The sequence below is a fragment of the Triticum dicoccoides genome, chromosome 4B, assembly GCF_002162155.2.
Source record: "Triticum dicoccoides isolate Atlit2015 ecotype Zavitan chromosome 4B, WEW_v2.0, whole genome shotgun sequence".
Lineage (NCBI taxonomy): Eukaryota > Viridiplantae > Streptophyta > Magnoliopsida > Poales > Poaceae > Triticum > Triticum dicoccoides.
Window position 1 is genome coordinate 612,694,710 of NC_041387.1, and position 72,089 is coordinate 612,766,798.

The following is a 72,089-nucleotide window of genomic DNA, read 5'->3' on the forward strand; positions in this document are numbered from 1 at the left end:
TCATATGCTTCTCGCCATTTTGTCAGTAATGACCAAAAAGGTTTGAAGACATAGAGAATCTACTCGTTCCCAGGTGGAGACGAAGTTGGAGCAGCAGGGTCGATGTTGGAGTTAGGTGGTGTAGACGGGCCTGGTGAAGCATCATGATGCAGTGCAGTTAACCCGCGAAGTGGCATCATCTTCTTCATCGACGACTCTCACAACAACAGTTGCAGACAAATATGAGCACTCAGAATCTTCAGTGGAGGGTGTGTGACGCCAACTTGCATTTTGAGGAGGCCTGGAGTCAAACTTGAAATGCTGTGTGAAGCCATCCGCACGAAGATCATATTCAGCGCAGAGCAAGGTGAGACTCTTCCAGGACCGCTGTCGTGGAATTAACATGTCAGAAGTCCTAGTGAGAGGACTTAGTCGTGAAGCCATCGCAACGAGATTAGCTTAAAGGGGTTAAACCGGACCAAGGACACAGGGAGTTTATACTGGTTCGGCCCCTTGCGGTGAAGGTAAAAGCCTACGATCCAGTTGTGGTGGAATTGGTGGGGTCTCGATGATCAGGGAGCGAATCCGCTTTACCTAGCTCTCGAGCTTGTTGTTTCTTGTCCCTGAACCGCCACCGGGTCGTCCCTTTATATACACAGGTTGATGCCAGGCAGTTTACAGAATCTCGAGGCCGGCTCATACATGTGTCCGGCTCGGTTTCTACCTTTCCTATCTTACAACTCAAGTTACATATCTCATGGCGGTTTATGTCTACGGGCCCTAATCCGCCTTTGAGCTTTGGGCCTTCAAGTCTCTACAGTAAAGCGCCATATTCCTTGTCTTCATGGGCTTCAATACGGATGACTCCTTGTGAGTGTAACCCGGCCCCTCCTGGGCAGTTTATACTCAGTAGTTCTATCCCCAACCTTAGGCCCTAGATTGATTTGAACCTGTTCATGTCAAGCTTCAACACTTAAGAAAATTTCTTCTTGAACATCTTCGTGTCAACCTTGTAAACCACCATGACATCATCTTCATGTGAACTTTTTAAACCACCGTGACGTCATCTTCCGAGATAGTAATAAATCGCCATGACGTCACCTGCTTATTAAAACCTATAAATACTTCCCTTTTATTAATGAACCTCCGAAGACCAAGGCGACAACTATGTCACATATCCATTTTTAGGTTCCTCGATTCTCACGCCTGTCATTTATCCCTTTGCCTTATAAATAGGACCAGAGGTCATTTTCTTTTTCCCCCTTTCATGCCTCTTCGCCTCGTATTCTTCCTCGCATCGCCTCAGAACTTGAGCACAGCTGCCGCCGTTGACCTTTGCCTCTGCTCCAGCGATGGCTGCTGCATCAACCTGATTTGACCAGAGAAATGCGGTGCCTTTCCGCTATCCCTTCAACTTATGTAAGTTCTGTTTCCTTCTACCCCAGATATACTACTAGGGTTTCGGTGTTCAATGGTGTTATACGATGTTCTTCACTTGTACCTTGCTGCCACATTAGAACTTTAATAAAACTTGTTATTCTCCCTGCGCAGCCGTAGCTATAGTCTATTTTTTCCTCATCATAGCATCCATTCTTTAGTAAACAGATCCCATCTGGACCTTTGCTATTCCGCTGTCACCACTTAGGGCTTTGAAAATTTCCCCTTTTTTGAACTGCGGTAGATCCAGAATTATAATGTCAACTTGCAGAACCTGTTTTGCACAACACTTAGCAATTTTTCAGATATGTAACTTTCACACCATTTTAGGTGGTTTGACCTTTAGAAAATGATAATCCACCAGGTACCATTAGCCCTCTCTTAAACCGCCAACTCGACCTTTAATGTTAGAATCCGGTTTATCAATGTACATATGTTTCGTCATCTCCTTCCCCCGGCCTGATGCCGGTTTATGCATATCAGTCATAAATTGTAAACCGGTTTTAATCCTCTTTTCCAGCTTGTCATTGAATTGGCCAAACAGTTCTATGCTTGCAATTGGGTCCCTTCCTGGGTTACTGAAGAGCAACTGACTGGGTACATTTTGACTGGCGCTTTAGTGAGCCAAGAATCCATCCACTGGAGGGTCCCCGGTCCAGAAAATCCTCCCGAGCCCCGAAATGGAGAAGTGATTGTTTTTACTGACCATCTGAATCGAGGGTTCAGCCCGCCCGGATCAAAATTATTTTGTGATGTGCTTGCTAGCTTCCAGATCCGCCCTCAAGATATTGGACCGAATTATGTGTCCAATATATGCAACTTTCAAGTATTTTGCGAAGTCTATTTGCAAGAGGAACCCACTATGGAACTATTTCGGGACTTCTTTTACTTAAACCGCCGTAGAATTTACGGACGGGACCAACACTAAACTCGGGGGCATTTCAATCCAGAAGAGAAAGGATGTTGACTTCCCTCACGCCAGACATCATAGCCACCCAAGGACTGGAATCAGACTTGGTTTTACTACCGCAATACAGCTCCGGACGATGAAAATCCTCTGCCGGGTTATCGTGCGTACTGGCTTACCAAAACTCATCCGGTCCCTCAATGCTTAACCGCTAAGGAACGATCAAAATATGCCCCTCAGCTATCAAAACTCAAAGCTTTTGTTACAAACGGTCTAACAGGCGTTGATTTCATTTGATGCTGGGTTTCTTGGAGTATTCTGCCTTTAAGACGACGCCCCGGTTTAATGTGTGAGTACACAAGGGATCTGAAAGATCCTCAGCGTCATATTGACATCCAGCTCACTGATGATGAAGTCATCGAAGCTATCAAGAAGATGCTTGATGAACCAGTGGCTGTATGTAGCAGAGTAGGGCTTAGTCCCTTCTGTGCGTCCAACAAACCGCCAGCTGTAAGAATCGCCTCATTTTTGTCTTAATCCGTCCCCTCTTAAAAACTCCTTTACAATTTGTTGTCCATCTGTACAGGGTGATGATCTGTTCTGGAAGAGGAAATCACAAGATAAACCGGCGAGAGTGCCTCGCGTCAAGACCAGGGTTACAAAGAGGCCAGCGAAGAAGAAAACCACCGAGGCCTCTGACATTCCCAATGATGAAGAGCTTGATGACCCGGAGTCAGAGGTAGAACTTAACTCTCTTGGTTCTTTTTTCATACATCTCATTGACAATGATTATTATCAGGATGATGCGGAAGCTAGCAGCACTGGTGATGCAGAGGTAATTGTTCTATCTTCCGACTCAAATCATGTGCTATTACAAAAACTCCGTCGACAAGTCCAGAAAGTAAAATGTTCTGACCCTCTTGCTTATCCGAATCCACACTTTTCTTTGAAGACACAGCAGCATGAAGCTCGCCGCACCACTCGGCATAGTGGCCAACAAGTTACCTCCTCCAGTTTACCGAACTCTCGGGTTCGCAAACGTCGTCAAGAGGTCTCTTGTACTTCTAATACACTTTATTCCAAGGAGGGTTACTTACGATATCCTCTTAATTCGTCTGATTCAAATTATCAGGGAACATCCCATTCATCCTCCGGCGAGTCATCAGCCACACAAATGCCTCCCCTCAACACTGTTCCTGGGTAAACATATTGTATTTAACTCTTTATACTTTGCACTGTTTTATTGTTCTAACCTCTGCATCTGCTCTTTTTAGTGCCAAAGCCAGACTCAGCAAGAAAACCAAGCTGACTATACCAACTGATGATAATCCGACCCCTGAACCGGAGAAGACTTCAGAAGCTCATGATTAGAATGCTGATATTATCCTGGATGATCCGGTACCTCAGGCTCAAGACACCTTTGCTGAACCGGGAGAGATAAATCCGACAAGCCAGCCTGTTGATCCGCCAAGCCCCTCTGCCAATCCGCCAAGCCCGGCAAAAACATATGATAAACCGCCAAGCCCATCCCAAACTGTTGATGGCACCACAGATGATGTTGTGATTACTGGTTTTGGTCATACTGCTCCTGGCAACCCTGTCGCTTTATCAAAGCATAGTGCCAAGGAAGAATTCTTTGTTGTGGACAAGGGCAGGAAAACAGATTTATCCAGCTATGCTCACCTCAATGCCGAGGACATCCACTCTGGATACTTAAACCATTTGTATACAGGCCGTGACTATGAAGCCGGTTTAGTAGGTCTGATGAAAGAGCGATGTGAGGTAAATATCCAAACCTTTGCACAATTTTTCTTTCCTTTTAACTGGCTTTAGAATATCAACTCTAGTAGCCCCAAGGTCCGGTTCATAAAATTATTGTGAACCGGGACTTGTAGTAGAATAATATTGAATTTCTGCTGGCGTAGCCCCCAAGGGCCGGTTTATACCTTTAGGATGAATTGGTACTTTTCCTGACATGAAGGTTCGATATGCATTAGCCCCCAAGTGCCAAGTATAGAAGTTGTTGTGTGCTTGGGACTTAAAATGTCAATTGATAAAAAGCAATCCGCATTAGCCCCCAAGTGCCAAGTGTATAACTTGTTATGTGCTTGGGACTTCAAAGATGCACTACCAACTTATTAACTATCTCTTGCAGGTTGATCTGAACAAGAGGGAAACTCAAATCACCGATCTTCAAGAAAATATTAAGTCCCAGCAAGCAGAAACCTCCAAGGTGAGGGAAGAGCTGACCGATGCTTTATCAGCCATGGAACAATTGACGGATGGTTTTAACAGCGAACATGCCAAATGGGATGCTGAAAGGACAACTCTGATAAAGCGGGCAGAAGATGCTGAAGCGGCCCTTAAACCGGTAACCGAAGAGCTGACTGGCCTGAAGCGGCAAATCAACGCTATGACCTTTGCTGTCTTTGGTAAATACCCTCTTCATGAGCTGTACTTTAAACATCTTTGAAACTGTTAGTTTAGTAACAATATTTTAACCATTGCAGGTAGCCGCATTACTCATCTAGGCTCGGATATGCGCAAGAAACTGAAGGCTGCCTATACATTGATAGAGCAGTTATATACTGGCATTCAACGGGTCATCTGCAAAGCCTCATACAATAAACTGCCCCCAACCTTGATCAAGGAAACATTGGCAAAGTTATCCATGACACCTGCCTAGCTCGAGGAAGTAAAGAGATCAGCTGCAAGAGCCGGTGCTCTGTCTGCATTGACTCGGGCCAAAGCATGGATATCTGATCTTGATCCGGAAGACATTGAAAACGGCTATCCCAGCCAAAAATAATATGGTACAGACTTTGATACTAATGCCCTTAGAGCTTTGACGAAAGAAATGCGTCCAATTGCAAGCAAACTGGCTAAGGAGACTGGTTTGTCTTTCCACCGGTCAATTTATGACGTAGATAACAAACGGATTGATGCTTCTGTTTATGAAGTGCAAAATCTTATCCCGCCAATCCGTAAGCACACTTATTCCCCTGATGTTGAACCGTCCACCCTTATAAGCGATGAAGTTGTCTTCCGAGCCTTAACTGGGATTGACTTGGCAACCATTGACTTCCAGCCACTGGGTGGAGAGGAGGAGGTTGAACCAGTGCAGGACGATCCACAATCTTCAAATCAGCGTGCGGAAGAATCATGATCTGGCGGCTGGTTTATCGTCTAAACACTGTCATACTTGTGAAAAAAAATTATTCGTTTGGGCAGTCAAAACGCCTTGTAATAGGCTAGCTTAAACACTTGGTCTGCTATGCCATCGTGCATATTTATTTTGCACAATACTGTTAATCCGTCATGAAGATGCTATGTCTGTTTATGATCCTTAACAGCTTTATGCAATCCTGTTTTTGCATAGAATAAACTGAAAAGTGTCCTGGCGGTTTACCGCCGGACGAGTCATAATGCCCAATATAAAGCCAAGGTTTATAACCAAGGCTGTCATTTCAATAACGTAAAAATATGAAATACATCATACATGTGATATTGAATCACATTGTTGATTTATCAACTTCATTGTTGTAAGGGTGATAACCCAAATCTTCAATGCTGATAACTCCCACTATGTTGTGCTGATTTATAAGAAGCCATGCCGGGTTATGATAAACGCCGAATGATCATCCTGGCGACTTATAGTCAAAGCCAGGTCAGGTTAACAAAGACCGGTTTATAATTGGTTGTGTACTAACAACTTATAGTTGAAAGCTACGCCGGGTTAACAAACACCGGGTTATATTGATGACTTATAGTCAGGCCAGGTCAATCGTGACGCGTGGATATTTAAGCTACAGTAACCCTCCACTAATGTTGCCGCGTCACCACAATTACTATTGGTAAACTCACGTTGTTTCAAACCTCATTCATATTCAAATTTAATTTCGAGTCAATCTTTAAAAGTTTCCAAATGTCAAAACTAAAATGTTCTAGGTGTTGTAGATAATGTCTGGATATTTGTCATGGTGAACCAACATTTTTATAAATTGGTTTACTGCCCTAAAATAAATAAAACAACGGCTAAAGTAATATTTATAAATGTTTTTTTAAGTTACAAAAAAATCCAAGCTATGTTAGATGCTCACCAAATCATTTATGCCTGTGTCCAAATTTTGCATTGTGGTTATACGGCCAAGTCTCATTTTATTTAAAAGTAAATTGCTAGTGGTTTTAAAATAAAACAGAAAACTTTAAAAGGAGAAGGGACCCCCCCTCTCTGCCCTGGCCTTAGCAACTGGGCAGACCTAGCCGGCCCAGTAGATCAAGCCAGCCCAGCCGCCCCCTTGCTCCCCTTACCCACCCCGAGCCGAACCCTAGCCGGTTGTTGGGTAACGTAGTAATTTCAAAAAATGTCCTACGCACATGCAAGATCATGGTGATGTATAGCAACGAGAGGGAGAGTGTTGTCCACGTACCCTCGTAGACCGAAAGCGGAAGCATTATAACAACGCGGTTGATGTAGTCGTACGTCTTCATGATCTGACCGATCCAAGTACCGAACGTACAGCACCTCCGAGTTCAGCACACGTTCAGCTCGATGACGATCCCCGGACTCCGATCCAGCAGGGTTTCGGGAAGAGTTCCGTCAGCACGACGGCGTGGTGACGATGGTGATGTTCTACCGATGCAGGGCTTCGCCTAAGCACCGCTATGATATGACCGAGGTGGAATATGGTGGAGGGTGGCACCGCACATGGCTAAGGAACGATCACGAAGATCAACTTGTGTGTCATGAGGTGCCCCCCTGCCCCCGTATATAAAGAAGGGAGGGGGAGGTGCGGACGGCCCCCTAGGGGTGCGCCTGGAGGAGTCCTACTCCCACCGGGAGTAGGACTCCCCCCTCTTGCCTTGTTGGAGAAGGAAGGGGGAAGGGGGAAAGAGGAAAGGGGGGCGCCCCCTTCATTATCCTATTCGGACTAGGGGGGAGGGGGCGCACGGCCTGCCCTGGCCGGCCCTCCTCTTCTCCCTTAGGGCCCATGTAGGCCCAGGGTCCGGTAACCCACGGTACTCCAGTAAAATCCCGGTTTCACCCGGAATGATTCCGATATCCAAATATAGGTTTCCAATATATCAATCTTTATGTCTCGACCATTTCGAGACTCCTCGTCATGTCCGTGATCACATCGGGACTCCGAACAACCTTCGGTACATCAAAACTATAAACTCATAATATAACTGTCATCGTAACGTTAAGTATGCGGACCCTACGTGTTCGAGAACTATGTAGACATGACCTAGAACAGTTTCTAGTCAATAGCCAATAGCGGAACCTGGATGCTCATATTGGCTCCTACATATTCTACGAAGATCTTTATCGGTCAAAACGCATAACAACATACGTTGTTCCCTTTGTCATCGGTATGTTACTTGCGCGAGATTCAATCGTCGGTATCCAATACCTAGTTCAATCTCGTTACCGGCAAGTTTATTTACTCGTTCCGTAATGCATCATTCCGTAACTAACTCATTAGCTACATTGCTTGCAAGGCTTATAGTGATGTGCATTACCGAGAGGGCCCAGAGATACCTCTCCGACAATCAGAGTGACAAAACCTAATCTCGAAATACACCAACTCAACATGTACCTTTGGAGACACCTGTAGAGATCCTTTATAATCACCCAGTTACATTGTGACGTTTGGTAGCACACAAAGTGTTCCTCCGGCAAACGGGAGTTGCATAATCTCATAGTTATAGGAACTTTGTATAAGTCATGAAGAAAGCAATAGCAACATACTAAACGATCAAGTGCTAAGCTAACGGAATGGGTTAAGTCAATCACATCATTCTCCTAATGATGTGATCCCATTAATCAAATGACAACACATGTCTATGGTTAGGAAACATAACCATCTTCGATTAATGAGCTAGTCAAGTAGAGGCATACTAGTGACATTAAGTTTGTCTATGTATTCACACATGTATCATGTTTCCGGTTAATACAATTATATCATGAACAATAAACATTTATCATGGTATGAGGAAATAAATAATAAATTTATTATTGCCTCTAGGGCATATTTCCTTCAGTCCCCCACTTGCACTAGAGTCAATAATCTAGATTACACAGTAATGATTCTAACACCCATGGAGTCTTGGTGTTGATCATGTTTTGCTCGTGGAAGAGGCTTAGTCAACGGGTCTGCAACATTCAGATCCGTATGTATCTTGCAAATCTCTATGTCTCCCACCTGGACTTGGTCCCAGATGGAATTGAAGCGTCTTTTGATATGCTTGGTCCTCTTGTGAAATTTGGATTCCTTTGCCAAGGCAATTGCACCAGTATTGTCATAGAAGATCTTCATTGGTCCCGATGCACTAGGTATGACACCTAGATTGGAAATGAACTCCTTCATCCAGACTCCTTCATTTGCTGCTTCCGAAGAAGCTATGTACTCCGCTTCGCATGTAGATCCCGCTACGATGCTTTGTTTAGAACTGCACCAACTGACAGCTCCACCGTTCAATATAAACACGTATCCGGTTTGCGATTTAGAATCGTCCGGATTAGTGTCAAAGCTTACATTGACATAATTATTTACGACTAGCTCTTTGTCAGCTCCATAAACGAGAAACATATCCTTAGTCCTTTTCAGGTATTTCAGGATATTCTTGACCGCTGTCCAGTGACCCACTCCTGGATTACTTTGATACCTCCCTGCTAAAATTATTGCTAAGCATACATCAGGTCTGTTACACAACATTGCATACATGATAGAGCCTATGGCTGAAGCATAGGGAACATCTTTCATTTTCTCTCTATCTTTTGCTGTGGTCGGGCATTGAGTCTAACTCAACTTCACACCTTGTAATACAGGCAAGAACCCTTTCTTTGCCTGATCCATTTTGAACCTGTTCAAAACTTTATCAAGGTATGTGCTTTGTGAAAGTCCAATTAAGCATCTTGATCTATCTCTATAGATCTTGATGCCCAATATGTAAGCAGCTTCTCCTAGGTCTTTCATTGAAAAACTTTTATTCAAGTATCCCTTTATGCTATCTAGAAATTCTACATCATTTCCAATTAACAATATGTCATCGACATATAATATCCGAAATGCTACAGAGCTCCCACTCACTTTCTTGTAAATACAGGCTTCTCCAACAGTCTGTATAAAACCATATGCTTTGATCACACAATCAAAGCGTTTATTCCAACTCCGAGATGCTTGTAGCAGTCCATAAATGGATCGCTGGAGCTTGCACACTTTGTCAACACTTTTTGGATCAACAAAACCTTCTGGTTGCATCATATACAACTCTTCTTCCAGAAATCCATTCAGGAATGCAGTTTTGACATCCATTTGCCAAATTTCATAATCATAAAATGCGGCAATTGCTAACATGATTCGGACGGACTTAAGCATCGCTATGGGTGAGAAAGTCTCATCGTAGTCAACTCCTTGAACTTGTCGAAAACCTTTCGCAACAAGTCGAGCTTTGTAGATAGTTACATTACCATCAGCATCAGTCTTCTTCTTGAAGATCCATTTATTTCCGATGGCTTGCCGATCATCGGGCAAGTCAACCAAAGTCCATACTTTGTTTTCATACATGGATCCTATCTCAGATTTCATGGCCTCAAGCCATTTTGCGGAATCTGGGCTCATCATCGCTTCCTCATAGTTCGTAGGTTTGCCATGGTCAAGTAACACGATTTCTAGAATAGGATTGCCGTACCACCTGGTGTGGATCTTATTCTGGTAGACCTACAGGTTCAGTAGTAACTTGATCTGAAGTTTCATGATCAACATCATTAGCTTCCTCACTGATTGGTGTAGTTGTCACATGAACCGGTTCTTGTGAAGAACTACTTTCCAATAAGGGAGCAGGTACAATTACCTCATCAAGTTCTACTTTCCTCCCACTCACTTCTTTCGTGAGAAACTCTTTCTCTAGAAAGGATCCGAATTTAGCAACGAAAATCTTGCCTTCAGATCTGTGATAGAAGGTGTACCCAATAGTCTCTTTTGGGTATCCTATGAAGACACATTTCTCCGATTTGGGTTCGAGCTTATCTGGTTGAAGTTTCTTCACATAAGCATCGCAACCCCAAACTTTAAGAAACAACAACTTTGGTTTCTTGCCAAACCACAGTTCATAAGGCGTTGTCTCAATGGATTTTGATGGTGCCCTATTTAATGTGAATGTGGCCGTCTCTAAAGCATAACCCCAAAACGATAGCGGTAAATCAGTAAGAGACATCATAGATCGCACCATATCGAGTAAAGTACGATTACGACGTCCGGACACACCATTTTGTTGTGGTGTTCCCGGTGACGTGAGTTGCGAAACTATTCCGCATTGTTTCAAATGTAAACCAAACTCGTAACTCAAATATTCTCCTCCACGATCAGGTCGTAGAAATTTTATTTTCTTGTTATGATGATTTTCCACTTCACTCTGAAATTCTTTGAACTTTTCAAATGTTTCAGACTTGTGTTTCATCAAGTAGATATACCCATATCTGCTCAAATCATCTGTGAAGGTGAGAAAATAACGATACCCGCCGCGAGCTTCAATATTCATTGGACCACATACATCAGTATGTATGATTTCCAATAAATCAGTTGCTCGCTCCATAGTTCCGGAGAACGCCGTTTTAGTCATCTTGCCCATGAGGCACGGTTCGCAAGTACCAAGTGATTCATAATCAAGTGATTCCAGAAGTCCATCAGTATGGAGTTTCTTCATGCGCTTTACACTGATATGACCTAAACGGCAGTGCCACAAATAAGTTGCACTATCATTATCAACTCTGCATCTTTTTGCTTCAACATTATGAATATGTGTATTACTACTATCGAGATTCAATAAAAATAGACCACTCTTCAAGGGTGCATGACCATAAAAGATATTGCTCATATAAATAGAACAACCATTATTCTCTGATTTAAATGAATAACCGTCTCACATCAAACAAGATCCAGATATAATGTTCATGCTTAACGCTGGCACCAAATAACAATTATTTAGGTCTAAAACTAATCCCGATGGTAGATGTAGAGGTAGCGTGCCGACCGCGATCACATCGACTTTGGAACCATTTCCCACGCGCATCGTCACCTCGTCCTTAGCCAATCTTCACTTAATCCGTAGTCCCTGTTTCGAGTTGCAAATATTAGCAACATAACCAGTATCAAATACCCAGGTGCTACTGCGAGCATTAGTAAGGTACACATCAATAACATGTATATCACATATACCTTTGTTCACTTTGCCATCCTTCTTATCCGCCAAATACTTGGGGCAGTTCCGCTTCCAGTGTCCAGTCTGCTTGCAGTAGAAGCACTCAATCTCAGGCTTAGGTCCAGACTTGGGTTTCTTCTCTTGAGCAGCAACTTGTTTGCTGTTCTTTTTGAAGTTCCCCTTCTTCTTCCCTTTGCCCTTTTTCTTGAAACTAGTGGTCTTATTGACCATCAACACTTGATGCTCCTTCTTGATTTCTACCTCCGCAGCTTTTAGCATTGCGAAGAGCTCGGGAATTGTCTTATCCATCCCTTGCATATTATAGTTCATCACGAAGCTCTTGTAACTTGGTGGCAGTGATTGGATAATTCTGTCAATGACACTATCATCAGGAAGATTAACTCCCAATTGAATCAAGTGATTATTATACCCAGACATTTTGAGTATATGTTCACTGACAGAACTATTCTCCTCCATCTTACACCTATAGAACTTATTGGAGACTTCATATCTCTCAATCCGGGCATTTGCTTGAAATATTAACTTCAACTCCTGGAACATCTCATATGCTCCATGACGTTCAAAACGTCGTTGAAGACCCGGTTCCAAGCCGTAAAGCATGGCACACTGAACTATTGAGTAGTCATCAGCTTTGCTCTGCCAGACGTTCTTAACGTCGTCAGTTGCATCTGCAGCAGGCCTGGCACCCAGCGGTGCTTCCAGGACGTAATTCTTCTGTGCAGCAATGAGGATAATCCTCAGGTTATGGACCCACTCCGTGTAATTGCTACCGTCATCTTTCAACTTAGCTTTCTCAAGGAACGCATTAAAATTCAACGGAACAACAACACGAGCCATCTATCTACAACAAACATAGACAAGCAAAATACTATCAGGTACTAAGTTCATGATAAATTTAAGTTCAATTAATCATATTACTTAAGAACTCCCACTTAGACAGACATCTCTCTAAGTGATCACGTGATCCAAATCTACTAAACCATGTCCGATCATCACGTGAGATGGAGTAGTTTCAATGGTGAATATCACTATGTTGATCATATCTACTATATGATTCACGTTCGACCTTTTAGTCTCCGTGTTCCGAGGCCATATCTGTATATGCTAGGCTCGTCAAGTTTAACCTGAGTATTCCGTGTGTGCAACTGTTTTGCACCCGTTGTATTTGAACGTAGAGCCTATCACACCCAATCATCACGTGGTGTCTCAGCACGAAGAACTTTCGCAATGGTGCATACTCAGGGAGAACACTTCTTGATAATTAGTGAGAGATCATCTTAAAATGCTACCGTCAATCAAAGCAAGATAAGATGCATAAAGGATAAACATCACATGCAATCAATATAAGTGATATGATATGGCCATCATCATCTTGTGCTTGTGATCTCCATCTCCGAAGCACCATCGTGATCACCGTTGTCACCGGCGCGCCACCTTGATCTCCATCATAGCATCATTGTCGTTTTGCCATCTATTGCTTCTACGACTATCGCTGCTGCTTAGTGAAAAAGTAAAGCAATTACAAGGCGTTTGCATTTCATACAATAAAGCGACAACCATATGGCTCCTGCCAGTTTGTAACGCCCTCGATGCGGCTATAGCTCCCACGTGTCGAGGCACGACTTAGAGGCATAACCGCATTGAAAGCAATGTCGCAAGTCAGGCAATCATTACAACATCCCATGTAATATATAATAAAAGGGGGAGATAACATAGTTGGCTTACACTCGCCACGTCACATCAGAGTACATAAATAACATCCATCAAACAAACACTCATGGCCCGACTACGGCGCCAAAATAGAAAAGAACCCAACGTGCGACAAGGTCCTGAATCGATAACCCCAACTAGGCACCACTACTGATCATCCGGAAAAGACACGTAGTATCGCTGAGAGTCCTCGTCGTACTCCCACTTGAGCTCGTACTCGTCACCTGGAGCGAAATCACCTGGACCTGCATCTGGAGTTGTAGTACCTGTGAGCCACAGGGACTCAGCAATCTCACACCCACGCGATCAAGACTATTTAAGCTTATAGGACAGGTACGGCAATATAAGTGGAGCTGCAGCAAGCGACTAGCATATGTGGTGGCTAACTTATACGCAAAAGAGAGCGAGAAGAGAAGGCGAAGCACGAGCGAGAAGCTAAAGGAACAACCTGCGCAAGCATAACTCCAACACCGTGTCCACTTCCCGGACTCCGCCGAGAAGGGGCCATCACGGTAACACACACGGTTGATTCATTTTAATTAAGTTTAGTTCAAGTAATCTACAACCGGACATTAACAAATTCCCATCCGCCCATAACCGCGGGCACGGCTTTCGAAAGTTCAATCCCTGCAGGGGGGTCCCAACTTAGCCCATAACAAGCTCTCACGGTCAACAAAGGAATAGACCTCCACCCAAGACACACCGATCAGACTCGGTATCCCGGTACAACAAGATGATTCATCAGGTCAAAACAAGTCCAGCAACACCGCCCGAATGTGCCGACAAATCCCGATAGGAGCTGCACATATCTCTTTCTCAGGGCACGCTCGGATAGGTCAAGCTACGAGTAAAACCAACCCTCGAGTTTCCCCGAGGTGGCCCCGCAGGCTGCCTGGTTCGGACCAACACTCAGAGGAGCACTGGCCCGGGGGGGTTAAAATAAGATGACCCTCGGGCTTCGGAAACCCAAGGGAAAAAGAGGCTAGGTGGCAAATGGTAAAACCAATGTTGGGCATTGCTGGAAAAGCTTTAATCAAGGCGAACTATCAAGGGGTTCCCATTATAGCCCAACCGCGTAAGGGACGCACAATCCGGGAACATAACACCGATATGACGGAAACTAGGGCGGCAAGAGTGGAACAAAACACTAGGCGAGAGGCCGAGCCTTCCACCCTTTACCAAGTATATAGATGCATTAAGATAACATAGCAATGTAATGATATCCCAACAAGTAAAATAAATGTTCCAACAAGGAACGGCTCCAACCTTCACCTGCAACTAACAACGCTATAAGAAGGGCTGAGCAAAGCGGTAACATAGCCAATCAACGGTTTGCTAGGACAATGGTGGGTTAGAGGTTCAACATGGCAATTGGGAGGCTGACAAGCAAATGGTAGGCATCGTAGCAGTGGCAAAGCAAAAGAGCGAGCAATCTAGCATAGCAAAGATAGTAGTGATTTCGAGGGTATGATCATCTTGCCTGCACAGTTGTCAGAGTTGACTGGATCCTCACAAGCAAACTCAACGGGCTCCTCGGTAGAGAACTCGTCTCCCGGCTCTACCCAACAAGACAAACAAGCAACAAGGATATAATTAACCACGGGCAAGACCAAGCAATATGATGAAATGACGATATGCTATGCGGGATGCAAAACGCAAGATATGACAGGAAATGCATGAACCTGGCATCAACTTGGAAAACCAAGTGTGCCACTGGATAGAGGGGAAGAAATCACCTGAAAACGATATAAAGATCATAGGAATCGGAGCTACGGTTTGGAAATGGCGAGCGTTTTACGAAACGAACCGATCTGCGATATACAGCAAGTAGGCTCCTAAATGCAACGAAATGAATATGCTACAGCCACCCAACATGAAAACAAAATACATGGCAGTGATGTACACAAGATGGTTAACAAAACACTAGCACTGAGCCATAGGCAAATTCATCCATTAAGAGGTTCAAACAAGCATGGCTAAAACGCAAATGCAAAACAGATTCCAGACTTAGTGAAATTAACACTAGTCTGAAATTTCAGATCACGATGCTCTCTTCGGAGCAGCAAAACAACATGATAGAAAACCTGAACATGACAAGTAAGAACATGGCATGGAGCTACTCAACAAGCTTAACAAAACACCCAAAGTGACCTGGGGCCAAAAGGGTTCACAAAATATATTAACGGGCACACGAACATAGCTAAAACACAATCAGTTTTCAGACTTAGTGAAAACTGAGACATGCTGAAATATAACTCACGAAGGCATGTAAACGAGCTCGATGCACTCACCATGGTGCAAGTCACAGCAAGGTAAGCATACATCCATTAAGAAGGCACAAAATACAAGCTATACATGGCAAGAACACTGGCATAGCATGCACAGATCACTAACAATAGCATCGGCAAAATCGCAAACAAGTTGACGATCTGCCCAGATTAACAACGAAGCAAAAGTTGAGCTCGATTGAGTCAACCTAGAGCACTCCACATATGCAAACAAAAGACATGGATGGATAGAGCATAACATAAATATCAAAACTCCCTTACTGATCATCTTCAAAAGAGGCACGGTTCACTAGGAAACAAGCTGGACATATAGCATCATGAACTAAAATATCCCAGACTTAGTGAAAATCACTAAGTCCCTGAAATCTGCAATCTCAGGTACCTCTCTTCGCAAGCTTGCACAATACAATACACACATCCCAAAAATGCATGGGTGGCACCTCTGGAAAGAAGACAAAATGCTTAACAATTCATCCTAAAGGGGCACAGGCATATCATGCACGAATTAAACATGGCAAAAATGACAAAAGTGCATGATGAACTAACGGATCTGCAATTTAACTCACGGAGCCTCCTTCTAACAGCATTTTGGGCATCAAAATGACATCAAATGCAAATGATGCAATGGTATGAAATGATGTACATGTCGAGGCGAAGATTCTGATATATCATACGCCCAAAACGGGGCTACGGTTGCGGAGATACGAGCAGTCAAAGAATGCATAAAAACTTAGGGTTTGAAGGGAAAAGTCAACCGTCGGGTCAAAATATCTCAGATCCAGATCGGGATCTCGCGGGCACGGACTTCGAGGTTGACCGCGGGGCACTGTTCACCGGAGTTGGAGCTCGCCGGCGGAGGACCGCAGGGGCGTGGGGAGGCTCGCCGGAGCCCGACCCGGCCGCCGGAGGAGCCGGACGAGGGCGGCGGGGCCCGGTGGTGGCCACGGCGAGGTTGGGCGGCGGCGGGCGCGCCGGCGGACGGCGGGGCCGCGGCTCGAGGTGCGGGCCAGCGACGATGGCGAGCGGCGGCGCCGGTGCCCCGGGTGGCCGGCCGCGAGGAGGGTGGCGGTGGCTGCGGGCGTGAGGCGGCGGGGCGATGACGCGGGCTGGGAGGGCCCCGCGTGGGCCTGCGGGCCGGCGGCCGCGGCGATGTGGTCCTGCCACGTGGCGGCACCGGAGTGGTCGTGGGCGCCGGCGGACGTGTCCGTCGGTGGCTGGGAGTTGTTTTTTTTAGCTAGGGTTTGAGACGAGGGGATCGGGGATTTGGAGGAAGGGGTCTATATATAGGCATAGAGGGAGCTAGGAGAGTCCAAATGAGGTGCGGTTTTCGCCCACACGATCGTGATCGAACGCTCTAGGACATGGAGCAGAGTTTGGTGGGTTTTGGGCCAAATTTGGGGGGTGTTGGGCTGCAACACACACGAGGCCTTTTCGGTCCCTCGGTTAACCGTTGGACTATCAAACGAAGTCCAAAAGGTATGAAACTTGACAGGTGGTCTACCGGTAGTAAACTAAGGCCGCTTGGCAAGTCTCGGTCCAATCCGGAAATGTTTAATTCCCAAACACGAAAGAAAGCTAGAAATGACCACCGGAGGAGAACGAAGCGCCGTAATGCAAAACGGACAACGGGGAAAATGCTCGAATGCATGAGATGACCATGTATGCAAATGCAATGCACGTGATGACATGATAAGAGATGCACGAAAAAGAAAAACAACACTCGGAGACAAAGACCCGAACCCGAGAAATAAATATAACTTAGCGCCGGAGACGGCAATAGTTGGATACAAATATGGAAAGTATATCTGGGGCGTTACACAGTTGCCGATAACTTCGGTTACAAACACATGATCATCTCATACAATAAAATATAGCATCATGTCTTGACCATATCACATCACAACATGCCCTGCAAAAACAAGTTAGACGTCCTCTACTTTGTTGTTGCAAGTTTTACGTGGCTACTACGGGCTGAGCAAGAACCATTCTTACCTACGCATCAAAACCACAATGATAGTTCGTCAAGTTAGTGCTGTTTTAACCTTCTCAAGGACCGGGCGTAGCCACACTCGGTTCAACTAAAGTTGGAGAAACTGACACCCGCCAGCCACCTGTGTGCAAAGCACGTCGGTAGAACCAGTCTTGCATAAGCGTACGCGTAATGTCGGTCCGGGCCGCTTCATCCAACAATACCGCCGAACCAAAGTATGACATGCTGGTAAGCAGTATGACTTGTATCGCCCACAACTCACTTGTGTTCTACTCATGCATATAACATGTACGCATAAAACTGTTGGGGAACGTTGCAGAAAATTAAAATTTTTCCTACGGTTTCACCAAAATCCATCTATGAGTTCATCTAAGCAACGAGTCAAGGGAGTGAGTTTGCATCTACATACCACTTGTAGATCGCGCGGAAGCATTCAAAAGAACGGGGTTGAAGTAGTCGTTCTCGTCGTGATCCTATCACCGGAGATCCTAGCGCCGAACGGACGGCACCTCCGCGTTCAACACACGTACGGTCAGCGTAACGTCTCCTCCGTCTTGATCCAGCAAGGGGGAAGGAGAGGTTGATGATGATGGCTCCAGCAGCAGCTCAACGGCGTGGTGGTGATGGAACAGCAGCACTCCGGCAGGGCTTCGCCAAGCACGTGATGGAGGAGGAAGAGGTGTAGCAGGGGGAGGGGGCGCCAGGACTTTAGGGTGCGGCTGCCCCCCTCCCCCTCGCTTTATATAGGCCCCCAGGGGGGAGCCGGCCCTGGGAGATCCAATCTCCCAAGGGGGCGGCGGCCAAGGGGGGTGGAGTACCCCCCAAGCCAAGTGCGGCGCCCCCCCACCCTAGGGTTTCAACCCTAGGCACAGGGGGTGGGCCAAGGGAGGCGCACCAGCCCACTAAGGGCTGGTTCCCCTTCCCACTTTGGCCCTTGGGGCCCTTCGGGATGGGTGGCCCCACCCGGTGGACCCCCGGGACCCTTCCGGTGGTCCCGGTACAATACCGGGTGACCCTGAAACTTTCCCGATGGCCGAAATACCACTTCCTATATAGTTTTCTTTAGCTCCGGACCATTCCGGAACTCCCCGTGACGTCCGGGATCTCATCCGGGACTCCGAACAATATTAGGTATGCTGCATACTCATATTCATACAACACTAGCGTCACCGAACCTTAAGTGTGTAGACCCTACGGATTCGGGAGACACGTAGACATGACCGAGACGGCTCTTGGGCAATAACCAACAGCAGGATCTGGATACCCATGTTGGTTCCCACATGCTCCTCGATGATCTCATCGGATGAACCACGATGTCGAGGATTCAAACAACCCCGTATACAATTCCCTTTGTCAATCGGTACGTTACATGCCCGAGACTCGATCATCGGTATCCCAATACCTCGTTCAGTCTCGTTACCGGCAAGTCACTTTACTCGTACCGTAATGCATGATCCTGTGACCAAACACTTGGTCACTTTGAGCTCATTATGATGATGCATTATCGAGTGGTCCCAGAGATACCTCTCCGTCATACGGAGTGACAAATCCCAGTCTCGATCCGTGTCAACCCAACAGACACTTTTGGAGATACCTGTAGTGCACCTTTATAGTCACCCAGTTACGTTGTGACGTTTGGTACACCCAAAGCACTCCTACGGTATCCGGGAGTTACACGATCTCATGGTCTAAGGAAGAGATACTTGACATTGAAAAAGCTCTAGCAAAACAAACTACACGATCTTGTGCTATGCTTAGGATTGGGTCTTGTCCATCACATCATTCTCCTAATGATGTGATCCCGTTGTCAATGACATCTAATGTCCATAGTCAGGAAACCATGACTATCTATTGACCAACGAGCTAGTCAACTAGAGGCTCACTAGGGACATGTTATGGTCTATGTATTCACACGTGTATTACGATTTCCGGATAACACAGTTATAGCATGAATAAAAGACAATTATCATGAATAAGGAAATATAATAATAACCCTTTTATTATTGCCTCTAGGGCATATTTCCAATAGTCTCCCACTTGCACTAGAGTCAATAATCTAGTTACATTGTGATGAATCAAACACCCATAGAGTTCTGGTGTTGATCATGTTTTGCTCGCGAGAGAGGTTTAGTCAACGGATCTGCGACATTCAGATCCGTATGTACTTTGCAAATATCTATGTCTCCATCTTGAACATTTTCACGGATGGAGTTGAAACGACGCTTGATGTGCCTGGTCTTCTTGTGAAACCTGGGCTCCTTGGCAAGGGCAATAGCTCCAGTGTTGTCACAGAAGAGTTTGATCGGCCCCGACGCATTGGGTATGACTCCTAGGTCGGTGATGAACTCCTTCACCCATATTGCTTCATGCGCTGCCTCCGAGGCTGCCATGTACTCCGCTTCACATGTAGATCCCGCCACGACGCTCTGCTTGCAGCTGCACCAGCTTACTGCTCCACCATTCAACATATACATGTATCCGGTTTGTGACTTAGAGTCATCCAGATCTGTGTCGAAGCTAGCATCGACGTAACCCTTTACGACGAGCTCTTCATCACCTCCATAAACGAGAAACATGTCCTTCGTCCTTTTCAGGTACTTTAGGATATTCTTGACCGCTGTCCAGTGTTCCTTGCCGGGATTACTTTGGTACCTTCCTACCAAACTTATGGCAAGGTTTACATCAGGTCTGGTACACAACATGGCATACATAATAGATCTTATGGCTAAAGCATAGGGGATGACACTCATCTCTTCTTTATCTTTTGCCGTGGTCGGGCATTGAGCCGAGCTCAATCTCACACCTTGCAATACAGGCAAGAACCCCTTCTTGGACTGATCCATTTTGAATTTCTTCAAAATCTTATCAAGGTATGTGCTTTGTGAAAGACCTATGAGGCGTCTCGATCTATCTCTATAGATCTTGATGCCTAATATATAAGCAGCTTCTCCAAGGTCCTTCATTGAAAAACACTTATTCTAGTAGGCCTTAATGCTGTCCAAGAATTCTATATCATTTCCCATCAAAAGTATGTCATCTACATATAATATGAGAAATGCTACAGAGCTCCCACTCACTTTCTTGTAAACGCAGGCTTCTCCATAAGTCTGCGTAAACCCAAACGCTTTGATCATCTCATCAAAGCGAATGTTCCAACTCCGAGATGCTTGCACCAGCCCATAAATGGATCGCTGGAGCTTGCATACTTTGTTAGCATTCTTAGGATCGACAAAACCCTCCGGCTGCATCATATATAGTTCTTCCTTAAGATGCCCGTTAAGGAATGCCGTTTTGACGTCCATCTACCATATCTCATAATCATAGTATGCGGAAATTGATAACATGATTCGGACGGACTTAAGCTTCGCTACGGGAGAGAAAGTCTCATCGTAGTCAATCCCTTGAACCTGTCGATAACCCTTAGCGACAAGTCGAGCTTTATAGATGGTGATATTACCATCCGCGTCCGTCTTCTTCTTAAAGATCCATTTGTTTTCTATCGCTCGCCGATCATCGGGCAAGTCAGTCAAAGTCCATACTTTGTTTTCATACATGGATTCTATCTCGGATTTCATGGCTTCTAGCCATTTGTTGGAATCTGGGCCCGCCATTGCTTCTTCATAGTTCGAAGGTTCACCATTGTCTAACAACATGATTTCCAGGACAGGGTTGCCGTACCACTCTGGTGCGGAACGTGTCCTTGTGGACCTACGAAGTTCAGTAGCAACTTGATCCGAAGTACCTTGATCATCATCATTATTTTCCTCTTCAGTTGGTGTCGGCATCACAGGAACATTTTCCTGAGCTGCACTATTATCCCGTTCAAGAGGTAGTACTTCATCGAGTTCTACTTTCCTCCCACTTACTTCTTTCGAGAGAAACTCTTTTTCCATAAAGGATCCGTTCTTGGCAACAAAGATCTTGCCCTCGGATCTTAAGTAGAAGGTATACCCAATGGTTTCTTCAGGGTATCCTATGAAGACGCATTTTTCCGACTTGGATTCGAGCTTTTCAGGTTGAAGTTTCTTGACATAAGCATCGCATCCCCAAACTTTTAGAAATGACAGCTTAGGTTTCTTCCCAAACCATAATTCATACGGTGTCGTCTCAACGGATTTAGACGATGCCCTATTTAAAGTGAATGTAGCTGTCTCTAGAGCGTATCCCCAAAATGATAGCGGTAAATCGGTAAGAGACATCATAGATCGCACCATATCTAGTAGAGTGCGATTACGACGTTCGGACACACCGTTACGCTGAGGTGTTCCAGGCGGCGTGAGTTGTGAAACGATTCCACATTTTCTTAAGTGTGTACCAAACTCGTGACTTAAATATTCTCCTCCACGATCCGATCGTAAGAATTTTATCTTTCGGTCACGTTGATTCTCTGCTTCATTCTGAAATTCCTTGAACTTTTCAAAGGTCTCAGACTTGTGTTTCATCAAGTAGACATATCCATATCTACTCAAGTCATCAGTGAGAGTGAGAACATAACGATATCCTCCGCAAGCCTCAATGCTCATTGGACCGCACACATCGGTATGTATGATTTCCAACAAGGGTGTTGCTCGCTCCATTGTTCCGGAGAATGGGGTCTTGATCATTTTGCCCATGAGGCATGGTTCGCATGTGTCAAATGATTCATAATCGAGAGACTCTAAAAGTCCATCAGCATGGAGCTTCTTCATGCGCTTGACACCAATGTGACCAAGGCGGCAGTGCCACAAGTATGTGGGACTATCGTTATCAACTTTACATCTTTTGGTATTCACGTTATGAATATGTGTAACATTACGTTCGAGATTCATTAAGAATGAACCATTGGCCATTGGGGCATGACCATAAAACATATCTCTCATATAAATAGAACAACCATTATTCTCGGATTTAAATGAGTAGCCAGCTCGTATTAAACAAGATCCAGACACAATGTTCATGCTCAAACTTGGCACTAAATAACAATTATTGAGGTTTAAAACTATCCCGTAAGTAAATGTAGAGGTAGCGTGCCGACGGCGATCACATCGACCTTGGAACCATTCTTGACGCGCATCGTCACCTCGTCCTTCGCCAGTCTCCGCTTATTCCGCAGCTTTTGCTGTGAGTTACAAATGTGAGCAACGGCACCGGTATCAAATACCCAGGAGTTACTACGAGTACTGGTGAGGTACACATCAATTACATGTATATCAAATATACCTTTAGTGTTGCCGGCCTTCTTGTCCGCTAAGTATTTGGGGCAGTTCCGCTTCCAGTGACCCTTCCCCTTGCAATAAAAGCACTCAGTTTCAGGCTTGGGTCCATTCTTTGACTTCTTCCCGGCAACTGGCTTACCGGGCGCAGCAACATCTTTGCCGTCCTTCTTGAAGTTCTTCTTACCCTTGCCCTTCTTGAACTTAGTGGTCTTATTGACCATCAACACTTGATGTTCTTTCTTGATTTCAACCTCTGCTGACTTCAGCATTGAAAATACTTCAGGAATGGTCTTCACCATCTCCTGCATATTGTAGTTCATCACAAAGCTCTTGTAGCTTGGTGGGAGCAACTGAAGGATTCTGTTAATGACCACCTCATCCGGGAGGTTAATGTCCAGCTAGGACAGGCGGTTGTGCAACCCAGACATTTTGAGTATATGCTCACTGACAGAACTATTTTCCTCCATCTTACAACTATAGAACTTGTCGGAGACTTCATATCTCTCGACCCGGGCATGAGCTTGGAAAACTAGTTTTAGCTCCTCGAACATCTCATATGCTCCGTGTTGCTCAAAACGCTTTTGGAGCCCCGGTTCTAAGCTGTAAAGCATGCCGCACTGAACGAGGGAGTAATCATCAGCGCGAGTCTGCCAAGCATTCATAATGTCTTGGTTCTCCGGGACGGGTGCATCACCTAGCGGTCCTTCTAGGACATATTGTTTCCTGGCAGCTATGAGGATGATCCTCAGGTTCCGTACCCAGTCCGTATAGTTGCTGCCATCATCTTTCAGCTTGGTTTTCTCTAGGAACGCGTTGAAGTTCATGTTGACATGAGCGTTGGCCATTTGATCTACAAGACATATTTGCAAAGGTTTTTAGACTAAGTTCATGATAATTAAGTTCATCTAATCAAATTATTATTATAATGAACTCCCACTCAGATTAGACATCCCTCTAGTCATCTAAGTGTTACACGATCCGAGTCGACTAGGCCGTGTCTGATCATCACGTGAGACGGACTAGTCCTCGTCGGTGAACATTCTCATGTTGATCGTATCTTCCATACGACTCGTGTTCGACCTTTCGGTCTCCGTGTTCCGAGGCCATGTCTGTACATGCTAGGCTCGTCAAGTTAACCCTAAGTGTTTTGCATGCGTAAAACTGTCTTACACCCGTTGTATGTGAACGTAAGGGTCTATCACACCCGATCATCACGTGGTGCTTCGAAACGATGAACTTTAGCAACGGTGCACAGTTAGGGGAGAACACTTCTTGAAATTGTTGTAAGGGATCATCTTATTTACTACCGTCGTTCTAAGTAAACAAGATGCGTAAACATAATAAACATCACATGCAATTATATAGTAGTGACATGATATGGCCAATATCATATAGCTCCATTGATCTCCATCTTTGGGGCTCCATGATCATCTTGTCACCGGCATGACACCATGATCTCCATCATCATGATCTCCATCATCGTGTCTTCATGAAGTTGTCACGCCAACGACTACTTCTACTTCTATGGCTAACGCGTTTAGCAATAAAGTAAAGTGATTTACATGGCGTTCTTCAATGACACGCAGGTCATACAAAACAATAAAGACAACTCCTATGGCTCCTGCCGGTTGTCATACTCATCGAAATGCAAGTCGTGATTCCTATTAGAAGAACATGATATCATACATCACAATATGTCATTCATCATTCATCACAACTTCTGGCCATATCACATCACATGACAATTGCTGCAAAAACAAGTTAGACGTCCTCTAATTGTTGTTGCATCTTTTACGTGGCTGCAATTGGGTTCTAGCAAGAACGTTTTCTTACCTATGAATAACCACAACGTGATCTTGTCAACTTCTATTTACCCTTCATAAGGACCCTTTTCATTGAATCCGCTCCAACTAAAGTGGGAGAGGCAGACACCCGCCAGCCACCTTAGCTGAAGCAAGATAAGACTAGTAGCGGCAAGAAAGTTGACAAGATCTACGCCCACAACAAAATTGTGTTCTACTCGTGCAATAGAGAACTACGCATAGACCTAGCTCATGATGCCACTATTGGGGAACGTTGCAGAAAATTAAAATTTTTCCTACGGTTTCACCAAAATCCATCTATGAGTTCATCTAAGCAACGAGTCAAGGGAGTGAGTTTGCATCTACATACCACTTGTAGATCGTGCGGAAGCGTTCAAAAGAACGGGGTTGAAGTAGTCGTTCTCGTCGTGATCCTATCACTGGAGATCCTAGCGCCGAACGGACGGCACCTCCGCGTTCAACACACGTACGGTCAGCGTAACGTCTCCTCCGTCTTTATCCAGCAAGGGGGAAGGAGAGGTTGATGATGATGGCTCCAGCAGCAGCACAACGGCGTGGTGGTGATGGAACAGCAGCACTCCGGCAGGGCTTCGCCAAGCACGTGACGGAGGAGGAAGAGGTGTAGTAGGGGGAGGGGGCGCCAGGACTTCAGGGTGCGGCTGCCCCCCTCCCCCCTCCCTTTATATAGGCCCCCAGGGGGGGCGCCGGCCCTGGGAGATCCAATCTCCCAAGGGGGCGGCGGCCAAGGGGGGTGGAGTACCCCCCAAGCCAAGTGGGGCGCCCCCCCACCCTAGGGTTTCAACCCTAGGCGCAGGGGGTGGGCCAAGGGAGGCGCACCAGCCCACTAAGGGCTGGTTCCCCTTCCCACTTCGGCCCTTGGGGCCCTCCGGGATGGGTGGCCCCACCCGGTGGACCCCCGGGACCCTTCCGGTGGTCCCGGTACAATACCGGGTGACCCCGAAACTTTCTCGATGGCCGAAATACCACTTCCTATATAGTTTTCTTTACCTCCGAACCATTCCGGAACTCGTCGTGACATCCGGGATCTCATCCGGGACTCCGAACAATATTCGGTATGCTGCATACTCATATTCATACAACCCTAGCGTCACCGAACCTTAAGTGTGTAGACCCTACGGGTTCGGGAGACACGTAGAGATGACCGAGACGGCTCTCGGGCAATAACCAACAGCGGGATCTGGATACCCATGTTGGTTCCCACATGCTCCTCAATGATCTCATCGGATGAACCACGATGTCGAGGATTCGAACAACCCCGTATACAATTTCCTTTGTCAATCGGTACGTTACATGCCCGAGACTCGATCATCGGTATCCCAATACCTCGTTCAGTCTCGTTACCGGCAAGTCACTTTACTCGTACCGTAATGCATGATCTTGTGACCAAACACTTGGTCACTTTGAGCTCATTATGATGATGCATTATCGAGCGGGCCTAGAGATACCTCTCCGTCATACGGAGTGACAAATCCCAGTCTCGATCCGTGTCAACCCAACAGACACTTTTGGAGATACCTGCAGTGCACCTTTATAGTCACCCAGTTACGTTGTGACATTTGGTACACCCAAAGCACTCCTACGGTATCCGGGAGTTACACGATCTCATGGTCTAAGGAAGAGATACTTGACATTGAAAAAGCTCTAGCAAAACGAACTACACGATCTTGTGCTATGCTTAGGATTGGGTCTTGTCCATCACATCATTCTCCTAATGATGTGATCCCGTTGTCAATGACATCTAATGTCCATAGTCAGGAAACCATGACTATCTATTGACCAACGAGCTAGTCAACTAGAGGCTCACTAGGGACATGTTATGGTCTATGTATTCACACGTGTATTACGATTTCCGGATAATACAGTTATAGCATGAATAAAAGACAATTATCATGAATAAAGAAATATAATAATAACCCTTTTATTATTGCCTCTAGGGCATATTTCCAACAAAAACCTAGGCTCTGATACCACTGTTGGGTAACGTAGTAATTTCAAAAAAAATTCCTATGCACACGCAAGATCATGGTGATGTATAGCAACGAGAGGGAGAGTGTTGTCCACGTACCCTCGTAGACCGAAAGAGGAAGCGTTATAACAATGCGGTTGATGTAGTAGTACGTCTTCACGATCAGACAGATCCAAGTACCGAACGTACGGCACCTCCGAGTTCAGCACACGTTCAGATCGATGATGATCCCCGGACTCCGATCCAGCAGGGTGTCGGGGAAGAGTTCTGTCAGCACGATGGCGTGGTGATGATGATGATGTTCTACCGACGCAGGGCTTCGCCTAAGCACCGCTACGATATGACCGAGGTGGAATATGGTGGAGGGGGGCACCGCACACGGCTAAGGAACGATCACGAAGATCAACTTGGGTGTCATGAGGTGCCCCCTGCCCCCGTATATAAAGGAGGGAGGGGGGAGGTGCGGCCGGCCCTCTAGGGGTGCGCCTGGAGGAGTCCTACTCCCACCGGGAGTAGGACTCCCCCTCTTGCCTTGTTGGAGAAGGAAGGGGGAAGGGGGAAAGAGGAAAGGGGGGCGCCCCCCCTTCCTTGTCCTATTCGGACTAGGGGGGGAGGGGGCGCACGGCCTGCCCTGGCCGGCCCTCCTCTTCTCCCTTAGGGCCCATGTAGGCCCATTAACCCGCCCCCCCCGGGGGGGGGTTCCGGTAACCCACGGTACTCCGGTAAAATCCCGATTTCACCCGGAATGATTCCGATATCCAAATATAGGCTTCCAATATATCAATCTTTATGTCTCGACACTTTTGAGACTCCTCGTCATGTCCGTGATCACATCCGGGACTCCGGACAACCTTCGGTACATCAAAACTATAAACTCATAATATAACTGTCATCGTAACGTTAAGCGTGCGAACCCTACGGGTTCGAGAACTATGTAGACATGACCTAGAACAGTTTCCGGTCAATAGCCAATAGCGGAACCTGGATGCTCATATTGGCTCCTACATATTCTACGAAGATCTTTATCGGTTAAACCGCATAACAACATACGTTGTTCCCTTTGTCATCGGTATGTTACTTGCTCGAGATTCGATCGTCGGTATCCAATACCTAGTTCAATCTCGTTACCGGCAAGTCTCTTTACTCGTTCCGTAATGCATCATTCCGTAACTAACTCATTAGCTACATTGCTTGCAAGGCTTATAGTGATGTGCATTACTGAGAGGGCCCAGAGATACCTCTCCGACCATCAGAGTGACAAAACCTAATCTCGAAATACGCCAACTCAACATGTACCTTTGGAGACACCTGTAGAGCTCCTTTATAATCACCCAGTTACGTTGTGATGTTTGGTAGCACACAAAGTGTTCCTCCGGTAAAAGGGAGTTGCATAATCTCATAGTTATAGGAACTTTGTATAAGTCATGAAGAAAGCAATAGCAACATACTAAACGATCAAGTGCTAAGTTAACGGAATGGGTCAAGTCAATCACACCATTCTCCTAATGATGTGATCCCATTAATCAAATGACAACACATGTCTATGGTTAGGAAACATAACCATCTTCGATTAATGAGCTAGTCAAGTAGAGGCATACTAGTGACATTAAGTTTGTCTATGTATTCACACATATATCATGTTTCCGATTAATACAATTATAGCATGAATAATAAACATTTATCATGGTATGAGGAAATAAATAATAACTTTATTATTGCCTCTAGGGCATATTTCCTTCACCGGTTCCCTCCCCACTCGCCCCCACTTCCCTCCCCCACAACCCGCTCCTCCTCTGCCCCTCCTGATTGGATCGGGGGGATCGAACCCGTCTTCGCTTGACCCCCCCGTCGCCACCTCTCACTGGCGCCCGTCTCCCCTTCTCCTCCTCCCGTCTGGATCTGGGCAGAGCGCCCGACCCCGCTGGCGTCCCTATGCCTGGCGCCCGCTGGCCGCGCATTGACCCCGTTGCGCCCCGTCGCTCTCTCGTCGCCCAACAACCGCCGCCGCTCGGATCCCTCCTCGCTGGAGCCACGACGCCGCCGGACCGCGTCCCCGTCATCCCCCTCAACGACCGCCAACAGACCACGCCGGACATGCTGCCTCGCCTCTCCCTCACCGGACGCCATCATGCCTCGCCGCCCTCGTCTCGTCAATGGCCGTGAGCAACCCCCCTTCACCTCCCCTTACGACTCCCCACCATATTCGCCGAACCCCGCGGCCGCCGCTCGTCGCTATGTCATCCCGCCACTGCCCGAGGATCCCTCCCCGCACCTCCCCGGCCACGGGCCGCGACCCGCTTGGCCCTGCCGCTCGCTGACTGGCTCCACGCCCATGCGCCCACAAGCCCGTGCATTCGGGCGGGCGCCCACGCCTGCACCCTCGCGGTTGATACCCGCTCGCCTGACGCCCGCTAAACCCTCTGTGTGCCACTGACCAAGGGGCCCCACGCCCTCTTTCCTGTAAACAAAAAAAGATTTTATGAATAAAAATGATTAATTAGTTAATTAGGAAATTAATTAAGTTAACTAACCTCGCTTAATTAGCCTAGTGGACTAATTAGTAATTTAAACCTGTTTAATTAATTAAGTCAATGACAGATGGGCCCCACTGCCCCCATTAACCAGCCAACCTAGTAAATATGTTGATTGTTGACTCTGCTGACATCAGAATGATGTCATGCTGGCGCAATAAGTCCTTTTTTGAGTTAAAGATAATCCCAAAAATTGTTTAAATCTTTGAAAATTCTTAGAAAATAATCCGTAGCTCGGATGAAAATACTTTGTACATGAAAGTTGCTCAGAACGACGAGACAAATCCGGATACGCAATCCGTTCATCTGTCACGTGTTCCTAGCATAGCGAACATGCAACCTTTCCCCTCTGGTTCATCTGTCTGACAGACGTCCGGAACCGTGAAAACCTTCCCGGACGTTTTCCCCCTTTGCCTGTATCTTCTAGCGCTGCGTTAGAACACCTCTAGCCCCTCTTATTGTCTTCTTATGCTTATGTTTGCGTGTATTTACTATTTCTTCCCCCTCTTCCTCTGGTAGACCCTGAGACCGTTGCTGATGCCACTATCATCGACTACGTCACCGACGACCCTCCTTCTTGTCAGAGCAACCAGGCAAGCCCCCCTTTGATCATCCCGATATCGCCCATTCTATACTCTTATGCTTGCATTAGATTTTGCTGCTGTTATTGTTTTCTCCTATTCTGATGCATAGCCTGCTTTTGTACCTGCTATTGTTACCTACCTGCTTATCCTAAATTACTTAGTATAGGTTGGTTAGTGATCCGTAAGTGACCCCAACTTGTCCTTGTTGCCCCTACTTCATCTTTGACGACTCGATCAACGTGATCGACGACCAGAGCCTGACACCTCAAATCACATCGCGCCCCTTTTGTTGCTCGATTCTGCAGAGCTACTATCAAGTGACGAGGGTGATCCCTCATAGCGCACTCCTGATGATAATTCTGTAGTGTAGCTATTCGGTCGTGGTAATCGAGGGTGATTTCCTCTTTCACCATTCCCGAATACGGCTTTGTCGTTCAACACCTCAAGTGTGAACCTCGAGGGTGGTCCCTCTTACGTTCACCTTGATGATTACATTGAGCGGAATCCACCGGGGGTGATTCCTCGGGTTTTCCCCTTGATGTCTGGACACACAGTTACCTTGACTTTACTTGAAACCTTTGTTGAAGTCGGGCGGGCCCGTTGAGCACCCGCGAGTTGATGTGAAAGTCGGGCGGGCCCGTTGAGCACCCGTGAGTTTTCCACGTGGCACGGCCGGGCAGTCTGGGCCCTTGCCGTAAGTCCATGAGATGGGGCGACGGGGTCACCTTATCGTGAGTCTCTGCTCATTTCATTGATCCCCCAATGCACTAACAGGTTTGGGTATTTGTTCTGAGTTGGCCTCTGGCCTTTACGCACTAACCACCACGCGAGAATAGATATGGGCCTCGACATCGCGGTATCAGCCGAAGCTTTGTCAGACGTCCAGTTCAGCAGTGCGGCACGGTCGGATCATGCTGGCCATTTAAGGCGGTGCTGGTATCCACCCTGCTCGCAACGACCCGGAGTGCTGCAGGCGATGGACCAAGACCCCAGAGTGCTTAGGATGTAGACCGGCAGGGACGTCTGTGCTGAGCCTAGGTAGGGCTGCGACGTGTTGATCTTCCAAGGGCGGGCATTGACCCAGAAAGGTGTGTCCGGCCAGAGTGATCGAGCGTGTTGGGTAACGTGGTGCACCCCTGCACGGAAGATATATATTCGAATACCGTGTCCACGGTAATGGACGTTCAGACTTATATCCTGATCTTATATAACTAGAAATGGATACTTGAGATATGTGATGGATATGTGGCTCTGGGATTGCTTTCTCGCAGGGAGTCGAGGAAGGATCTCTAGGCGTTGTTGTTACAACATGTTTGCTAAATATTAAAATGCTACTCTTTACTCTTCTACATGCTACAAGATGTTTGGAGCTGCTTGAAGATGCTAGTCTTTGATAGGCTAGGCCTTCACCCTCTATTTGGCATTCTGCAGTTCAGTCCACAGATACAACCCTTCCATTTGATACCAAGGCATACTTAGTATAGATTTGATGCTTGCTAGTACTTTGGATGAGTACTCACCGTTGCTTTGCTACCCTTTTCCCCCCTTCTTTCTTCTTTCCGGTTGATGCAACCAGATGGTGGATCCTTGGAGCCAGATGCCACCACCGATGGATGCTACTACATGGAGACCGCTGATGACCAGGAGTAGTTAGGAGGTACCAGGCAGGAGGCCTTGCCTCTTCGATCGTTGTTGCTTTTGTGCTAGCCTTCTTAAGTCATCCTTGTTTAACTTATGTCCGTACTCAGATATTGTTGCTTCCGCCAACTCTTGTGTATAGAGCTACGTATCGAGCCCTCGAGGCCCCTGGCTTGTAATATAAAGCTTGTATTATTTTATTTGTGTCTAGAGTTGTGTTGTGATATCTTCCCGTGAGTCCCTGATCTTGATCGTACACATTTGCATGTATGATTAGTGTACAGTCGAAACGGGGGCGTCACAAGTTGGTATCAGAGCCGACTACCTGTTGGATCCCCCTTTCCAACTCCTTGGACAAAGTTGAGTCTAGTCTTTGAAAGGAAAACTGATTTACTAACATGGCCGTGCGGCTTACGGGCCCACGTCGCCCTTGGGTGGTATTAGGATCTTTTACTCCTCGTCTATACTCTGGGACTCTAATCTCTCTTCTCTTCGGGTTAAATGGTTTTGATAACTCTAACTCTAGGTTCTCATAAATACTTTCTCCCGGAGAGCCCCTCACACCATATGATTGCTTGGTGCACTAGAAGATCTTGAAGATACTCTCTGATGTTTTACCGAGTCCCTCCTACCCTTCGCCGTTGCGATCCCTACCACTGATAAATCCTGTAACTACCTATGTTGTCGTTCATACCTTCTTTCCCAGTTCCTCTTGTTATTACAAGATGTTCTGAAATATTCTTTGATGTTCCGAGAATTCTTTATGCTTACTGCCCTGGAGTTCCTTGTCGCATGAATATCCCTATGGATAATTACTCGCTCTTATCGAGTATCCATTCATCCCCAGTTATTCCTATGCTTCGTAAGATACTTTGTAATACAATCCGAGCTTTCGATGACCTCTGTCGCCTATTGCTCTAGAAGGTCTTACCTGCCTACACTCTGGTTAATTCCATATGCCTAGCAGTATCCATTGACGTCCATTGTCATTATCATCTTGAGTCTTTCAATTTGATATGTGTGTGTCGCAATCATCAGTTGATTCTTATAGATTATCTTTCCGGATCAGACATCTTCCTGAACATGAGCTGGTTCTCGGCCAATCAGATTGCCATCGATTGTGCCCTAAGTCTATTCAACTTATCCATCCTTGGTTAGAGCGTTTGCTTTTGATCCCTTGATTTTGGAAATCGTAATTCCTTTGCATTTGAACTCTGAATTAGTCAGTTGCTTCTATAATTCGATATCCTTGCATTCTTTCTACTTATGGTTGAGTACTGATGCTCACATCAGGTCCCTTGTGAACCACTAGATCCTTTGTGGGGTTCTATCCGACAATGTCCTTCTTATACAGTAACCTTTTGAGCTTTTCCTCGGATACATAATGTCTTTGGTAAATTGTATCCCCCATTCTTGTCAAACATACCCTTCTTCCGGGCTTTATTTTACTCGTGAAGTTTGTCGTATATGTTCCTAAGATGCCGCAGTGGGTTGAGCCTACGCCTTCCCTATTCTGTGTGAACCTGAAGATTATGCGGGTTATATCGACCGACGTTTCTTTGGATAAATTTTCAATTCTACAAGTTTGTCATAAACGAGAAGTAAATGAAAAGTTGTGCATTAAAGAAGTGGGAGTCGACCTTGAGCCTTGTGTTCATGCCCATGGACCCGATGTGGAACTTAACATGGAAGCTTCTTGTTATAATAATAGCCCCCTTGCGATAAGTTCATCTTGTATCCATGTTTGGTCCTTTGCAATTGTGGTTCCGACCATATTGTCCTCCTTTTATTCCCTTTCTCGGACAAGTTAAAGTACTTGTCTTCTGCAGAGCTTTTCATCTGTCCAACCTCTATCCGGTTCTACCTTCGAGTATTACCCTTTGGTATCTCGAGAATATCACAGGACTACATAACTTATTATGAGTTCTTGATAAATTATTATTTCTCGCTGATTCAAATTTTCCACTGGTTCGGAGTTGTTAGACGCTCGAGAATACATATAACTTATTCGAGTCTACGCTTTCCTTTCCATTGTTTTGTTTAATCTTTCTTGTAACCTATCTTATCTGAGCGGTGATAATTCCCTGCTTATGTAAACACCTCGGTGTATAAGCTCTGTCTCTAAGACCTTGTTACTATTGTTGATGACATTACGATAGCCACCGATGGACGAGAACTTTGCCTATTGGTCCGCCCGTCTTAACAAGTAGGAAAATGGTTCTCTTCGTCCCTCACCCTTGGTACCAACGTTGTAGCCAACATAACTGACAGGTTGTCCTCTGACCTGCCTTGCTATCATGACCGTGCAAAATGTAACGCCTTCTTGCTTTTAACCCACATGGTGGGCCCATAACCCACAGTTCCACAGGATCGAAACCTGACTCTCCTTTACATCTTTGTCTTCTAAAATTGTTCCCCACGCTTGGTTTCGTATGTAATTCACGAGCCACATTTTTGTGATCTGTTCTGGTATCAGATGCAATACTTATTCTCGATGCTTTGAACCCCTTTTACCCTCTATTTCAGACATCGAACGGTTGCCTACCCGGTTGAAGCTTCTTATTGCACCTCCTTACATTGCTCTCGAGGACTTGCTTGAATTTTAACTCGAGAGATGCCTCTATACCGTGTTCACTGAGATAGCCCCCAAGTATCTATCTTGTGTTGAGCTCCGTCCTTCCCGAGTCTTTCCCCCTTATTCCGCACCTTAAATCTCGGGACGAGATTTCTTGTAGTGGAGGAGAATTGTGATGCCTGGATATTTAAGCTACAGTAACCCTCCATTAATGTTGCCGGGTCACCACGATTACTGTTGGTAAACTCGCGTTGTTTCAAACCTCGTTCAAATTCAAATTTATATTCGAGTCAATCTTTAAAAGTTTCCAAATGTCAAAACTAAAATATTCTAGGTGTTGCAGATAATGCCTGGATATTTGTCATGGTGAACCAACATTTTTATAAATTGGTTTACTGCCCTAAAATAAATAAAACATCGGCTAAAGTAATATTTATAAATGTTTTTTTAAGTTACAAAAAAATCCAAGCTATATTAGATGCTCACCAAATCATTTATGCATGTGTCTAAATTTTGCATTGTGGTTATATGGCCAAGTCTCATTTTAATTAAAAGTCAATTGCTAGTGGTTTTAAAATAAAATAGAAAAATTTAAAAGGAGAAGGGACCCCCCCTCTTTGCCCGTGCCTTAGCCAGTGGGCAGGCCCAGCCGGCCCAGCAGATCAAGCGAGCCAAGCCGCCCCCTTGCTCCCCTTACCCACCCTGAGCCAAACCCTAGCCGGTTCCCTCCCCACTCGCCCCCACTTCCCTCCCCCACGACCCGCTCCTCCTCTGCCCCCCCCGATTGGATTGGGGGGATTGAACCTGTCTCCGCCTGACCCCCCCGTCGCCACCTCTCGCCGGCGCCCATCTCCCCTTCTCCTCCTACCGTCTGGATCTGGGCAGAGCGCCCGACCCCGCTGGCGTCCCTACGCCTGGCGCCCGCTGGCCGCGCATCGACCCCGTTACTCCCCGACGCTCTCCCGTCGCCCGACAACCGCTGCCGCTCGGATCCCTCCTTGCTAGAGCCACGACGCCGCCGGAACCGCGTCCCCGTTGTCCCCCTCAATGGCCGCCAACGGACCATGCCGCCCTCGCCGGACACGCCGCCTCGCCTCTCCCTCACCGGACGCCATCACGCCTCGCCGCCCTCGTCTCGTCAACGACCGTGAGAAACCGCCCTTCGCCTCCCCTTACGACTCCCCGCCGTATTCGCCGAACCCCGCGGCCGCCGCTCGTCGCTACGTCGTCCCGCCACATCGCCGCCGCCCGAGGAACCCTCCCTGCACCTCCCCGGCCACGGGCCGCGACCCGCTTGGCCCCGCCGCTCGCTGGCCGGCGCTGCGCCCACGCGCCCACGCGCCCGTGTGTTCGGGCAGGCACCCACGCCCCCACCCGCGCCGCTGATACCCGCTCGCCCGGCGCCCGCTAAACCCTTTGTGGGCCACTGACCAAGGGGCCCCACGCCCTCTTTCCTGTAGCCAAAAAAAAAGATTTTATAAATAAAAATGATTAATTAGTTAATTAGGAAATTAATTAAGTTAATTAACCTCGCTTAATTAGCCTAATGGACTAATTAGTTAATTTAAACCTGTTTAATTAACAAAGTCAATGACAGATGGGCCCCACTGCCCCCATTGACCAGTCAACCTAGTCAGAGTTGACTCTTGACTCTGCTGACATCAGAATGACATCATGCTGGCGCAATAAGTCCTTTTTTTGAGTTAAGGATAATCCCAAAAATTGTTTAAATATTTGAAAATTCTTAGAAAATAATCCGTAGCTCGGATGAAAATACTTTGTACATGAAAGTTGCTCAGAACAACGAGACGAATCCGGATAAGCAATCCGTTCGTCTATCACACGCTCCTAGCATAGAGAACATGCAACCTTTCCCCTCCGGTTCATCTGTCTGACAGACGTCCGGAACCAGGAAAACCTTCCCGGACGTTTTCCCCCTTCGCCTGAATTGCCTAGCGCTGCGTTAGAACACCTCTAGCCCCGCTTATTGTCTTCTTATGCTTATGTTTGCGTGTATTTACTGTTTCTTCCCACTCTTCTCTCCGGTAGACCTTGAGACCGCTGCTAATGCTACTGTGATCGACTACGTCACCGACGACCCTCCTTCTTGTCTGAGCAACCAGGCAAGCCCCCCCTTTGATTATCCCGATATCACCCATTCTATACTCTTATGCTTGCATTAGATTTTGCTACTATTATTGTTTGCTCCTATTCTGATGCATAGCCTGCTTTTATACTTGCAATTGTCACCTACATGCTTTTCCTAAACTGCTTAGTATAGGTTGGTTAGTGATCCATCAGTGCCCCCACTAGTCCTTGTTGCCCCTGCTTCAACTTCGACGACTCGATCAACGTGATCGACAATGTCGGAGTAAATGACCACGGGTAGCCTAACCGGCTCCCTTTGGCCCTCAGAAAAAACAATGGACCGACCGAGCCTTGAAGCGCCCAAGGCACGGGGCCGCCTACTTCCGGCCGGCTATCACCTAGGCCGACTAGCGGAAGGCGGCCCGACCGTAAACAATCTTTGAGGGACGCCACAACAGGGCCGACTCCAAGAAAGACGGCCCATGAAGAACTGACTCCAAGAAAGCCGGCCCATGAAGGGCTGACTCCAAGAAAGCCGGCCCATGGCAGGCGGCCACGGGCTGCACCCTATAGTCAACCCCCCATAACAGTGACGAGACGGGGCGTGGCTACAGTGGACCCTGCCACCCCCGAATCTCGGAACAAGCATGGCTACAGTACGCCATACAGGGCGGACATCTCCTGTCCGGCGAGGCACTGTTGCCATGCGAATCATGACGCCATCCACGACGGGCCGCTGGTACGGCCCAGAAGCGGTGGGCCCCTTCGGTCAGAGAGACATCCGAAGGCGGCCTGGCCTCCCCTAGCCGGCCTAAGGCCAGGCCGGCTTCCTGCAGCCGGCTTGCTCCCCTCCCCGGGGCGCGTGCACCATTAAGCAGACAAGACGAGGTAAGACTACAGTGAGCGCCCGCAAGGCGGCGGCACTGTAGCCATGCTTACCTCGACAAAGCCCTCGTCATCAGAGGCGAGGCGACAGTAACCAGCCCCCGACAAGACCCCCCAAGCGGTGGGGCCGGCCTGTCGGCCAATGGGCCGGCAGCCGGCGGGACCCACCAGTCGGCGGGCCCCAGAAGCCGGCGAACGTAGACGCTGGCGGCCTGGGCCCACGCCCAGGCCGGATTACCATTGTACCCCTGGGGGGTAGGCCTATATAAACCCCCCGGGACACCCATGCAAAGGTTGATCTAAGAGAGTTTTAGACACTACCATAGGGAGATAAGAGAGCTAGCCTTGCCCTTCTTCCTCCTCCCACCGAACAGCTCAAGGAGCCTCTTGTAGCTTCTTATCGATCTAGTGATCATGTGGAGACCCCGCAAAGCAGGAGTAGGGGTATTATCTCCATGGAGAGCCCCCAACCTGGGTAAGATCCGCCGGCGTGCATGTCTTCGCCTTATCCCGTTTCCAGGCACCGGCGATGTCTTACTGGCTCCCACAATGATAAGCCATCCGTTGGCATATGTCGCACCTACCACCCGACATTTGGCGCCCACCATGGGGCCAGGTGCACCGTCGTCCGGAGACCTGATCTGGACGGGAACCCTCTTCCTCCCCAGCGAGCATAGCCAGCCCGGCACGCCCGATGGCGCTTGCCCCGACGCGCTGCAAAGCGTCGACGACTCCTGCGCAGCGAGCAGCCTCGCCGATCTTCTTGGTGAGGCTCGCATCTCCGACGAGCCCGCATCCAACACGGGCACAGGCTGCCCCGAGAGCTGCCTCGTCAGCCTCCTCGACCAACTCCACGTCTCCGGCGAGCCTACCGCGGACTTGGAGTCGGTCGGCTCCACCGACCCGATGCTAGTCGATTCCGACACGGCATCGCTCGATGCCTTGCCCTCCGACATGATCGTCTTCGACGACCCTCTCCCTCGAGCCGACAGTGGCGGCAGCACCGTCACCGAAGTGCTTGTCATCAGCCACGGTGTCTCCTCCGACGAGAACGCCCGCGACACCCTGCAGGCCGCGTTGCACGACCTATCCGCCCCCATCCCGGCGGATGCTGACGCTGAGGCGCTGGAGGCACACCGCCTTGCCCTCCTTGCGGAGGGCCAGAAGATAGCCACCATGAGACGCCTCATGGAGGCCCACCAGCGCGAAGTCGACCGCGCCGCCTTCGGCACGCTGCCTCCAGAAGGGCCAAGCCGAGTCGGCATTGTCAAGAAACGCGGCGCGGCCATCGCCAGCATGCTGGGAGCGGACCGCCCAGTCTACGCCATGCCCCTCGAGAATCTACGTGCCGCCTAGTCGATCGTTGACGAGCTAAACGGACTGGGGGCCGACGAGCTCCCCTACATGACCAGACACATCCAGCAGCTGATCGATGCGGCCACAGCACGGCATGAAGACGGCGTCCGAGCTGGAAGCCCCCTTCGCCGAGAGCACGACGCGACGTCGCGTACGCCGACTGCGGGTGGCGCCCGAACAAGACAAGAGAAGGAGCCGGCTGCTAGCCGCAGCCAGACTCGCATTACTATCGAGCGCGACGCAGAAGGCCGCCCCCGAGGAGTGGAACGACGGGGCGACCTGCCTCCTCCTCTGCCTCGCAGGGAACCCCGCCGCTTGTCGAGCATCCGACTCTCAGCGGCCGACTTGGTCGCCGCGAAGGAGTCGGCGAGAATGACGCCCGCCATCGGATCGACCGCCTAGCGCGATCGCTGGCCCTGGAAGAAGAAGATGATGTCGGCCCGCCTTGTTTCGGCCCCCACATCCGCGACGAGCCCTTTCCCAAAGGGTTCTTGCTCCCAAGAGACACGCCCAAGTACAACGGCTCCGTGAAGCCAGAAGACTGGTTGATCGACTACTCCACCGCAGTTCGCACAGCGAATGGCAATCTACGCGTTGCCGTGAAATATGCCCCCCTGATGCCCCAAGGCACGGTGCGCACCTGGCTCAACAGCCTCAAGCCTTACAGTATCAACAGCTGGCTAGACTTCAGCGAAGCCTTCATACGCAACTTCACCAGCACCTACAAGCGGGCTCCCAATCCCCGACAGCTCTCCTTGTGCGTACAAGGGCCTAGCGAATCAACCCGTGACTACCTCACGCGTTGGGCTGAGCTCCGCAACTCCTGTGAAGGGGTGCACGAGGTCCAGACCATAGAGTACTTCACCGCTGGGTGCCGTGAGGGCACTCTCCTCGAGCACCGACTCCTCTGTGATGAGCCGGCAACCCTTGATGAGCTACTGATCATTGCAGACAAGTATGCCACGGCCGACTCCTCAATGAAGACCGAGCTCCGGGTCGACGCCTCCGGAAAGGTGCTGACACCAGCTCCCAAGACGCCGGCTGGAGAATCAAGCCGGCGCCCGTATCAAAATGACCACAAGTGCAAGGCCCCTATGCCGGCTTCCACTAGCCGGCAGGTGGCCACGATCGAAGAAGAGCAGCCTCAGGGACGGCCGGCTCCGAAGAAGCAGAAGGGCGGTAGGCCGGCTTGGCAGCCAGCTTTCTCCTACGAGCAAACCCTAGACGCCCCCTGCAAGTTCCACAGCGGCGCGAAGCCGTCCAACCATACAACACGGAATTGTCATTGGCTCACCTGAATCTCCAAGGGCGAGGGGCTGTTGCCACCTCCGCCTGCAGGCCAGCCGCCTCCTACCCCGCAGCAGCCGGCCGCTCGGCCTGCAGTCGAAGCTATCCAAGATGAGTTCCCCGACGAGCAAGCTGCCTATGTCGTGTTCACCAGCCAGACAGAAGATCGGCGCAGCCGGCGCCGACAGCAGCAAGAAGTCAACGCGGTCGCCTCCAGTAACCCTGAGTTCATGCATTGGTCAGAGAAGCCCATCAACTGGAGCCGGGACGACCACCCAGAGGTGATGCCGTCTCCTGGCTCCTATGCCCTGGTTCTGGATGCCACCCTGGCGACGGAGAGGCGTGCCGCCCGATTCTCCCGCGTGCTGATAGACGGCGGGAGCAGTATCAACATACTGTACCGAGATACAATGGAGAAGCTCAACATCAAGCCGAAGAAACTCATGCCAAGCCGGACTGTGTTCCACGGCATCGTACCTGGCCTGTCCTGCTCACCAATCGGCAAGATGAAGATGGATGTCCTCTTTGGGAACAAGGATCATTTCCGACGAGAGGCAATATGGTTCGAGGTAGTGGATTTGGAGAGCCCGTACCACGCATTGCTTGGCCGACCAGCGTTGGCCAAGTTTATGGCTGTGCCCCACTACGCCTACCTCAAGATGAAGATGCCGAGTTCCAAGGGCATTATCACCATAGACGGAGACTATAAGAAGTCTTCTGAGTGTGCAGCAGCCAGCAGTCGGCTGGCCGAGTCCCTCGTGATCGCCGAAGAGAAGAAGATGTTGGATCGAATTGTGACCTTGGCTGGCAAGCATCTGGCCTTGTCCCCTGACCCCAAAGAATGTGAAGCTCAAGGTTCTTTCCAGCCGGCCAAGGAGACAAAGAAGATACCTCTGGACCCGGAGCACCCGGAGAGGCACGCTGTCATAGGCACAGGCCTTGACAGCAAATAGGAAGGCGAGCTCATCGATTTCCTCCGTGAGAATCGGGACGTCTTTGCATGGTCCCCCAAAGACATGCCGGGTGTCCCGACGGATTTCGCTGAGCACAAGCTACACGTTCAATCTGATGCAAAGCCGGTCAGGCAGCCCTTGCGCCGCCTGTCGGAAGAGAAGAGAAGAGTAGTCGGAGAAGAAATAGCCCGGCTTCTGGCAGCCGGCTTCATTATGGAAGTGTTCTTTCCAGAATGGCTTGCCAACCCGGTCCTCGTGTTGAAGAAGAACAAGCAGTGGCGCATGTGCATCGACTACACCAGCCTCAACAAAGCCTGCCCTAAAGATCCGTTCGCCCTGCCAAGGATCGACCAAGTGATAGACTCCACACCTGGATGTGAGCTGTTGAGTTTCTTGGATGCTTATTCAGGCTACCACCAGATAAAGTTGAACCCGGCTGATCGCTTGAAGACCGCCTTCATCACCCCATTCGGAGCTTTCTGTTACCTGACTATGACATTCGGCTTGAGAAATGCCGGTGCCACCTTTCAGCGTTGCATGCAGAAATGCCTCCTCAAGCAACTCAGCAGAAATGCCCACGTCTACGTAGACAATGTCGTGGTGAAGACGGATAAGCGCGGCACCCTGCTGGAAGACCTCAAGGAGACCTTTGAGAATTTGTGCCGGTTTCAGATCAAGCTCAACCCGGAGAAATGCGTGTTCGGGGTACCAGCCGGCCAGCTTCTAGGCTTCCTGGTCTCCGAACGCGGCATCGAGTGCAACCCAGTGAAGATCAAGGCTATAGAGAGAATGAAGGTTCCTACCAAGCTGTGAGACGTCCAAAAGTTCACCGGATGCTTGGCGTCTTTGAACCGCTTCATGAGCCGGCTCGGAGAGAAGGCTCTCCCCCTCTATCGACTCATGAAGAAGTCCACTCACTTTGAGTGGAATGGCCAGGTGGACCAAGCTTTCCACGAGCTGAAGAAGATGTTGTCCACACCACCTGTCTTGGCGGCCCCAACTGAGAAGGAGCCCATGCTGCTCTACATCGCCGCTACCAGCCGGGTGGTCAGCACGGTCATCGTAGTCCAGCGTCCCGAAGAAGGCCGAGCACAGCTAGTCCAGAGGCCGGTATATTATTTGAGCGAAGTATTGTCCGCCTCAAAACAGAACTACCCGCACTATCAGAAAATGTGCTATGGTGTGTACTTCGCCTCCAAGAAACTCAAGCCCTACTTTCAAGAACATCCCATCACGGTCGTATGCACTGCCCCGCTTGCCGAGATCATAGGCAGCTGGGATGCATCCGGCCGAGTGGCGAAATGGGCCATCGCGCTGGCTCCTTACACAGTCTACTATCAGCCCCGCACCGCCATCAAATCCCAAGCATTGGCCGACTTCCTCGTCGACTGGGCCGAGACCCAGTACTTGCCACCGGCCCCTGACTCCACTCATTGGCGGATGCACTTTGACGGATCCAAGATGCGCACCGGCTTGGGAGCCGGCATCCTCCTCACCTCTCCCAAGGGCGACAAGCTCAGATACACACTGCAAATCCACTTTGCCGCCTCCAACAATGTGGCCGAGTACGAGGCGCTCATACACGGGCTCCGGCTAGCCAGGGAACTCGGCATCCGCCGGATCCTGTGTTATGGCAACTCGGACTTAGTGGTTCAGCAGTCATCCGGCGACTGGGATGCCAAGGACGCAAACATGGCAAGCTACCGTTTTCTCGTCCAGCAGCTCAGTGGATATTTCGAGGGGTGCGAGTTCCTTCACGTGCCACGGGCCGACAATGAGCAAGCAGATGCCCTGGCACGAATATCCTCCACCCGACAAGCTATACCAACCGGCGTCGCCCTCCAATGCCTCCTCAAGCCATCTGTCAAGCCGTCTACGGAATCCAGTTCCATCTTCGTGCCGCCTGACCCCGACGCAGTCGGATCCGACTTCGGGGACCAGGCAGGCGGCCCGGGGACTTGGGCAGCTGGCTCAGGGACTGCCATAGTCGAACCCGGCTCGGGAGCTGCAGCAACACAGCAGGCGGAGGCCGACTCCAACTCCTCACGACCCAGCCCGCCCACCCTGGTTGCAGTAGCCGTTTTGGCAGTCGAAGAAATCACAGCTCCATCATGGGCCCAACCCATCCTCCATTTCCTGGTAAATGGAGAGCTACCGACTGACGAGATCTCGGCAAGGCAAGTCCAACGCCGAGCTGGAGCTTACACAATAATGAACCAAGACCTAGTCAGGCGCAGTGCTACTGGAGTCTTCCAGCACTGCGTCAAGCCAGAGAAAGGCATAGCAATCCTCGAAGACATCCACCAAGGAGAATGCGGCCACCATGCCGCCTCCAGGGCGCTCGTCACCAAGGCCTTCCGCCATGGATTCTTCTGGCCGACTGCTTTGGAGGATGCCAAGGAACTAGTTAAACACTGCAAAGGGTGCCAAGTTTTCGGCTCCAAGGAACACCTGCCGGCTTCTGCACTTAAGACCATCCCCATCACTTGGCCCTTTGCTTTGGGGGCGGGACATGGTCGGCCCATTCAAGACGGCGCGCGGCGGGATGACACATCTGCTTATCGCCGTGGACAAATTTACCAAGTGGATTGAAGCAAAACCGATCAAGAAACTGAATGGGCCGACTGCCGTAACATTCATTGCGGATATTACAACTCGGTATGGCGTGCCACACAGCATCATCACCGACAACGGCACAAATTTTGCCAAGGGAGCACTGGCACGTTTCTGCGTGACACAGGGCATCCGACTGGACTTAGCGTCCGTTGCCCACCCACAGTCAAACGGCCAAGTCGAGCGAGAAAATGGCCTCATCCTCTCCGGCATCAAGCCCCGACTGGTCGTGCCACTGGAGCGCTCGGCCGGCTGCTGGCTCGACGAGCTACCGGCCGTCCTCTGGAGTCTGCGCACTACCCCAAACAAGTCAACTGGCTTCACCCCTTTCTTCCTTGTATATGGTGCCGAGGCTGTCATCCCAACTGACATCGAATTCGATTCACCTCGGGTCACCATGTACACGGAGGCGGGGGCTAAAGAATCAAGAGAAGACAACGTCGACTTGCTGGAAGAAAGCCGGCTGTTAGCCCTCAGCCGGTCCACCATCTACCAGCAGGGTCTGCGCCGTTACCACAGCCGAAGGGTGAAGCCAAGATCCTTCCAAGAGGGAGACCTTGTGCTCCGGCTGATACAGCGAACAGCCGGCCAGCACAAGCTTTCAGCACCTTGGGAAGGCCCCTTCGTCATCAGCCGGGCTCTGGGAAACGACTCCTATTACTTAATCGACGCACAGAAGCCGAAGGCACGCAAGAGAGACGGCTCCGGCAAGGAGTCGGAGCGCCCATGGAATGCTAATCTTCTTCCAAGATTTTATAGTTGAAATGCAGTATGTATCATGCTACCTTCTGTATTAAGTATCAGACAACGGGCCCCCCCGAGGAGTTCTCAGGGACTACCCTATTTTATCTATGAATGCCGGGTATCATACCCATGGTTACCCCACCACATTTACTTTCTCCGTCCGGCACCGGGTCTGACTAGTCGGCCCGGGGACTTGCCGCCTTGAGTTATGTCCAAGTTCTACCTGCAGTCAGACAAGTAATGTGCCGACACCGAAGCCTTCTCTTGCGAAAGGCATAGCTCGAAGAATCGGCTGCCCGACTAGCGAGAGTTGAAGGCGGAAAGGATGCCCACATGAAAAACGGCTAAGGACTAACGAACTTACATAACACAAGCCGGCTTCCCCCTCGCCAACCAGCTGTCGAAGCAGCCGGCTGGCCGGCTTCCTTTCCTACTCTGCTACAATCTAAGAAAGCTTGAGTACTTACCTTCCCAGACGGCTGAACTCCTTACCCGGCCAAACATTGCAGAGCAGCTGTCCGGCTGGGAAGGCGGCAACCAAAGGAAGGCGGCAAAGGAAAAAAGCCGAGAGATAAAAAGCAAGTAGGAATGCAAGCCAAGCTCATGCATAATAATATTTACACAAAAGGCCTTTGAGAGGACGGCATTCAACGAAGTTTGAATACACCCCCAGTGGGTGGAATTGCGCAAAGATAACAAATCTGTTCAAAGAGTGTCAAGCAGGAAAATAAATACAGTGAATCAAGCCAAGGGAGCGCCCGGAGCGTCAGGAAGATTGGTTGAGACGATGGTGTCGGCTGGAGGAGTGGCCGGCTGGCGAGTCTCGGCCTGGTCATCACCGGCAGCAGGCGGAGCATTCACGCGTGCCTCGTTGCTGGAGGCACGGTCAGGCTGAGGCTGGCTGGCTGCTCCAACATCCGGCACAGCGTCTTCGCCGTCTTCCTCCTCCTTCTCCTCTTGGCCCTCATCGCTGGAGTCAATCTCCTCCGCCGAGTCTTCACCGTCGGCCGGGTTCAGCCCGAACCATTCTTCCAGCTGCGCGACGCCGTCCTCGTTCACCTCAGGAGCAAAGGTGCTGGTGTCGGTGAAGTTGGCGATTGCCGAGGCGCGCTGGATGATAGCCGGCCGCACCACCTCCAGCTCCTCGTCAGCCTCCTGCCGCCAGGTGCGCAGTTGGTCCAAGTTCAGCCTAGGGTACCAAACCCGGACGAACTCTAGCACCCGGCGGGCGCCGGATCAAGCTGCTGAAGCCTTCCAGGCCTCAAGGCGGCCGACGGCTACCTCCAGCTAGTCGGCGGTATGGCTGGGGGTGCGAGGAATTACTTCGCCAGGCCAGAGGGCGGCCAGCACCTGTGCTACGGCACGCTGAAGCCGGCGGAGCATGCGGTAGGCCGGCTGAAGGCGGGCCTGGATCGCCAGAAGCTGCTCCTCAAGCGACCGGTTGGGATCCGGCGCGATCTCAACCCCAACCTACCGCCGGGCCTCGCGATGAGCTTCGATTGCTTGGTTGGCGGCGACAGAATAGCCAGGAAAGTACTCTTCACAAAGAAGAAAGAAACAGAGCAAGTCAGGAGATAAACTGGCTTACAAGGAACAAGCAAAAAGTGAAGAAGAAGGCGGCCTACCATCAACCAAATCCTCGACTCATCCGTAGCCTTCGCTCAGAGCTTGCCTTGCCTTGGCCCAGCTCGCCGCTTCAGTCTCATAATCGGCTTTGAGGGTGGCCTCACTGTCCTGAAACACCTTTAGGGCCGCCCTGTGGCTTTCCTCCTGGTCGGCCAGTCTCCTGGCCAGTCGGTCACGCTCCAGAGCGAGGGCACTGAGCTCGCCCTCTCTGGTGCGGAGGGCGGTCTGGGCCACACCCAGCTGTTGCCTCAAGTCGGTGTTGGCTCCTGCCAGTATGAAAAGAAGAAGTTAAGAAAGAAGTCGGCAAGAAAGATCCGACCCGACTGTTCAGCAGTCGGCCCGAATCTCGGGGACTACACCCAGTGGGTGCGCTGACGCGCCCCCACATGAGATTGAAAGACAAAGACACTCACGCCGGCTCTCCGTCAGATCGGTGGCCCTTTGATTTGCCTCCCGGACCTGGGAGTTGAAGGTAGCGGCGTGGAGGTTGTGATAATCCTGCGCAAGCGAAAGCAAATCAGTAAGGCAAAGTCTTCGAAGAAGTTCCAAGCCGCCTGCTCAGCAGCCGACTCGGAACTCGGGGACTACACCCAGTGGGTGCGTTGACGCGCCCCCACGGAAAAAATCATGAGAAAGAAAACTCACCCGAACGACCGCCCGGGTCGCAAGAAACTCTCGGGTACATTGCTGCAGCGCGGTGGCTTGAGCCTAAAGCCGGCTACGAACATCTTGCGCCGCCAAGTTCAGTGCGGCCGTCCCACCGCCCGGCGTCCACCCCGGCGAGCTAGCTGTGGCCGACTCCAGATCATTCGACAACGAGCTGGAGCCGGCTCTGAAGCCGCCCTCCCCGCACGCCGGCGAGTCGGCGACAGGACTACAAGATCCGCTGTTGCAGTCGGCTCTCCTCCCGGCGGCTGCTAAGGCAGCACCTCGGGCTGGCCGCCTTGGTCAGTCCCGGCCGACGGAGGTGGCACCACTTCTCCCTCCGGGACGACTACATCGCCCCCCTACCTCTCCATCACCGGCGGGTCGCGGCCGATTTCCTCCGACGGGGGCACCGGGATGCCCGGGAGCACGGAGCGGAGGGGAATGACGAGTTGCGGAGACTGGCCAGGCAGGGCCTCCGCCGCCCTCTCTGCGGCCTCGGCTTCCGCCCGGGCCCTGGCTGCAGCGTCGGAGTGCGCCTCAGCCGACTCCGCCGCCGTCTCTTGGGACGACTCGGCGGCGGCTGCCCTTCGCTCCTCCGCCTCCCGCTCCTCCCATGCCTCCCGCGCGTTCCGCTCCGTCGCCGCCTGGAGCTTGGTGCGGGGGTCTATGCGACGGGGGCCCGCAGATCCTCCCGCTCCGCCGACTATGGAGGCGGCGGTAGTCTGCTCAAGAGAGAGCGGGGCCCTGGTTGGCAAAATGGAGAAAGGACTTAGAACAACATCAACTAAAGAAAGAAAGAAAAGTGCGTAAGGACCAGAATTTACGCCGAGACCACCTGCGGCTGCTTCACCACTTTGCGGAAGCGGGCCACCTTCGCGGCCGCCTCATCCCGCTTGGTCGCCGCCGCGGATCCCTTGGGCTTCTTTGGTCGGCCTCCGATGAGAGTCGGCGCCGCCCGGCGCTTCTGTGCGCCGCCTCGTGCGGTCGGCCCACCGGATGGGCCGGCTCCTTGGGGGTCGATCGCCGGCTGGCGGCGCGGAATGGGATCGGCCTCGTCATCATCTGGCCAGTCGTCAAAGTCGGTAGTGAAGCCGGAGCCGCCTGTCTCGCCGCCGCCCCCCACGGCGTCGTCGTACAGGGCGGCCGCCCCCAAGTCGGCGTCCTCGAGGTCGTCCGCCTCGCAGTCGGGGGCGAACTCGCGCTCCAGCCCCACAGTCCCTGCCAAAGGATGAAGGAGAGGATTCTAATTGAAGACAAACCGACTGGTCAAGAGTCGGCCAAAAAAGAAAATTGGGCAACGAAGGAAGAAACAAAATTTACCAAGGGTGGTGGATTGGCACGAGAGTACAGCGCCTTGCCATACTGCCAGTCCTCGTTGAGCTTGCAGTTAGCGATGTAGTTCACCATGTACGACACCTCGTCGTGAGGCATCTCCCTGGTGCTAAGCCGGCTTGGGTCGAAGCGGCCGCTCATCTGACAGATCAGATGAGGGCGGCCCTGAAGCGGTAGAACCCAGCGCTCGACGAAGGCGACGATCAAGTCGGGCCCGGTCAGGCGCTCCAACTTGACCAGCACCCGAAGCCGGGCGACGGCACCAGCTCTAGCCGGTGTTAGTGACCTGGCCCGGTAGGACCATGAAGCCGGCCTAGCAGGCGGCGGGCCGGCCACGTATGCCGGCAAGTTGACGTAATCGCCGTTCGGGGCAACGTTCTTCACGTAAAAGTAAGAACGTTGCCAGAGCTTCACCGACTGGATCAGCGCGATAGGAGGGAAGGGGTTGTCGGCGGTGGACCTCCTTATGGCGATGAAGGCGCCACACGGAGCCGGCACGCCCACGACGACCGTGTCGAGCTTGGATTGGAAGAACTCCCCCCAGAGCTCGATGGTAGGGAGGACACCGAGGAAACCCTCGCACAACGAGACGAAGGCCAACAGCAGCACCACCGTGTTGGGGGTGAGGTGGTGCAGCTGAAGCTGGTAGAAATCGAGAAATGCGCTGAAGAAGACGCTCGCGGGGAGGCCGACGCCGCGCAGGAAGTGCGAGTAGAGGATCACTCGCTGGCCTTCCTCCAGCGTCGGCGAAACCTCCCTTGCCAGCGCAAGACGGACTCACACAAGATGTTCGCCCGACAGCCGTCGCGTCTTGCGGAGGAAATCGATGTGGTTGTCGCAGACGGTGGAGCCGTCCCAAGAGCTCGACGTCGGAGCCATGACGGCAAGTGTGGCGGCGGAGAGCACTCGGCGCAGAGGTAGCACACTTGCGGCATACTGGGAAGAAGAAAAGAATAGCGGAGCGGGAGCACAACGAAGGGCTACCGTGGCGAGGAAGAAAAGGAGGAGGCAGGGCGAGGGCGAGCGTGCGAACAACTGCTGCTCCCCCTCCCCGCCCCTACTTAGAGCCTCGCACGGCGAAGGCGAGGAGGCAAGGCGCGGGGGGGGGGGATTAACTGCACCCACTCCCCCACGACCCGCGATTATCGCGCCTTAATGGCGAATGGGAACCGCCGCCGGAAGACGTGCGGTCGGTTTCGGGCCACGGAAGATCCGCGCACGGGCTGAGGCGCGGAAGTGGTGGGCCCTGGCCTGCAGCGGCATCCCGTCGCGCGCGTGGGCTAGCAGGCCCTTCCAACCGAAGGGAGCCACGCGGGGCACGGGGGGCGGGCTGTCAGCCCACCGCTTGGCTGGCGCACCAGCTATTTTCTCGCCTTGGGAATTTGGGAAGGCTTCGCCGAGAAGGCACGCGCAAGGGAAGCCGGCTCCTAGCTGCCGGCTCTTCGGGATAGGAAGCTGGCCGAGCTTCTTGTTTCCCCCTTCAGCCGCGAAGCACAACCAACTTCGGGGACTACTGTCAGAGTAAATGACCACGGGTAGCCAAACCGGCTCCCTTTGGCCCTCAGAAAAAACAATGGACCGACCGAGCCTTGAAGCGCCCAAGGCACGGGGCCGCCTACTTCCGGCCGGCTATCACCTAGGACGAGTAGCTGAAGGCGGCCCGGCCGTAAACAATCTTTGAGGGACGCCACAACAGGGCCGACTCGAAGAAAGCCGGCCCATGAAGGACCGGCTCCAAGAAATCCGGCCCATGAAGGGCCGACTCCAAGAAAGCCGGCCCATGGCCGGCGGCCACGGGCCGCACCCTATAGTCAACCCACCATAACAGTGACGAGACGGGGCATGGCTACAGTGGACCCTGCCACCCTCGAATCTCAGAACAAGCATGGCTACAGTACGCCATACAGGGCGGACATCTCCTGTCCGGCGAGGCACTGTTGCCATGCGAATCATGACGCCATCCACGACGGACCGCTGGTACGGCCCAGAAGAGGCGGGCCCCTTCAGTCAGAGAGACATCCGAAGGTGGCCTGGCCTGCCCTAGCCGGCCTAAGGCCAAGCCGGCTTCCTGCAGCCGGCTTGCTCCCCTCCCCGGGGCGCACACACCATTAAGCAGACAAGACGAGGTAAGGCTACAGTGAGCGCCCGCAAGGCGGCGGCACTATAGCCATGCTTACCACAATAAAGCCCTCGTCATCAGAGGCGAGGCGACAGTAACCAGCCCCCGACAAGACCTCCCAAGCGGTGGGGCCGGCCTGTCGGCCAATGGGCCGGCAGCCGGCGGGACCCACCAGTCGGCAGGCCCCAGAAGCCGGCGGACGTAGACGCTGACGGCCTGGGCCCATGCCCAGGCCAGATTACCATTGTACCCCCGAGGGGTAGGCCTATATAAACCCCCCGGGACACCCATGCAAAGGGTTGATCTCAGAGAGTTTTAGACACTACCATAGGGAGAGAAAAGAGCTAGCCTTGCCCTTCTTCCTCCTCCCACCGAACAGCTCAAGGAGCCTCTTGTAGCTTCTTATCGATCTAGTGATCATGCGGAGACCCCGCAAAGCAGGAGTAGGGGTATTATCTCCACGGAGAGCCCCCAACCTGGGTAAGATCCGCCGGCGTGCATGTCTTCGCCTTATCCCGTTTCTAGGCACCGGCGATGTCTTACTGGCTCCCACAATGATAAGCCATCCATTGGCATATGTCGCACCTACCACCCAATAGACGACCAGAGCCTGACACCTCACATCATCATGCCCCTTTTGTTGCTCGACTCTGCGGAGCTACTATCAAGTGCCGAGGGTGATCCCTCATAACGCACTCCTGATGATAATTCTGTAGTGTAGCTATTCGGTCGTGGTCATCGAGGGTGATTTCCTCTTTCACCATTCTCGGATACGGCTCTGTCGTTCAACACCTCAAGTGTGAACCTCGAGGGTGGTCCCTCTTATGTTCACCTTGATGATTACATTGAGCGGAATCCACCGGGGGTGATTCCTCGGGTTTTCCCCTTGATGTCTGGACACACAGTTACCTTGACTTTACTTGAGACCTTTGTTGAAGTCGGGCAGGCCCGTTGAGCACCCGTGAGTTGATGTGAAAGTCAGGCGGGCCCGTTGAGCACCCGTGAGTTTTCCACGTGGCATGGCCGGGCAGTCTAGGCCCTTGCCGTAAGTCCATGAGACGAGGCGACGGGGTCACCTTATCGTGAGTCTCTGCTCGTTTCCGCGAGCCCCGAATGCACTAACATGTTTGGGTATTTGTTCTGAGTTGGCCTCTGGACTTTACGCACTAACCACCACGCGAGAATAGATATGGGCCTCGACGCCGCGGTATCAGCCGAAGCTTTGTCAAACATCCAGTTCAGCAGTACGGCACAGTCGGATCATGCTGGCCATCCGAGGCGGTGCTGGTATCCACCCTGCTCGCAACGACCCGGAGTGCTGCGGGCGATGGGCCCAAGACCCCGGAGTGCATAGGATGTAGACCGACGGGGACCTCTCTGCTGAGCCTAGGTAGGGTTGCGACATGTTGATCTTCCGAGGGCGGGCATTGACCCCAGAAAGGTGTGTCCGGCCAGAGTGATTGAGCGTGTTGGGTAACGTGGTGCACCCCTGCAGGGAAGATATATATTCAAATACCATGTCCATGGTAATGGACGTTCAGACTTATATCATGATCTTATATAACTAGAAATGGATACTTGCGATATGTGATGGATATGTGGCTCCGGGATTGCTTTCTCGCAGGGAGTCGAGGAAGGATCTCTGGGTGTTGTTGTTGCAACATGTTTGCTAAATATTAAAATGCTACTCTTTACTCTTCTACATGTTGCAAGATGCTCGGAGCTGCTTGAAGATGCTAGTCTTCGATAGGCTAGGCCTTCCCCCTCTATTTGGCATTCTGCAGTTCAGTCCACAGATACAACCCTTCCATTTGATACCAAGGCATACTTAGTATAGATCTGATGCTTGCGAGTACTTTGGATGAGTACTCATGGTTGCTTTGCTACCCTTTTCCCCCCTTCTTTCTTCTTTCCGATTGATGCAACCAGATGGTGGATCCTTGGAGCCAGATGCCACCGCCGATGGATGCTACTACGTGGAGACCGCTGATGACCAGGAGTAGTTAGGAGGTCCCATGCAGTAGGCCTTGCCTCTTCGATTGTTGTTTCTTTTGTGCTAGCCTTCTTAAGGCATCCTTGTTTAACTTATGTCTGTACTCAGATATTGTTGCTTCCACTGACTCTTGTGTATCGAGCTATGTATTCGAGCCCTCGAGGCCCCTGGCTTGTAATATAAAGCTTGTATTATTTTATTTGTGTCTAGAGTTGTGTTGTGATATCTTCCTGTGAGTCCCTGATCTTGATCGTACACATTTGCGTGTATGATTAGTGTACGGTCAAAACGGGGGCGTCACATCAATAGACACTGTTTTACCTCAAAACTTTATGAAAGGAGAAAAACTTTGACAAATAAAAGCAAATGAAACTTGTAGTCAAGGCTTTTCAAGGGCTGCCAGGCCCAAATTCGAGGCTTTTCATGGGCTGCCAGGCCACTGAGTTAAACCATTTTACAAAGCCTTTTAAGATGGACCTCACATTAACCAATCGTCGTTTTAACTTTGACAAGTTCAGAGTCTGTATAAGATTGATTTGTCAAACGTTCGGCGGGTCATACCAGGATTACCCGGATGGAGTATCTTACTTAATGAAGGCAGGTTAACCCGGGGTTTTAGATGAATACACCTGGCTTCCAATCCTGGCTTGATAGCCTATTGCAAGGGTCCTTTAAAACTCTTTGTTGATGTGCACAAAGAGCCCCCAGGTAACATTTTGAGATGTGCTCAGTGGGTGCCTATGTTTGAGCTGTGCTTGGCAACAAACTCTCATTGGCCCCTTGGGTGTCAGACCCCCCAGCTTTATTGTGGCTTCATAAGTTGGTTTAATGGATAATCAGAACTCCTCTTTATAAGCAGAAGCCCCCATGTAATCAAGAAGTCTTTTTGAAGAATGGCAGAGGCCCCGCTTTAGCAAGGATGCCGGTTTATTATATTGACCATAATATATACATTGTCAAAAATATGTACATATTAGGAACTTGTGGCTCAGGTGTAGTAAGGCCGAAGATGAGCTATATTCCACAGCCGGCGGGTCTCCTCCTCCGATTTGCGTGAGTCTTTGTGCTCTCGAACATCGATAAGATAGTTTAACCCGTTGTTCAGATTCTTGCTGGCCACAAAGGGCCCTTCCCAATGAGGGGATAACTTGTGCATGTCGGTCTGATCATGGATAAGCCGGAGCACTAAGTCGCCTTCTTGAAAAGCTCTGGTTTTAACCCTGCGGCTGTGATAACGTAGTAGGTCTTGCTGATAAATCGCCGAACGAGCTGCCGCTATGTCCCGTTTTTCATCTAACAGGTCTAATGCATCTTGGCGTGCTCTTTCATTGTCCGCTTCAACATAAGCTGCCACTCGGGGCGAGTCATGGCGAATATCACTTGGGAGAACTGCCTCTGCTCCATAAACCATGAAGAAAGGTGTATAACCCGTAGATCTATTGGGGGTGGTATTAATGCTCCATAACACAGAAGCCAACTCTTCCACCCAACAACCCGGCGTCCTCTGCAAAGGGACCATAAGCAGGGGCTTGATACCTTTTAGGATTTCTTGATTAGCTCTCTCTCCGCTTGACCATTGGACTGCGGGTGAGCCACTGATGACACTTCAAGCCAGATGTGCTCACGCTGACAGAACTCTTCCATAGCACCCTTGGATAGGTTCGTGCCATTATCCATTATAATGTTGTGTGGAAAACCAAAGCGGAAAATCACCTTCTTCATGAATTGAACCACTGTGGCTGCATCACACTTGCTGACTGGCTCTGCCTCCACCCACTTGGTGAATTTATCAACTGCCACCAAAAGGTGGGTCTTCTTATCTTTGGACCTCTTAAAGGGCCCCACAATATCCAGGCCCCAAGTTGCAAACTGCTAGGTGATTAGAATCATCCTCAATTCTTGGGCCGGAACATGGGCTCAGCGTGAAAATTTCTGACAACCATCACACCTCCTGACCAGAACCTCAGCATAAGCATGAGCCGTTAACCAGTAAAAGCCGTGTCGGAAAGCTTTAGCCACAAGGGATTTTGAACTGGCATGATGACCACAATCCCCTTCATGGATTTCATGCAAGATCTCGCAGCCTTCTTCAGGAGAAACGCAGCGCTGAAACGCCCCCGAAACACTGCAATGATGTAACTCGCCATTAACAATAGTCATGGACTTGGACCACCGGATTATCTCCCTGGCTAGAACTTCATCCTCGGGTAACTCGCCCCGGGTCATGTACGCCAAGTAGGGCATCGTCCAATCAGGAATAGCATGAAGAACCGCCACTAATTGAGCCTCCGGGTCAGGGATAGCCAGATCCTCCTCCATTGGTATTTTGACCGAAGGGTTATGCAAAACGTCAAGAAAAACATTGGGTGGCACCGGTTTACGCTGAGACCCCAACCGGCTTAAAGCGTCCGCCGCTTCATTCTTGCGCTGGTCGATGTGTTCGACCTGATAACCCTTGAAGTGACCAGTAATGACATCTACCTCACGCCGATAAACCGCCATAAGTGGATCCTTAGAATCCCAAGTACCAGAGACTTGCTGGGCCACCAAATCGGAGCCCCCAAAGCACCGTACCCGAATTAAGATCATCTCCTTAGCCATCCGAAGACCGTGGAGCAAGGCCTCATACTCAGCTGCATTGTTAGTACAAGGAAACATCAAGCGGAGAACATAATGAAATTTGTCACCTCGAGGGGATGTAAGAACAACTCCAGCCCCTGAGCCATCCAATTATCTGGATCCGTCGAAGTGAATCGTCCAGTATGTGTTATCTGGTTTATCCTCCGGTGCCTGCAACTCTGTCCAGTCATTGATGAAATCCGCAAGAGCCTAGGACTTGATGGCCGTATGAGGCATATACTTTACCCCGTGAGGTCCAAGCTCGATAGCCCACTTAGCAACCCGGCCAGTGGCCTCCCTTTTCTGGATGATATCCCCCAAAGGAGCCGAACTGACCACAGTGATGGGATGACCCTGAAAGTACTGTTTAAGCTTCTGACTGGCCATGAACACTCCATACACCAGTTTCAGCCAATGTGGGTACCTCTGCTTGTACTCAATAAGCACCTCGCTGACATAATAAACTGGCCGCTGAACGGATACTCCTTACCTGCCTCCATGCGCTCCACCACAATACCCACGCTGACATCCCGGACATTAGCAGCCACATATAACATCAATGGTTCTTTATCAATGGGGGCAGCAAGAACAGGCGGCTCGGCCAACTGCTTCTTCAAATCCTCAAACGCCACATTAGCAGCATCACTCCAGACAAAATTGTCTGTCTTTTTCATCATCTGATATAGAGGAATAGCCTTCTCTCCCAAGCGGCTGATAAACCGGCTCAGTGCCGCAATCCGACCCGCCAGACGTTGAACATCATTGATACACGTCGGTTTAGCCAGTGAGGTAATAGCTTTGATCTTTTCCGGATTAGCTTCAATGCCCCTGTTAGACACCAGAAAACCCCCAAAAGCTTGCCTGCCGGAACACCGAAGACGCACTTGGCCGGGTTAAGCATCATTTTATAAACCCGGAGGTTATCAAAGGTTTCCTTCAGATCGTCTATTAATGTCCCTTCTTCCTGGACTTCACCACAATATCATCCGCATAAGCATGAACATCGCGCCCAATCTGATCATGAAGACAATTCTCCACACATCGCTGATAAGTCGCCTGGGCACTCTTGAGCCCAATAGGCATAGATACATAGCATAAGGCTCCAAAGGGAGTTATAAAAGCTGTCCTCTCCTGGTCCTTAACTGCCATCTTGATCTGATGATAACCAGAATAGGCATCCAAAAAACTCAAACGCTCACAACCCGCCGTTGCATCAATGATTTGATCAATTCGAGGGAGAGAAAAAGGGCCAGCTGGACAAGCCTTGTTCAAATCCGTGTAATCCATACACATGCGCCAAGTGCCATTCTTCTTAAGTACCAGCACCGGATTAGCTAACCACTCTGGATGAAAAACTTCAATGATAAACCCTGTTGCCAAGAGCCGGGCTACCTCCTCACGAATGGCCTTGCGCCTTTCCTCGTATAAGAGGTGAAGAAACTGCTTGACCGGTTTAAACTTTGGATCAATATTGAGAGTGTGCTCAGCGAGTTCCCTCGGTACACCTGGCATGTCAGAAGGTTTCCATGCAAAGATGTCCCAGTTCTCAAGGATGAACTCGATGAGCGTGCTTTCCTATTTCAGATCTAGGTTAGTGCTGATACTAAACTGCTTGGATGAATCATCAGGAACAAAGTCAACCAGCTTAGTCTCATCAGCCGATTTAAACTTCAGGGCCGGATCATGTTCTGTAGTTGGCTTCTTCAAAGAGGTCATATCTTCCGGATCAACCCTGTCCTTGTAGAACTTCAATTCCTCTGCTGCACAAACCGACTCAGCATAAGCCGCATCACCTTCTTCACACTCCAAAGCCACCGGTTCAACAGAGTTCACCGCCCTTTTATGAAGCTTCTAATCGCGCTTGCACAGACTAGTGGTGAAGACATGATACTGCCCACTAGTCAACTGCTTCAGGTGGCTTTGGTAACCCGACTGCTGCTGATGTTGATTCCCCTGTTGATTATAACCTCCCTGACTGCCCTGATTGCCTTGATTGCCATGTCCATCCTGATTACCCTAAAATCATGAACCGGAATTACCTCCTCCATAACCCGGCCCATGAGACCCGGGTCCCGAACCGCCGGGAGGTCCATGATCATATCGGAAGAGATCCGAGTTTTTGAACTCTTGCATAATAAAGCAATCCTTCCAGAGGTGCGTAGCTGGCTTTTCTTGTGTCCCGTGCTTTGGGCAAGGCTGATTTAACAGGCGCTCCAGATTCATACCTGATCCTCCACTCCGCGGGGGCGGTTTACCCTTACGACGCTGACAATTGCCCTGCACGCTGGTATTAGCCACAAAATCCAAACTATTGTCCTCTTTACGCTTACCATTGTTTCCATGGCCCACCGGGTTGTGCTGCTGCCCTTTGTGTTGCCATTCTTCTTTCCATTCCCCGGCTTTTCATCCTCAGACTCGGGGTCCTTGGTACTATCAGAATTGGCATACTTAACCAGAGCTGCCATAAGTGTTCCCATGTCATTGCAGTGACGCTTGAGTCGTCCCAATTTCAACTTCAGAGGCTTAAACCGGCAATTGCCCTCCAACATTATAACTGCTGAATCGGCATTGATACGGTCCGACGAATGCAAGATCTCCGAAACCCGGCGCACCCAATGAGTTGTCGATTCATTTTCTTCTTGAACACAAGCAGCCAGATCCACAATTGACATGGGTTGCTTGCATGTGTCCTTGAAATTCATTATAAACTGGGCTTTTAACTCAGCCCATGACCCAATGGAGTTAGCTGGCAAACTTTTCAGCCAAGTGTGAGCCGTTCCATCCAACATCATTGCGAAGTACTTAGCACATGCCGCTTCATCTACATCCAGCATCTCCATTTCCATCTCATAGCTTTCAACCCATGACTCGGGGGGTAAATCGGCAGTGTAATTGGGTACCTTCCGTGGACCCTTGAAATCCTTGGGTAACTACACATTACGTAGACCTGGAGTTAGACATGGCACCCCCAAGAGCTGAAAGTAACACCTTGTTCCACTGAAGTCGTCGGACGAACCGGAGTGAGCTGGCAGTCCACGTGCTGTGCTGCTAACTCGGCTTCTCGACGCGCTCTGCCGTTGTTCACCACATCCTGAGCATTTGCACCACTGCCCGCCGGGTTAGGCCTCCGAGGGGCATTACGATCCCGCTCACTGCTCGATATAGCCGGTTCATCCATGTGCCTGCTGTAACTCCGCCTCGGGCGTGGGGTTGAATGAATTATGTCTCGACTATATGAATAAGCCTGCTGCTGAACCATAGCTGTTTGATGGAGATCCCTCGCCCGCTGTGTCTCAACCACTGCCGGAGAATCGCCATCCATCAGAATAGCGGCCAATCGTGACGCCGCAGCGATCATGTTATCCAACGGGGTTGGGAAGTGACCCGGCGGTGTTGACACGTACTGAGGCGGGTCGTGATTTCGTCGAGGCGGGTCTGTCGTCCATGGCTGATCCGGTGCTCCTGTCGCCGATGCTTCAACCCGGTTTACTGCTGCCGGGTTACTGGTCCCAGCTCCTGGCGTGCTGAAGAGATTCCTTGCCTCATAAACCATTGGTAGACGAGATTGGTGCCTCCTCCTCATCACGTCATTTGAAGCATTCTGACCCACATGAGTTGGTAATTTTCTGCTTAAATCCGCTGCGCCTGAGCGTCTAAAGCGGCCCGCTCATCAGCCATCCTGGTTTCCTCAACCGCCAAGTCCTCTTTGGCCTGAGTTATCTGATCTCGCAGCTTTGTGACCTCTGTGTTATGCTGATCTTGAGTCTCCGGGGTAACCGCCATGGTCAACAGTGTCGCCCAGGCGTCCAATAAACCGGACAAAACTTGAGCCGGCCGGCGCGTGGGGCCTCGTGCCCCGACTATCGATCCGGAAATATCGCCGCTGTAGTTGAAGATTGCAACGTGGGCTGTGTATCAGCCATGAAGATCGCAACCCGGTTCGGTGGTTTAAGGGGGTCCGGAATACTGTCGCCATCGGAACAGCCCCCAAACCGGCCATCTTGTAGTTGGTACAGTGACTAGGTCTCACCGGTGGATGACTCGCCATCAGAATAAGCGACCATCTCACCGTCGGACACCGGTTCATACTCCGCGCCTTTGATGAATCCTACGAACGCACGCTTCATGGTGGGCTGAACCCGGGCAGGGCTTGCACGCTGAGCCGTCTCGACGAAGTCGGTGTAGATGTCTGGCTCAGGGCCCGGTTCACCAATTTTGCCGATGAAGACGTGAATTCCTCCAAAGGGGACCCGGTACCCGTACTAGATTGAGCCGGCCTTGGGGCCCCAGCCTACATCGTCGATGTAGAGCTTGCCGTGACGACTCTTGGTCATCCGGCCCACGGCGTATCCCTTGAGTCCTTCGAAGTTTCCCTTTAAGAACTCGAAACCATTGTGTAATGCCCCACGGTGGGCGGTAACTATCATGGAATTAACACGTCAGATGTCCTAGTGAGAGGACTTAGTCGTGGAGCCATCGCAACAAGATTAGGTTAAAGGGGTTAAACCGGACTAAGGACACGGGGAGTTTATACTGGTTCGGCTCCTTGCGGTGAAGGTAAAAGCCTACGATCCAGTTGTGGTGGAATTCATGGGGCCTCGATGATCAGGGAGCGAATCTGCTTTACCTGGCTCTCGAGTTGTTGTTTCTTGTCCCTGAACCGCCATCGGGTCGTCCCTTTATATACAGAGGTTGACGCCCGGCGGTTTCAGAATTCCGAGGCCGGCTCATACATGTGTCCGGCTCGGTTTCTACCTTTTCCTACCTTACAACACAAGTTACATATCTCATGGTGGTTTATGTCTACGGGCCCCAATCCGCCTTTGGGCTTTGGGCCTTCAAGTCTCTGCAATAAAGCGCCATATTCCTTGTCTTCATGGGCTTCAATACGGATGACTCCTAATGAGTGTAACCCGGCCCCTCCTAGGCGGTTTATACTCAGTAGTTATATCCCCAACAACCGCCGACGGGCTTCATGTGCTACAAATGAGTTCTTGGTGGCCAAGTTGCCAACGTGATTGGCATCCACCAGGATACTTTGCATATGACGCTTCAGCCAGTCATGATGTCTGTCCTGCTTTTGATGTAAAGCCACCAGAAGCTCACGGTCATTAAGAACACGAGGACGCTTCCGAGGCCTTTGAGCAATGGTGCTTGCTGTGGCTTGAGTATTGGGACGGTGCGGTATGCGCAGATTGCCAGTCAAAGGATCAGTAGGAGTTGTAGCATTGGGCACATGAACACCTTTAATGGGCTGTGTGAATCTCTGGAATTCAACATTATAAAGATGGAGGGGCTTCTTGGTAGGCTAGGGGTAGATGACTTCAATAGACATATCAATTTCAGGCTAAATGACAATGTGGTTGCGCGCTGAAGGCTGATAGTCAATGGTTGAATGAAGTTTAATCAAGCGCATCACCCATGGAGCGTAGAATTTTAGGCCAAACAGATCAACTCCAAAAGCAGCAAGTTGTCTGATGAAGAAATCATGAGTGTTGAATCTGATGCCATTGATGATATAGAATACCAAAGTCTTCATGGCGCCTTCGAGTTTGGCTTCAGAAGAATGGACTTTGATGGGCCAGAGAGTATGCCTCAGAATATGATATACTATGCATGGCAGGTACTCAAGGTCCTTAACAAAGAACTCCTTTGGATATTCAACGTCTTGGGGAAATGGCTTCATCATGCTAAGCATTTGGCTCATGTCTGGCTCTGGCTTCTGAAATATGCTCTGTAGTTCATTCTGATGAAGCGAACAACCAGGTTTGTATAACTCACCTGGAGTGGGCAGGGAAGTAAGCTCGATGATATCCTGAGCTTTGGCTTTGTTATGTATATCACCTGTCATCCACTCAAGGATCCAAGTCTTTGGATCCCTGTTGTAGCCTCGAATGTGTAGGGTGGCATAGAATTGCAGGAGAAGCTCCTCATTCTAGTGTTCTTTATTAGTCACGAAGGCCAGAATACCAACACCCCTAAAGTAGCCAAGGGCTTCTTCCAGACATGGCAGCCCAGCCATAACATCACAATCCAGACATTTGTGCGGAAAAATCCGGTCTTGATCGTACAGAATGCAAGAGTAATAGCTTCACTGTTGATGGCTCCAAAATCTGTCAGAGGAGATCTTTAGCTTCTCCTATGGGTTCTTGGCACCGTCAAAGAAGGTGTTGTGGTCTCTGAAGCTGAGCACGTTGAATGAGCCCTGTGTAGTGACAACACTTGGAAGCCTTGGCAGACGTGGCTTTGGCTTCTGAACTTGAGGCCTTTACTCCACATGATAATCATATTGGGGTCCTGGAGCAGTAGGAGGAACCATAATTGGCCATCGGATAGTGACAAGCCGACCTTCACGATTGAAGGCCCTTTCCATGGTATGAGGCCGCGGTGGAGGAACAACACTATCAGTGATGATTGGCGTCACAGTGGCTTCAGCATTTACATTTGCTTCAGGCTCCACATTGTCTTCAGCCATGACTGGGTCTTTGGCTTCAGTAGCATTGTTGGTGGCACCCTCAGTGTTTTCAGGCACGATCACATTCGCTTCAAGAATGACTTGATCAGTAGCATGGGGTGTGGCTTCTCTTTCTTCTTCTCTTCTTTCATCTTCGACTGATGCAACCGAAATGTCTTCAGCAGCTTTAGCTTCAGACTCTTGAGAAGTCGCAGAAGGATTTGTTTCAGGGAACACTTGACGTGCCACTGAGCTAGATTGTTGTGAATCTACTTCTGGAATTGTCGACATGGAGACAGGTGGCCTGAGACCTTTGCGAAGCCAGCGAAACACTGGCGACGCCTTAGGAGATGGAGTGGTCTCCATGTAATTTTTATCATCAAGCACCGAAGAGGTGACTTGAGCAGGTGGAGTACGTGGTGTTTCATCTTGTACTGGGGTATCTTCTTGTTGGCGCTCAGCCCATGAGTCATTTTGAGCAATTGGCGTCAATGGACTACCAATGGTAATGTATTCACTGCTCGCAGGAGCAGGTGATGATACCAACTAGGGCTCAAGCTGAGGAAGGACTTCATCATCAAGTACATTGTCTTCATGACCAATGTCTTCAGCTGCGTTGGGGTCAACAACTGGAACTTCTTCAGATTCTGGAGCCTCTGTGGGAGCAGGCTCATGGACAACAAGATGGCGCTCGCGATTTGAAGATGCAGGGTAGGAAACAGAAATGGTTTCAACTATGAGGGGCTCTGGGGAAGTAGCACGCTCTTTCCGTGAAGACTTAGTGCCCTTTGTCTTCAACTTTTTTTTTGAGGGAGCATCATCAGATGTATCTTTATGCTTCCTATTCCTGGATTTGGCTTCAGCTTGCCTGGTATTCTTGAGCTCAGAAGCAGCAGAGGGGACCTTTGGCTTTGAGCCAGTCATGCTGGCAGGGAAGCCAATGCTGGGTTGTCCCTGCCTTAGAACATCAGGATTAGCTTCGGCAGGCTTCTTGTTCTTCTTAGCAGCCATTCCGGGGTCGATGCCAGGACGCCCAAGATCTTTCCTCTTTTCAGCTTCATTGTGTGCTTGCACACATTTCTGTGCATAAGCCTTCATGCGTTCTCGAGAGCCTCTGGCTTCTTCACGCTTCTCGTGAAATTCAGTCTTGAGGTCACGCAACATCTTGAAAATTTGCACATCAGCCACACTGAGCTTCTGCATGTGCTTCTTGAAATGCACCTTCTCATAATCAATCTTGTTTTTGAGCTCGATGATTTTCTGAGCCAAGGCCAATTCATTAGCAATGGCAGCGTGAAATGTGACATTGATGCCCACAGGTAGTAGTTGCAGACCGTCAATGTTGATGCTCTGGTCGTCGAACCACTCATCAATGAAGTTATTCAAGATGCCAACATCAAAGAGGGGCAAATCACTGAAGATCTCCGCCTCTTGCTTGCTCTTGATCAGCATCTCTAGAGCTTCATCACCAAGATCTTCATAGCTTGACGGATCTATGGTGTCTTCCTCATTGCGCAGAACGGCAACATAAGTGAGGGGTCGCCCCGAAACCTTCTTGGGCAATGGATTCTTGGTCCTCTTGGACACACGAGACAAATCTTCAGATTGCACACTGGATTCAGGAGGTGTAGTTTTTAGAGACTTCTTGGTTGAAGCTTTTGGAGCAGCATGAGCAAAGGGCTTTGAAGCTTTAGCCTTTTTCTTCTGCTTAGGTGGTGATGGAGCATCATCTAAATCTACTTCTGCAGCAGATGGCTCCACTGCAGCTCTCTGGGCAGCAATATGGGATAGATGACCATCAAAGTTGGTGAAGGGGCCAATCCTATTTTCATTGGCTTCATGAGTACCATCTGACCTTGGAGCAGAGGGGCCAGGGTTGAACTTGAGGGAAAATTGCTTCTACTTCTTAACAGTTGAATCTTTTGCAAACTGAAAGTTGCGCTTGAAGAGATTGTCTTCACGACACCATAAGAGAGATGATGGGTTGGCATTGTCAGGATGAGGTCCTCGGACCATGCAAGGATAGAACTCCTGATCAATAGCTTCAGCCTTAGTCTTCGGTAACAAATTTCAGAATAGACAATCACCCCGTGGACACTTGATAGCATTCTTTTCAGCGTATTCGGGTGTCACAAACTTGTACTTGAACCACTGTTCTACCCAATATCATCTTTGGATCCACTAGATCCAGTTCTTGCGCTGTGTGTAGCTCACTTCAGGGTCAGACTTGTAGAGTTCATATAGATTTGCAGGCAAGTCCAGTGCAGTGTTGCCACGGCGTTGCCTAGCTCCTTTTCGTGTAGACTTCTCAGTAGCCATAATGTTGAGACAGATTGGCTTCAGAACAGTGAAAGGCTTCTGTCTACTTTTCAAGCAAGAACTGGCTTCAGGAGATTCAATATGACACTGTAAGAATTCTGCAAATGAATGCAGACTATGAGAACGAAGGGATTCTCCCACGGACATGTACCTGTGACAGCATTAGAGATGCGAGGGGAGGGGAAGAGGTCAGATGCATTCTCAGAAGATTTTGAAGATAAGTCAGTTTATAAGACATTGACCTCATAGTGCGAAGACATTCACTTATTGAAGGAAGTTGGTTCCAAATTTGTACGAATCCATGAATAGGTACAAGTGAGGAATCTAACTAGTTTTGACGCATAAGTGAACATACTTTACAATACATGAGATTCAGAAAGAGATAGATCCAGATTTGGAAGTGAATAAACCACTTTTCATTGAAGTGGATGGATTGGACAGATGAAAAAGACTGTAAAAAGAGAGATTTAATTACCACAGTTGAACTGCTAGACGAGGTAGAAGGCAGGCCGAGTAGTCCAATCTTCCGCGCCCTAACTTGGTGGCGGAAGACACCTACGGCGGCGCCGGAGAGAATGAGGTCTGCGGCCGGCGTGAGGACGGCGTTGAAGAAGTTGCGGCAGCTAAGCGCTTCGTCTCCAGCGCTGACACGAGGTAGCGGTGGCGCTAGGGATTGAGCGAGGTGGCGAGGTGGAAGAAGAGATATTGACCGCGATGGGGCGAGTATTTATAAGCAGGAGGAGGGCGGTGCAGTGCAATTGCGCAGGTGCCCCTGGCGGTTCACATCTGAAGGGCACGTGGCGTGCAGGCAACTTATCAGAAGTTAATCTATGTTCTCACGCACGCGTGAATTGTCGGGTGGTCGTTCCAGCTTCTCCGGTTTTCAGGCAAAGGATAAAACATTAAAAGCAGCATAAAGGTGTGTCTCTGTATCTTCTACTGACAAGGACACAGAGAAGATATTCGACAAGTGTCAACAGAATGCATATGACTTAGACAGGAAGAATTTGAGGGAGTATCACAAAAGGGATTAGGCTCCGATCACATTCACTTAGTTCAAAAGAAATAGCAACGCGAAGACATAGCTATAAGTGAATGCTGTAGAGGACAAAACACACACACACACACACACATACACACACACACAAACACACACACACACACACACACACACACACACACACAGATATATATATATATATATATATATATATATATATATATATATCAACAATACTGAAGATAAATTAACATTGCGAAGATATAGACTTGAAGATAAATCAATGTTGAAGACAATCCAAATGCGAAGATAATGCAATCATAATGCCAAATGAAAATCTTCGAGAAATTGTGGTGGTGGCGTTACCCACCGTATAGGAAGTATTAGACCCAGAGACATCACACAATTATCGTGGCGCTTCAAAGTCAAATTCCACATTAATGTATTCACACTCAGAGGGTAAGTCTTCATGAATTGAAGAAATACGTTACTTCGTGTGTTGCACATCTAGGTCATCAACATGCATAAGCGTTAGGACGTGTGTCCATTCACTAGACATTTGAGGATTCTAAGATATTTAGCTCACACCGCAGCTTGCAAAACCTCTTCTCATCCAAGGGTTAGTGAAGATATCTGCAAGTTGCTCTTCAGTGTTGACATGAATGATATCAACGCCTTCCTTGTTGACATGATCTCTGAGAAAGTGATGACGAATCTCGATGTGCTTTGTCTTCGAGTGCTGAACTGGATTCTTGGAAAGCTTGATGGCGCTTTCATTGTCGCAGAAGAGTGGCACATTCTTCGTGTTGATGTCGTAGTCCTTGAGAGTTTGCTTTATCCAGATAAGCTGAGCACAGCAAGATCCAGCAGCAATGCATTTAGATTCAGCACTGGAGAGTGATACACAGTTCTGCTTCTTTGAAGACCAACAGACAAGAGATCATGCAAGAAAGTGACATGTTCCTGAAGTGTACTTGCGATCAGCCTTGTCACTAGCATAATTAGCATTAGAATATCCAACTAGATCAAATGTTGAGACCTTTGGATACCATAATCCTAGGATTGCGGTGTGATCCAAATATCGAAGTATTCGCTTCACCGCAAGGTGATGCAACTCCTTTGGTGCCGCTTGGAATCGAGCACACATGCAAACCCTAAGAATTATATCAGGCCTAGATGCACATAAATATAGCAAAGAACCAATCATGGAGCGGTATACCTTTTGATCAAACTCTTTACCATTATCGTCGGGGCCGAGATGACTTTTGGTTGGCATTGGTGTCGTGTACCCTTTGCAGTCTTGCATTCCAAACTTTTTCAGGCAATCTTTGAGGTACTTTTCTTGCGATATGAAGATGCCATTGCGCTGTTGACGGATTTGAAGACAAAGGAAAGATTTCAGCTCCCCCATCATGGACATATGATATTGCTCTTGCATCATGTATCCAAACTCACCACTGTATCTCTTATCCGTGCAGCCGAAGATAATGTCATCCACATATATTTGACACACAAACACTTCACCATCATATGTCTTCGTGAAGAGAGTAGGATCTAGTGAACTAGGTTTGAAGGCTTTGCTCTCCAGGAATTCGTTGAGTGTGTCATACCAAGCCCAAGGTGCTTGTTTGAGGCCATACAGAGCCTTGTTGAGCTTGTACACCATATCAAGATTCTTAGGATCTTCAAAACTAGGCGGTTGAGCGACATACACTTCTTCTTCGATTTTACCATTGAGAAAGGCACTCTTCACATTCATTTGGTACAGAAGAATGTTGTGATGGTTAGCATAGGCCAACAGTATGCGAATGGCTTCAAGCCTAGCCACAGGAGCAAAGGTTTCATCAAAGTCGATTCCTTCCACTTGTGTGTAACCTTGAGGAACGAGGCGAGCTTTGTTTTTGACAACTTGACCAAGTTCATCTTGCTTGTTGCGATAGATCCATTTCGTGCCAATGACCTTGTGCTTACGAGGATCAGGATGCTTGACAAGCTCCCAGAAATGATTCAGCTCAAACTGTTGAAGCTCTTCTTGCATAGCTTGAATCCATTCAGGTTGCATGAAGGCTTCTTCAACTCTATTGGGTTTTGATATAGAGACAAAAGCAAAGTAACCATAGAAGTTTGCTAGTTGTGTTCCTCTTGATCGAGTGAGAGGGCGAGGAGCATTGATGCTATCAATGATCTTCTCAATCTGGACTTCATTTGCTACCCGAGGATGAGCTGGACGAAGATTTTGATCTGACTGACTATTGTCTTCATTTTCAGCATTGGCTTCGGACTGAGCATTGTCTTCAGGTTGATTAGGTGCAGAAATGATGATCTCATCCTCTGCCTGTTCCTTAGTGGGTATGATTTCTCCAGTACCCATCAGCTTGATAGCTTCACCTGGTGTGACTTTATCTAGCACATTTGGTAGGTGCTCTCTGTCAGAAGTTCATAAGATGTCTTTTTGAAGAACTTGTGAAGATATACTCTGTTGATGATGTGGCATGCGGTATCAATGGCTTCAGGCCAGAATTTTCTTGGAGTCTTGTACTCATTGAGCATCGTTCGCGCCATCTCAATGAGTGTTCTGTTCTTGTGCTCCATGATGCCATTCTGCTAAGGTGTATAAGGAGCAGAGAACTCATGTATGATGCCCAAAGTATCAAGATAAATGTCGAGGCCAACTTTCTTGAACTCAGTGGCATTGTCATTCCGGATGTGCTTGATCTTGATGCCATAATTCGTCATGGCCCGATTTGCGAAGCGTCTGAAGACATTCTACAGTTCAGTCTTAGAGAGAATTATGTGCACCAAGGTGTATCTTGAGTAATCATCAACAATAACGAAACCATAAAGATGTGCAGTAGTAGTAAGGGTAGAGTAGTGAGTAGGGCCAAATAAGTCCATGTGAAGTAGCTTGAAGGGGCATGAGGTAGTCATGATTGTCTTCGAGGGATGCTTGGCTCTAGTCATCTTTCCAGCTTCACAGGCACCACATAGATGATCCTTCTTGAACTTGACACCCTCGATGCCAATGATGTGCTTCTTCTTCACGATAGTGTCTAGATTCCTCATGCCCGCATGTCCTAGCCGTCGATGCCTTAACCAGCATTCTGAAGCCTTTGCTAGAAGACATACGGCAACACTGCAAAAAAATACACTTCCGTGATGATACATGTTTGTCACAGTAGGTCGTGTTTTTTGTCATGCATGTACATCCATGACGATTTTATGACAGAATCAAGATAGTCATACATGTGCTGTCGTAGAAGTGTTCCATGACATTACCAAAATTATTATCATGGAAGTGTCCACTTCCATGACGATAAATCACGCGTCACAGAAGTGCTTTCGTCAAGGGTGACCGACACGTGGCATCCACCGTAACGGAACGCCGTTAAACTATCGGGTCCGGTTATGGATCCGATAACCCGTTAATAGCCCCGAGCAATGGGGATTTACCAATCATCATTGGCTAGAGGAAACACGTGTCTGCTCACCGTCGGGACAGATGTCATCCACTCATTGGACAGAAGGCGCCTATGATACGTCGACACGTGGCACGGCCCAACAGAGGCCCATTCCTGTGAAAAGGCCGGCCCGTTTGACTTGGTCAAAAGGTGGAGGGCCGGCCCATGGAAAGCCTGTTAACGACATGTTCGCATATAGCCCATTTACAGCCCGCTAACCCAAGGCCCGTTACGACCTATCTGAATTAGGCCAAGTAGCTTCATGTGGGCCGTCCAATATGATTCCAGCCCGTTTTAACTTCTGGCCATGTATGGCCTATGACGTCTTTAGGCCCATATGAGGCCCTTTGTATCTCTTGGCCCATTAACGGCCCGTGGTGAAACTGGCCCGTAATGAACAATGTATCGCTTTATACCCATTAACGGCCCGTGGTGAAACTGGCCCGTAATGAACAGTGTATCACATTAAACCCATTAACGGCCCGTTATTCCATTGGGCCATTTCTAGCCCATGTTATCTTTCGGCCTTCTCAGGGCCCATTTATTCTTGGGCTCATTTACAGCACTCATTTACTTATGGCCCGTTACTGACATTTCCTGCTTGTGGGCCAAATTCAGCCTGAGGTCATAGTCGGCCCGTTTGTGGCTCGTTAATACGTTGGGACGTTTTCATAGTGTCATCAAATACGGCCGATTAACGACGCCCCGTTATGGTCGGCCCATGAACAGATGATTCCAACTCTAGCCCGTTTACGGCCATAATGCGGTCTGTTATTGGCCCATGTTTGGCGGACCGATCATACGGCCCGTAGAAGGCCCATTGATGATACGGCCCGTAGAAGGCCCATTGTGTCTATGGCCCATATAAGGCCCATTGTGTCTACGACCCGTATAAGGCCCATTGTTTCTACGACCCGTAGAAGGCCCATTGTTTCTACGACCCGTAGGAGGGAAATGGTAACTACAGTAAATATGTAGCCCATGGTTATTGTGGCCTAGTTTTAAAAAATAGGTTATTGCGGCCACTGGCAATTCACGGAAAAAGAACTGCACTGACTACAAGCAAAGAAATAATACATCCACTATCTATTGCAAAGAAATGGTAACTACAGTAAATATGTTCGCAATCAATTTACGCTAGGCTATCACGGCTATTACACATAGTACATCCACTGGACATCAAAGTTCGCCACCAGTGCAAATATAGGGAACACAGCAGCATATAAACACCGAGGCAAAACAAGTCCAGAACTGAAACCACTTCAAAAGAGCTCAAGAAACAATATCCTGGGTACCCATAATGCTGGCAAGATGCTTAGAAAGCTTATTAACTTTCTCTTGTTTGGCGCTTAAATCCTCCAGCACTTGTTGTTGCACCAGAAAGTATGCATCTGAATTCTGCAGGGACTTCCTCAGTCCTTCGGCTTCCCGTCGCATCACATCTGATCGATGTCTTTGAACTTGAAGTTGAGACTCAAGAAGCCGAATTGATTCAGGCAACGAGTTTGAAGAGCTTGTGCCAGCAGTAGTAGCCGGTACCTCGAACACTACATCAAGACAGGACTTTGGGATTGTCTCCGTGTCTTCAATATAATTTTTATCAGCTTTCTTGGAGACCAACAGGGATGTCTCACTATCTTGAACCTTATCTGCATTACTTCCTTTACCATTGCATAACGGGGTACTCTTCTCCAATATTTTATCTGCGTTCTAAAAGAGAAACAAACAAACACATCACAGGTTTACAATGTAGTATATGAAACTCATTTTAGTAAACCAGTTCAGTAGTAAGGTGGACAAGATAATAGCATGAAACAAACATATATCTATGTAGTATGGTCACTGTATGGTCTATATCATTCTAGTTTATGTTGCCAAATCAAGATAGATACAGTTTGAATCATAACTAGTTATGACAAAGCAGCATAGACGGAATATAAGTGTGGGAAACTACACATCAATAACAACACTTGTAATGTGCATGGCATGAGAACATAACTATTTATTCAATTGAAACTGGAATCAACATAGAGCAAGTTACAATAGCAAACATATTAAAGAAATAGGTTTAAAACATACATGTTGCGCCATTGGAGTTTCAATTGCATCCTTCAAATTTGAAATTAGTTGGCATGAGTAAGTACAGTGATGCAAGAGCAAAGTAGTATGAACCATAGCTATGAAACCTGACCTGAGAACAATTCTTCTTGTGATTTAAGCGTTGACTTGGGGTTCAGAGTGGTGGTCCTCGTGCTTTGGGCACTGTAGTTGCCTTACTAACTGCTCGTGTTTGGGTGCTCTGTGGTGGAGATGGTGCTTTGTCAACGGGAACTGGGTTACTATCTGCTGGGGTTGGGGTTAGAAGGGGTGTAGCTGGTTCTCTGTCCAACTGGGTAGGGGTACAATCTGCGTGAGTTTGGGTTATGTGTGGTGGGGCTGGTTCTTGGGCAAGTACAACCGTGGTTCTATCTACATCGACAGGTAGCACGATCTTTTTTGAAGACCGTGTTTTTACTCCCACAGATACTGCCATCACCCCCTCCAATTGAAATGGCTGATAAACAAGAAAAGTAATTGAATGTATAGACATTGTAAGATAGACAGGTGCAATGGATAGTAGGGAAGAAAACAGGGCATGAAATAATTCATATTTATATTGTCTAACCAAACAGAATAGCAGGACATAATTTCACATATATGATGGCTAATTAAACATGATAGCATGACACAATTTCACATGTATGATGGTTAACTAAACAGGATAGAATGACATACTTCAAAATATGATGACTATGTAAACAGGATGACATGATATAACTATATGATGTGTCTATTAAAGTGGTTGGCATGCCATAATGTCGTCGATGGAAACATGATGGCATGATATAATTCATGGATAGAATGAATTTAAAATATGATGACTATGTAAACATGATGAGATGATATAACTATATTATGTATTTAGAAAATGGGTTGGGATGCCATAATTCAGATACATGCTGTCTATGTAAACATCATGGCATGATATAATTCAAATATATGATTTATATACTAAGGAAGTGAGAAGAGGGCAATCACACATATGATGTGTAAACTAAGGAGATGGCATTCAATATTGTGTATATGATGTAAAAACTAAGCATTGCAATACAACATATGCATGATATGAGTAATATAACCCTGCCAAGTTTGAGCATACACCTCAGGGGGATAATAGGACTGGTCATCTGCATCTGAATCCTCCTATGAAGAGCTATCTGTAACTAGCAAGATATCTGCTTCAGCAGGTAGCATTGTCTGCTCTGAAGACCTCGTTTTCACTCCAGATTTCTCCATCACCAATTCAAATGGCTGATGCACATGAAGAGCAATTGAATATACAAACATTGTCGACAAAAGCAATGAGAAATACAAAAAAAGGACGGCATGATATAATTCACATATATGAAGCTTGGCTAAACAGCATGGCATTGCATAATTCACATATATAATGCCTTGCAACAAGATAACATTGCATAATTCACATATATAATGTCTTGCAACAAGATGGCATTGCCACTACAAAAAAAATACACTTCCGTGATGATACGTGTTTGTCACAGTAGGTCGCATTTTGTCATGCATGTACATCCATGAAAAATTTATGACAGAATCAAGATAGTCATACCTGTGCTGTCGTAGAAGTGTTCCATGACATTACCAAAATTATCATCACGGAAGTGTCCACTTCCATGACGATAAATCGCGCGTCACAAAACTTCTTTCGTCAAGGGTGACCGACACGTGGCATCCACCGTAACGGAATGCCGTTAAGCTATCGGGTCAGGTTTTGGATCCAATAACCCGTTAACAGCCCCGACCAATGGGGATTTTCCACGTGTAAAATCATCATTGGCTGGAGGAAACACGTGTCGGCTCACCGTTGGGACAGATGTCATCCACTCATTGGACAAAAGGCGCCTATGATACGTCGACACGTGGCACGACCCAACAAAGGCCCATTCCTGTGAAAAGGCCGGCCCGTTTGACTTGGTCAAAAGGTGGCGGGCCGGCCCACGGAAAGCCTGTTAACGGCCTGTTCGCATATAGCCCATTTACAGCCCGCTAACCGAGGGCCCGTTACGCCCTATCCGAATTAGGCCTAGTAACGTCATCTGGGCCGTCCAATATGATTCAACCCGTTTTAACTTCCGGCCCATGTGTGGCCCATGACTTCTTTCGGCCCATATGAGGACCTTTGCAACTCTTGGCCCATTAACGGCCCGTTGTGAAACTGGCCCGTAATGAACAATGTATCACTTTATACCCATTAACAGCCCATTATTCCATTGGGCCGTTTCCAGCCCAAGTTATCTTCCGGCCTTCTCAGGGCCCATTGATTCTTGGGCTCATTTGCAGCATTCGGTTACATGGCCCGTTATTGTCATTTTCTGCTTGTGGGCCAAATTCAGCCCGTCGTTACAGTCGGCCCGTTTGCGGACCGTTAATACGTTGGGCCGTTTTCATGACAAAAAAACCCGTTGGGCTGTTTTCATAGAGTTATCAAATACGGCCTATTAACGGCCCGTTATGGTCCACGAATAGTACGACCCATGATTGGCAAAATGATGATACGTCCCGTAGAAGGCCCATGGATCCTACGGCCCGTATGAGGCACATGGATGGTACGGCCCGTAGAAGGCCCATGGACCCGACGGCCCGTAGAAGGCCCACTGATCCCTAAGGC